The 69,203-nt window shown below is 47.7% G+C and overlaps 5 protein-coding genes across 5 annotated transcripts in view; 3 read left to right on the top strand and 2 right to left on the bottom strand.

Annotated features, from left to right (window-relative positions):
• Positions 1 to 419: 419 nt before the first annotated feature.
• LOC111152113 (GRIP and coiled-coil domain containing 1) lies at positions 420 to 5,791 on the bottom strand. The gene is made up of 2 exons (XM_022510421.1): positions 4,403 to 5,791; positions 420 to 3,510 (listed from the first exon to the last, which is right to left on the bottom strand). The coding sequence occupies exons 1-2, from the start codon at positions 5,432 to 5,434 to the stop codon at positions 2,215 to 2,217; spliced, it is 2,328 nt and encodes a 775-aa protein (XP_022366129.1). The 5' UTR covers positions 5,435 to 5,791; the 3' UTR covers positions 420 to 2,214.
• Positions 5,792 to 8,500: 2,709 nt separating this feature from the next.
• On the top strand, positions 8,501 to 11,622 carry LOC111151972 (ADP ribosylation factor 5). The gene is made up of 6 exons (XM_022510223.1): positions 8,501 to 8,681; positions 9,208 to 9,288; positions 9,639 to 9,748; positions 10,304 to 10,375; positions 10,899 to 11,024; positions 11,136 to 11,622. Exons 1-6 carry the CDS (start codon positions 8,615 to 8,617, stop codon positions 11,220 to 11,222), a joined length of 543 nt encoding a protein of 180 aa, XP_022365931.1. The 5' UTR covers positions 8,501 to 8,614; the 3' UTR covers positions 11,223 to 11,622.
• A 1,542-nt stretch (positions 11,623 to 13,164) lies between these two features.
• On the top strand, positions 13,165 to 21,821 carry LOC111152065 (fascin actin-bundling protein 3). Its single transcript, XM_022510355.1, has 7 exons — positions 13,165 to 13,305; positions 14,217 to 14,913; positions 15,448 to 15,566; positions 18,106 to 18,265; positions 18,746 to 18,916; positions 19,229 to 19,434; positions 21,651 to 21,821. Exons 1-6 carry the CDS (start codon positions 13,165 to 13,167, stop codon positions 19,432 to 19,434), a joined length of 1,494 nt encoding a protein of 497 aa, XP_022366063.1. The 3' UTR covers positions 21,651 to 21,821.
• Positions 21,822 to 25,258: 3,437 nt separating this feature from the next.
• Positions 25,259 to 28,927, bottom strand: LOC111151852 (paired box 4). The gene is made up of 9 exons (XM_022510067.1): positions 28,895 to 28,927; positions 28,390 to 28,605; positions 28,040 to 28,115; positions 27,322 to 27,447; positions 27,027 to 27,109; positions 26,611 to 26,680; positions 26,112 to 26,167; positions 25,669 to 25,829; positions 25,259 to 25,334 (listed from the first exon to the last, which is right to left on the bottom strand). The coding sequence occupies exons 1-9, from the start codon at positions 28,925 to 28,927 to the stop codon at positions 25,259 to 25,261; spliced, it is 897 nt and encodes a 298-aa protein (XP_022365775.1).
• A 33,310-nt stretch (positions 28,928 to 62,237) lies between these two features.
• Positions 62,238 to 69,203, top strand: part of LOC111152030 (staphylococcal nuclease and tudor domain containing 1) — a 413,353-nt gene continuing 406,387 nt past the window's right edge. Inside the window, exon 1 of the mRNA XM_022510305.1 lies at positions 62,238 to 62,549. Within this exon, the coding sequence (XP_022366013.1) occupies positions 62,472 to 62,549 (78 nt within the window). The 5' untranslated portion in view covers positions 62,238 to 62,471. The remainder of the gene's footprint in view (positions 62,550 to 69,203) is intronic.

The raw sequence follows: 69,203 nt of genomic DNA, 5'->3' as shown, positions 1-69,203 counted from the left end.
TTTAAGGCGATCACAATTAAGAGATGATGATGATTTTAGTTCAGTCTGAAATCCTGAGAAACTTTTCCAGAATACTGTAAACCCGGATTTGAAGCATAACAGAGCATTAAAAGACCTGATTACTTCTAAAGTTTCAAGCAGCAATTATGGAAGTTTCAAGCCTGCCCACCAAACCCAGGGGAAAGTGTAGTGTAGCTGCTTACACACACACATAATTGGAGGTTGAAAAATTTGTTTTGTAATTAAGGTAGTTAAAGCACTGAGAGGTTCCTCTCTAGATTCAAGCTCATGGTTTGTTTGTTTGTTTTTCAAGATTTTATTTATTTGAGAGAGAGAGCAAGTAAGCATGGGGACGAGGAGGGGCAGAGGGACAAGCAGACTCCCTGCTGAGTGCAGAGCCTGATGAGGGGCTCGATCCCAGGACCCTGAGATCATGACCTGAGCCGGAGGCAGGTGCCTAACAGACTGACCCTCCAGGTACCCCTCAAACTCATGGATTAATACATTATCTCCATCCTTTTTATTCACCATTTACACTCACACTCTGTGTATGTGTATATACGTGTGTGTGTGTGTGTGTGTGTGCGTGCACAGGCATGCATACTGTTAAGAAAGCACGTAATAAGTCAGGTTGTTCAGATTTAATGACTCTGTGGTCTGTTATCATTTGAACACATCGCATCTGTTTCATTGAGTCTGCTGTTCGTAGACGGTCTAGAACATCCAGCCTCCCAATTAGAATATTTAATCAAAGTCTTCTGCACCCTAAACCCTCACAAAACAGCTGTGATGACATAACAGAAAAGATACACATTAGTCCAGTCAGTGACAAAGCACTGGTCTTTAGGGTCCAAAGATCTCTACAACCAGATCAAGAGAAGATGGAGGAAAGGGCAGAATAGGGGAACTGATATTGTCTGAACCCAACTTTTCTAAGTCCCTCCTTTCCAGACGGCCTGAGGCTCCCTTTACTTATGTGCAGATTAAATCTACTTGTGCAAGACCAAACATTAAAAAAGAAATCCAGGAAGGAGGGAAAATTATAGTAATGCATGTAGAGAAGATGAGGATTGTGTACTGAAACTCTGTGACCCGCTAAAGGAGTGGGCAAAATACCCTGGAGGCAATAACCCATGAACACCCTGGCTTGCAGGGACATGAAGATTTAGCCAGAATGCTGTCCACGGGGCAGCTGGCACCCCCAGCTCCTCGGCTGAACTTCCACCACATTCTTGTGAGGGTCACAGAATCTTCTAGAATCAGCAAATCCTCCTCTTCTCAGTCCCTACAAAGGCAGAAAACAGCTGCGGGGAGGTGAGGAGGTTGTAAATCTCTGAGCTAATTCTTTGTAACCAGACAGGCTCAGAGTTTCCCAATCAGATCCTCTGCTGTAAGAAAGCCAGGGTTTTTTCTTAATGGAAGTTCAGCATCGAGGAAAAGCTAGCAAAATCATTTACTCACAATCCCGGACCAAACTGAGACAGACAGGTTAAGGCAGGGTCAAATCCAAGAGGCCCACAAAAACCCTATGCAGACCAAAAGCGGGTTACTCAGGAAATCCCTAGGACTGCCATGGTGCTCGGGGCCCTCTACATACATACTACATCCTTATGGGTATGTTTTGTCCAGACTGACCAGGCCGTACTAGCCCCAGGTAGATAAGTTCCCCAGTTCCAGAATGGAAGAATCTGTGGACAACAGGGGACAATCGGTCACTATTTCAAACTTCTTGGTTCCTCTCCAGCCCTGATTTATGTCCCCAGAAAATTGGGGCATCGGTGGACCAGACTCAGATTATGAGATGGGGCATGAACAGCCGGTCCTTATGAGTATTTAGAAATAACTGAACTCCCTTTGGAGTCACATTAACTCCTAGTTCTGTGCTAGGAGTGTAATACTAAAAGAGAAAGTCTTATTTTGAAATATTCTCACCACCTCCCCAACTTTGGCACCTCCCAGTCTTCATCTGTCCCCCGTCTTCCCCTCACAAATGCACCATCCAAGTATTATTGGGACATTTTCAGTATCTCTAGGGCCCAAGGACAATGTGGCATTCATGGCATTTGGCAGAAAATCCCATCCCACATTAAAGACTCTTCCAGTTCAACACAGTGAAGAAAAAAATTATAACGTTAAGAGAAGGGGCAGCAGAAACCAGTCTGTCCCTTCCCACACCAGAGTCACAGAGATTTCGGGAGTCCTCGAAAAGGGCATTCATCTTTTGCCAGAAGGCCACCAGCCACCACCGGTTGGGAGGCGCGTGATGGCTTGCTTCTCCTCGGGACTGAAATGCAAGATGGTCAGGATGGCTGTGAGGGTCTGCTGGCGGCCCAGGCTGTCAGACAAGGTCAGGAAGCGGTAGATGATGTTTTTGAGGTACTCCAGGTTGGCTCCCTCCCTACTCTGATCCCTGATGTTCTTCTCAATGTGGCTCTGCAGGGCGGCTACCTGCTCTCGGTGCCGCTCCCCCTCCTCCAGCAGCCGGTCCTGCAGCTGCCGAACCTCCCCCTCCACCCTGTGTTTCTGCTTGCGCAGCGACGCGATCTCCACCTCCTTGCGGGCCAGCTGCTCAGCGTACAGGAAGAACGTGGGCTCGTTGGCCGCGGCCAGCTGCAGCGCCTGGGTCAGGCTGTCCGGGGCCGACGTGTCGGCCGGGTCCCCGGGCCCCCCGCCGCCCACCGGGCTCCTGCGACCCGGCAGCCCCGAGGACAAGGCCACAGAGCGCAGCTGCTCCAGCTCCAAGTCCTTCTCGGCCAGCACAGCCAGGGCCCGGTCCCGCTGCTTGTGCAGCTCCTCTTCTAGGCGCAGCGCACGCTCCCTGAAGTCCAGCTGGCTCTGCTCCAGCTCCTGGCGGTGCACGTGCTGCAGCCGGGCCAGCTCCTGCTTCCAGTCCTCGGCCTCCTGCCCGTGCTGGCGCTCGAGCTCCTCGCAGGACAGCCGCAGGGAGATGTACTTCTCCTTCAGCTCGGCGAGCTGCTCCTGGGCCTCCTCCAGCTCCTTGGCCAGATTGCCGTCCTTGGTGTTCTTGCTCTTGAGGACCACCTGGGCCCTCATCTTGTACCTCTCGAACTCCTCCTTCAGCTGCTTCAGCTCCTGTTGGTAGTAGAGCGCCGAAGCCTTCTCCCCGTCAGCAGCCTCCGAACCAGCCATTATCTCCAGGTCACAGAGCTTCTCCACGTCCAGGGTTACCTGGCTTTTCCTGGCCGCCACCTGCAACAGCCTCTTCAGCTGCTCCATCTTATCCTTCAGGACGTTGACATCCAGACTGGACTCCTCGCCATGGCTGTCCAGCGGGGAGCGGCTGGAGGCGGCGAGCGCCAGCGTCTTGTTCTCCAGGTCCAACTGCAGGATGCGCTCCTTTAGCTTCTGGATAGCCAGCTGGTCCTTCTGCTTGGCTTTCTCATAGGTGCCCAGCAGCTCGGACACCTCAGAGATTTGATTCTCCAGGGCCGCCACCCTCTGCTCTTCCACCTGGGATTGCTGGCGTAGCTGATCCTCTGCAAGGGCTGTCTGTAAGGCAAGGGGACAGATGGAAATGCATCCAGAAAAGCCACAAAGGCCTAGAGCAAACTGAGAGAGCAAGAGAGGGGAGCAAAGGGGTCACAGGACTCAGATGGCCTGGTGAGAAGGGGCACTGGGGCTTTTCCTGTTGCTTTGGAAACTAATGAACGTTCCTATAACCTGGTGGGGTTCTGCTCCCAGAGATACATTACAGCAAACAATATTAAGAAACTCCGCGTATCTGCTGTTGTTCTGCTCTAGTGTCTCCTGTCTCCTGTCATACACAAGGCTCACACGAGAACTGTGTTATCTTTGTTTGTCATCTGTTGCCCCAAATCCCACTGAGAAATCACAGGACATTCTTTTCCTCTCCCGATATTCCTGGAAATTCAAAACTCAGTTGGATCTCTCTCTACGCTGAAAGGAGCACTGTAATATAATAGCACACCTTTCCAGAACAGGTTAACTGACTAGAAGCAATTATAAGAGGTTGCTTCTGAGACTTCCTTTTGCACCACCTCCCCCTCCCCGCAGCCACCCTACCTACAGGCGTATATCCGCTCCCTGTGTAACGCATCTGCCTAGAGGCAGACACACTCCTTTCACTGCACAGCTGAAACTATGCTGCCCCACGGAGCACAGCTGCTAATGCCAAGGCCAGAAGTTCAGAGGTGTCTCGTCCCAAACCAGCCTACACTGAGGAAGTCCACAACCTGCTGGAAGCACATTCTGTGGATACTGTCAACACCACACCACACCGACTTCCCAGGACTCACAGTGCAACCTCCTGAATAGCATCAACACGGCAGCCACTTAGTTCTAATTACCAAAAGAGACAAAACCCTGATATTTCCCACTTTAGGCTAAATGACTAACATTTGAAGGAGATGACAGTAATTACCTTCCTCATTTCCTGCTGCAGCTGAGCCTGGAAATGGCTCTTCAGGCAGGCAGCCTCTTCCTGAAGCTCCCGCAGCCGAGGGTCGGGCTGATTCTTCTCATCCCGAAGAGCCTGCAGCTCACCTTTCAAGTCCTCCACCTCACGGGTCAGCTGCTTGGTCTGCAGCTCAAACCCTTCCATCTGACCAGCTGCATAAGCGCGTCCTGCCAGGGCTTCTCTGGTCTCTTCCAGCCGAAGCTCCAAGTCCTGGCGCTGGGTCCTCTCCTCCTGCAGCAGTTTCTGGAGCTCACGAAGCATCAAGGCATGGTCACTCTGCTCTTGGGCCCGATCATGCTGCTGGGTGATAAGTCGGGCTTTGGTTTCTGCTATCTGCTCCTGCAGCCCCTTCAATTCTCCCTCCAGACGGCCCCGCTCCTCCTCTGCCTTTTTACTGGTATCCTCTAAGTCCTGTTTCATCTTCTTCTTGTCAGCCAGGTAAGAAGCTTCCATGCGAGACTTCTCCTGGGTGACTGTAGCCAAAGAGCTGGTCAAAGTAGCCAACTGAGTCTTCAGCTGGTGCAGTCGTTTGTCCACTTCCCCACCCCCAGATGGTCCATCCCCACTGCTACTGCTAACGCCACTCTCCGACCCGCTGGCTTCTTCGGACTTTGGAGGTGGGGGTCCACGAGCCGGCCTGTCATCCTCTATCCCAAATTCACCCTTGGTGCTGGTGAGACTTGCCGCAGTATCCAAGCTGGTGGCAGTCCCAGTGCTATCCTCGCTGTGAGTGGAACATCGGTCATCCACAGAGTCAGGAAAAGAGAGGCCTGGAGGCTGGACACCTGTGAGGCCGACATCCGCCTCGTGGGATACCGACAGCACCTTAATGCTGGCCTCTAGAGCCTCCTTCTCTTTCAAGAGGCTTTTATAGGCGCGGACCACATCCTTAAGACGTGCCTGGTACTGGAGGAGCTGCTGCTTCTGCGTCTCAATGGTCTCCAGCAGGTCCTTCTTGCTCGGCCCGCCCCCGAAATTCATGCCAAACTTCTCCATGGTCAGAACGGGTTGCTCGACTTCGACCAGAAGAGGGTCGCGAAGACCTTGGGGGGGGCAGTGAACGACGGGGAGATAACTGTTCCCGAAGGCGCTCCTCCAAGCTGTCAGAGACCGGATGCCGGACGCGGGGCAGCCTGCAGAAGCGCCCGCCGGGTCCTAGGCACCGAGAGCCGCGGCCAGTCCTATCCTAGAGGCGGGGCGACACCGCCACAAGAGAAGCACACGGCCAGGAATCGCCTGTACTGTCCCAGAAACTGCTTCGCACTCGCCCGGGCCACAGCAGTCCCCGCCAGCCCTCGGCCCACGGTCGGCCACGGGCTTAAATCCAACATATCCCCATCACGACTTTCTAAGTACAGCGGCCGGAGAACGGCGCTTCCGGGTCCCCTGGAAGTGACGACAGCGCGACGCAACAGGCTCCGCCCCCAGTGGGCGCGCGGTAGGCGGAGCTACTTCGGCAGGTGGGTGGGAGGTGGCCTGTTCTGAACCCAGCAAGGCTACGAACGCAGGGCAAGCAAAGTCGAGTACTCCGGCGTGTTCATGTTTTCGTGACGGCGCCCGAGCTTACCTTCGGGCTACAAGGAGCGAGGGGCTGGAGGCAACGCCGCACTGAGTCCTTCTCAAACACCCGGATGAGCGACGCTTCCCCACATTTGGGGCTCAGTATCTCTGTCCCTGAAGATCAACAAGTCAGACTCCCATTTAGACTACGAAAACTGCAACCCTTGATAGGACAGTTTCGGCACCTGTTCGGTGTACAGTATAATAATTATTAGCACCCTTCCTGAGTTCTGCTGAGTTGATTCAACAAATACGTGTGGAGGGCACCCTACGGTTATGACCTCCTACTTATGTGCCAACTGTACTCCAAGACCTTCACAAGAGTTTTGTTATTTAGCCCTTGCAGCTATTCTGCAAGGTGGGTGGAAACACGAGACATGGGTTAAATAACGTGCTCAAGGTCACACAACTAGGAATCCTATCTATATCTAACTCTCAACATACCAAGTCCTGTTTCAGGTGATCACGACGAAGAGACAAGGCCCTGCCCTAAAGGAGCTCCTATCTAGTGAGAAAGCAGAGATAAAAACACAAGTCCTGCTCTCATACCAGCATGTATGGGTATATTCAAAGTGCTACAGAAGTTAAGAGGAGGGAGGCCTGTCTAGGGGAAGCAGAAAAGGTTCAGGGAAAATACCTGGGGATCTGAAGCATAAGTAGCAATTATCCATCTAACTAAAGATGAGGGAAACAAGCATTCTGGGCAGAGGGAAAAAATTGCTGGGACTCCTAGGGCATCAGAGAGCCTGGCTCACCGGAGAAGCACTGATAATCACCCCATGGCCATAGCTTATGGTATGTCAAGGAGGTTGGCAACAGATGGGCCAGGCACAATAGGTGGAGACACAAATTAAGGCATTTAGACTTTATCTTGGGCGCTAAGAAGACACTAAAAGATTTTAATCTTGGGTGGCATCATCCAGACTTAAATGAGCAAGAGCTCAAGGAGCTCGAGGAGCAGGAGACTGGTAAGGAGGCTATTTCTGTCTTGAGGAAGAGATGGTAGTGAAACAGAGCAAGGACAGCAGGGGCAGAAAACAGGGATTGGCTCTTTTAATTAAAGATGTGGAACTGACCTGACTTCCTTACTACTAGTTCTGTTATTATACTGAGACTCTTAAACGCACTCTTCAACCTTGTAAAAAGCCTTCTTAAGAATGCAAGTCTGTGGCTGAAGAGTCAAGGAAAGTCATGGACTCACTCATACCCGATGCCCAAAGTCTGTTCTCTTTACAGACTTTTCAGGTCAGGACAGGGCAGACCCTGGAGGTCTGTTCAGATAATTTGTCTGTTCAAACAATATCTGTGGCCCAGATAAAATCCAGCTGTACTATACAAAGCATTAGATATATTGTTTCTCCTTTTGTAGAAAATAACAGGTTGTGAGGATCATTGAAGCTAAGCCCTCCAAAAAAGGGAGTAAAAGGCAGAACTGAGATTTTAATTGAGACGTGGACCAACGGTACATGGTAGGCATTCAATCTTTGTTGAATGAGTGAATGAATGAAGGTTCTCTGATTCTCAGCTCATCTCACAATGTCCAGTCCATAAGCAATTGATCCTACAAGCCTACTGGCATGTAGATTTCAAATTGCTTTACTTTGCTCCACTGAGCCGCCTATTAGATCATCCAAACCAAGTACTGTATTTAAGCATTTATTAGGTGCCTGGCACTGACTCAGTCTCTATCGTAGAAGAAATTTAAATTCCTGTCTTGCTATTCCCCCTCGTTGCTTAGTGGGGAAATTACTTGTGAAGCACTTTTGTCGAGAGCGACAAGAGTTTCATAAATTCCTGGATCGGAGGACATTAAAAATCCGGGTTCCCAGGTCTGTGGCAAAGTGAAGAAGCTTCAGAAAGGCTGCCTCGGTCAGCTGAAGGACATTGAGTCCGGGGCCCTTCCAGGCAAGGGCCAGTTTCTCCTGTATGCAGGAGCAGATTCTGCTGACTGCGAAACCAAGAAAGCCAGCTAGCGCTGGGGCACCTTCTTTTCCCACCTCCCGCGCACTCCTCTCGAGATTCTACGGTCACTTGAACCACCTGCAACGCTCAAAGCCCCTCTCTGGGCGCTGAAGGGGCCAAAGAGAAGACTAAGACGAGAGCACAGAGCTTCCGCTCCCCTAGGAGGGCGGTGCATACAGTGGGTGATGCTAGTTCGCAAGAGCTAAACCTGAGAGCAGGGCAGACTGGACGCAACGAACCAAAGCCCAGGGACCGGCCACTTAAGCTGCGGGTCGGGGGCCGTTGTGAAGCATTGTAGACTCTCCTCGACCCCGCTCGGGCTGCCGGTGAAGCAGCCACAGACCTGTCAGCATTCTAGAAACGGGGAGAGACCGAGACCCCAATCCTCGTTAAAGCCGGCGCGGGACGCCGCGAGGCTGCAGAGACTCTCCAAGCTTCAGATTTTGCCAGAGCCGGAGCCTGGGGGCGGGGAAGGGGCGGGGCGGGGGCGGGGCCATGTAGGGGGCGGGCCCGCGATGACGTAGGGCGGGCCGGGACGCGCGGAGGCGGTGGCGGAGCCTCCTCCTCCTGCTGCTGCGCCCCATCCCCCAGCGGCCGGCCGGTTCCAGCCCGCACCCCGCGTCCGTGCCCGCACCCCCTCCCCCGGGCCCCGCCATGGGCCTCACCGTGTCCGCGCTCTTTTCGCGGATCTTCGGGAAGAAGCAGATGAGGATCCTCATGGGTGAGGCAGATCTAGCGCGCGGCCGGGACCGGAGCGCCAGCCCCCGCGCAGCCCTCCCGCCCCCGCGTCCCTCCGAGCCCAGTTCAGCCGGGTCTCTGATCTGGAGTCACCTGCCTCCTAACCCCCCGGGGGTCACTGCTCTCGGGCTGGTCGCGGTCTGCAGCGCCGATCCCCGGGCCTGAGCCCGGGAGCTGCGGGCCTGGGTGGGGTGAAGCTCCCTCCTCCCCAGCCCGGCTGGGAAGAAGGGAGGATTCCGCCCTTGGAGACGACTTTTAAAAGGAGCGCAGCCGTCCTCCTATGCCCTTTCCCCCCTAGCCGTCTCCCGCCTCTCGCCCTCTTTGGGGCACGAGTTGGTGCTCACCACCCAGACTGCTCTTAAGGCCTCGAAGGTAGAGAACAGAGCGCACCTGCAGGCGCTTGGGCTCTCCGCCCCCCGTCTCCATCAGCTGTCCTGGCTTCTCCCCTTTCCTGGTCTCTAGAGGGCTCCCTCGCTCCCGTCTCCATCCCTATGCCCCTCTCCTTGCAGTTGGCTTGGATGCAGCTGGCAAGACCACAATCTTGTACAAACTGAAGTTGGGGGAGATTGTCACCACCATCCCCACCATAGGTGAGTTCTGAGGCAAGGCCGGGAGGAGCGGGAGGCTGGCAGCAGGCCTTCCCAGGGTTTGCTACCCATTCTGCCTGAGGCCCTTATCTCTGTGCAGGGAGCTGACCCTGACACCAGATACTGCTACCTGAGAAGTGGGTCACAGTTACCTTTAGTTGCTGGATGGTGCTGAGGCAGGGTGTTTGTGACCTAGCCGGGCCTGGTCTGTGGACTGCCTGTTCTCTGGGGTTCTCTTCCCATGGGACTTGATCATTGCCTTCTGGTTTTATGTCCCCAGTGAATCCACCTAGATTTAGAGAGTTCCTTTCTTTCAGGACTTGGTTCTCATATTTTTTTCCAATTATCTCCAGGCTTCAATGTGGAAACAGTGGAATACAAGAACATTTGTTTCACGGTCTGGGACGTGGGAGGCCAGGACAAGATTCGGCCTCTGTGGCGGCACTACTTCCAGAACACTCAGGTGGGGTGGGGCTCCCCAACCCCAGGAGAGAAGGTGTTAGGGCTGCGACTGAGATGTTGGCCTAGGCATGTCTCGAAAGCCAGGGGAAAAAACCTTTACCTCCCATCTATCCACAGTTGTAGCCTTACCTCTCCTCATCCTTCAGGAATGCCTTTAGTTTTCTGAGACTTAGCTACCTTAGCTTCTGAGAAGCAGAACTCTGGGGCCATGCTGCCTCATTTATTTGTTTGTTTATTTTTAAAGTCAGCTTTTTCTCCCAACGTGGGACTTGAACTCACAGTTCTGACTGAGGCAGCCAGGCGCACTCATTCTGCCTCATTTAGTTCTCGTCTGGTCTTTCCCTGGTCCCTTGCGCTTCTTCTAACTACACTGCTTGCCTGAGGGCAAAGGCTGTATCCTTCGCATGGTGTCTCCAGTTGGTGCCACTGTGTCTGCAGAAGCTTAGTGAAAAGTTTTAAGATGAGAAGATGGGAAAAAGATGGGAAAAAGAAAGAGCCAGACTAGGGTATGTCCCAGCTGGGAGTGATGGCTTGTCTGTTCTTCCTTCCCGCCCAGGGCCTCATCTTCGTAGTGGACAGTAATGACCGAGAGAGGGTCCAGGAATCTGCTGATGAGCTCCAGAAGATGGTGAGCACCCAGAGCCCTGGGAACGGAGCCCTCGTTCGGAGACAGAGCTCTGAGATCTCTGAGCCTGGGTGAAAGTCAGGAAATGTCTCACAGGCCTTGACTGTGTTTCTCTGTGTGGACGCAGTCGGAAGGCATACCTCACTGTGTTTCGAACTGGAGTCAGGTCAAAAAGCCCAAGACTGACTTTTCCCTTGAATCCTCCTGTCTTCACACCCGAAGTGTTGGTGGGGAAAGGGGAATTATGTGTGGTGGAGAGAAACATCCTCTTAACATTCTTGTTTTTCCATTGAGAAACGTTGCCATTTTGACTAGGGCAAGTCATTTGAAAAAGGCTCTTTTTGGATTTAAGGCCAGATGGCTGCAAGCTGACTTAGGAAGCTTGTGTTCAGCTCAGACTACACGATATTACATTTTCCCCACAAATATGTTAGAAGGCAGAAAGGGAGGTTTCCCTGCACAGTGGGAAGGGGAGGCCTGGAGACTCTGCCAGGACGCTGGACTCCATCCCCTTCACCCGTCTCAGCTGCAGGAGGACGAGCTGCGGGATGCCGTGCTGCTGGTGTTTGCCAACAAGCAGGACATGCCCAACGCCATGCCCGTGAGCGAGCTCACTGACAAGCTGGGCCTGCAGCACTTGCGGAGCCGCACGGTGAGGGTCCCGCATCGCCCAAGGGTGCCACGGGGCGGGGGGGGGGGGGCAGGACGTGAAGGCGTCCCCTCATCTTTCCTGCTGCTGAGCTCTCTTTCCTTCTCCCCGCAGTGGTACGTCCAGGCCACCTGTGCCACCCAAGGCACAGGCCTGTATGATGGGCTCGACTGGCTGTCCCACGAGCTGTCCAAGCGCTAACCCGCCAGGGGCCGGCCCCTGCTGCCCGGAAGCTCCCGCGTGCACCCGGGACGGCCAGATTCCCGGACTCCTCAGGCAGTGCCCTTCCCTCCCACTCCTCTCCCACAGACACGGGCCTCTGCTCCAGCTCCTGCCTGCATGTTCTCTCTGTCGTTGGAGCCTGGAGCCTCACTGTCTGGGCCGAAGGGGTCCACTCTCCTGCCTGCTGGGACCTGTGGAAGGGGGACTTCTCCAGGGCTAAGGCCCCTTCTTCCAGAGGAGGAGCAGGGATCTGGGTTTACTTTCATTTTTTTTCCATTTCGGGAGTCCCCTTGGGGCCAGGTGGGGAGGGAAGGTGAGGGCTCTGGTGGTGCTATGATGTGGCACTGGACATTGAGTAATAAATTTGCTGTGGTTTGTACATGGTGTTGTCTGTAGCCTAGAAGTGAGGGGGCTGGGTTGTTGGATACAAAGGGACGATGCGATAGGAAGGAAGCTCAGAGCCACGGAGACTGCAAAGCGACCCCCTCCCCCATGTGCACACACACCGGCTCCCTTCATCCAGCTCAGCTTCTCCCTCCTTATTCTTGAGGCTACAAGCACTCCCCAATTCCAGGGGGCCTTTGCTGAGGGGATCTACTTTCATGATTCTGTAAATCTCCTACATCCTGGGCCTTTCCATCTCTTAGCTACTTAGAACAGTGGTTCTTAATGATTACTGTGAACATTAAAATTGGGGGGCGGTATTTATTAACAATAGCACCCCGAGGGGCACTTCAGAAAATATGATTTATTAGGACTGATCTGAAGCTCAAGAATATGCATCTTAGAAATTACACAGGTGATTCTGTCACTACTACTCTGTTAGCCTTATTCTATGAAACACCGTAGGGTCCTTCTAATCCTTGAGGATTAAAGTTCCTCACCATGCGAGGCAACTCTTTCTACCTAAAAGACACCTCTGGCCCTGTACCACCTCGCCCCCACGGCGGAAAGAGGAAAGTATGTGCACGGAACCAGGAGTGTGGGTGGTTCTCCAGGTGTGGTTCACTCTGCCCGTTCTTCGAATCCCTGCAAAGCTTAAACAAAACCTGCCGTTGCCACCATTATTTCTTCTTGCCTTTCTCCTTTCATGTCAGTTTCTCCAGCTACTGGCCTGATTTTCTCCAGGAGCTTTGTAGGAAGTGAGTCCCAGAAGCTGTGGGCCAACAGGGACCCTTTGAGGGGAAGGGTCGGGATCCTTAGGAACAGTGAGGCAGGGGATTGCGAGGAAGATGCCCAGGGCTCTCCCTACCTAGGACATTTCCCTTCCCCTGCTCTGAGCCAACCCTTCCTGATGAATATGAGTCATTTGATCCTTGCTGGTTATCTATCTAGGGTTTCCTCACACCCCCTGAAAAGCACCTTTGAGACATTTTGGCCTCATTCTCCCAAGGGCTGTAAAAGTTAATAAATTCTTCCGGATATCTTGAACTCGAAAAACACTTGAGTCCCAAGGGAGCCAAGCAGACCTCACTTCATGGGGAGGAAAGAGGTTGGTCTTTATCCTGTGATTAAAGTGAGAAAAGAAGCAAAGAATGGAAGACACTTGCCTGTAGTCACAGGTTATCACTGGCCCAGGCTGGAGTTCTAATTCCCAGTCTTAGCTCAGCTCTGTTGGTGCCTGGAGTTGCACAGGGAGCTTGACACCAGAGGCCCTAGACCCACTTCCTCTGGGCTGTGGATTGACTATGGCCGGGCCAGTGCTCTTTCCCCACTATGGATAAGAGGCAGCCCTCACAGTCACAATGCTCCCGGGTCACAGAGGCACTGGGCCCTAGGCCAGCCTCTGCCCGAGAAATTCCCTCTGGGAACGTCTTCTGGTGGGTACTACAGGCCTGATTCCAGGCCCTATGGCCTGTGGAACCGCACCACTGGGGGGAAGGCTCGGCCGGACAGAGTCATCACCTGTGGTGCCGGCCCCATGGAGGAGGTGGAGTGGACGCGAAGACCCAAGCCTGAGGAGCTAAGGGTTGGGCTCATCAGCTGGGCAGGATCCTACCTCACTTTTGAGGCATATAAGAACACGGTCACTGCTACTGCAAAGGGCTTGGGCCGGAGACAGGTAACCAGGCAAACCTGTATGAGAGTCCTCTTTCCTAGTGGCCAAGCTCTGGTGTGCGTGTGTGGGGAGGGGGCGGTGGCTGGGGTACACTCGCTATCATTTTCCTAGCCTTTGCCATTACCAGCCCAAGACCCTCCTACCCCAGGCTTTTGCTCACAGGTCTCGATCCCTCCCTCTCTCCCTTTCTCAACCTGTTCCGAGAGGCAAAGCCTCAGCCCTTGCTGCCTTGCCTTCTCTGGCTGCTTTCTTCCCTCCGCCCCAGCACCAGGTGGTTGTGTCATCACAAAGAGGAGAAGTGAAGAGCCCAGGCTGGAAGGCAGGATTGTGGGCCTCCGGCGTGCCAGGGGCGGCGGCGGGTCGGGGGTGGGGGTGCAGTGCAGGTAGGGATGGACTGATTCTGTTCGGTTGTGGCTTGTGGTTTGGGAATGCTTATCCCTGGAGCCTGGGCCTGCCTGCCCCAATCTAAGAGGTCTTGACTTTCTCCTGCCCTGCTGGGGAGGTGGGCTCTGGGGAGGGGAGTGTTAGTTAACATGCTCTCCAGGGGCAACAGTGAGGAAGAGAAAAGTCAAACTTAAACCAAAGCACTTCTTAGAAAATTAGGCATTGAAGGAAGCCACCAAGTAAGAGAGAAGGAAGTTTACCTTCGGTGAGCTGGGAGAGGCAGGTCCTTAGAACTTTTCTTGGGATCTTGAGAAGTGCCCTGATTCCAGTAGGAGAGGTCTCCTGAAATCTTTTGATCAGTTGGATGAGAGGGTGGGAGAGCTGGCAGTCTCCGTGGAGGCTGATGTGGAGGGGAAGGTGGTTGGTTGCCATGAAGGTTCTAGGGTGATGCCAGGCGTGATGGCATTGGACACCCTGGCCTGGTCATTCGGCAATACTGATCTCCTGCCTCTCCCTCCCACCGCCTCCAGACCTGGGAGATCTTGGTGAGCAATGAGCATGACGCACAGGCCGTGGTCCGACTACGGGGCTTGCAAGGCCTTTACCTCCTGTGCGAGGCAGACGGCAGTCTATGCTACGGCCGGCCCAGGACCAGCCACCATGGGTGCTTCCTCCTGCGTTTCCACCGCAATGGCAAGTGGACCCTCCAGTGCATAATTAGTGGCCGTTACCTAGAGTCTGACGGTGAAGATGTGTTCTGCAACTCCAGGGTCCTCTCAGCCTATCACATGTGGACCCCCCGTCCGGCCCTGCACGTCCATGTGATCCTCTACAGCCCTGTGAGCCACTGCTACGCCCGGGCTGACCCCACTGTGGGCCGTGTCTGGGTGGATGCGCCCGTTCCCTGCCTGGAGGAATGTGGCTTCCTGTTGCATTTCCAAGACGGATGCTACCACCTGGAGACCTCAACACACTTCTTCTTGTCCCACGTAGACCGGCTGGTCCCCCAACCCTCAGCACAGACGGCTTTTCACATGCAGGTGCGGCCGGGAGGGCTCGTGGCCCTGAGCGATGGAGAAGGAGGCATGCTGTACCCACAGGGCACACGCCTGCTTCTGGGCCTGGGCTCTAATCCCCACAGGGGTGAGGAGTGGTTCGTCCTACAGCGCTGTCCCACCTGGGTCAGCCTCAGGTCCAAGACTCGGAAGTTCCTCTCCATTGTCTATGGCAAGTGCTGGCTCTAGGACAGCTGTGGAGGGAGGGAGAGCTGGCTCCTGGAAAGAGAAAAATGTACTGGAGAGCAGCAGATATTTTGGAAGCTGCTGATAAGGAGGATCGTAGGGTCCCAACAGGATCTCTTAGGCCATGGAGTAGGGTGATAAGGCAGGGGAAGGGACTTCAGGGAATAGGTTGGGTCTTCTCCAGGCTCCTGTGGTCTGCAGAAGGTGGTAAAGGCTGAGGAGGGGAACCAGAGGGAACCCAGACAGAAGGTGTGGAGGAGGGGCTGAGACTGAGGTTGAAACCAGGCTCTGGCTCCTTCTTTTTTTTTTTTTTTTTTTTTTTTGAAAGAGAGATCACAAGTAGGCAGAGAGGCAGGCAGAGAGAGAGAGGGAAGCAGACTCCCCATTCAGCAGAGAGCCTGATGTGGGGCTCGACCCCAGGACCCTGAGATCATGACCTGAGCTGAAGGCAGAGGCTTAACCCACTGAGCCACCCAGGCGCCCCGGCTCTGGCTCCTTCTGACATGATCTTTCTCTGCAGATGTCGAGGTGTGTGCTGCCTCTGAGCACATAACCCCAATGTCCTTGTTCCAGTTTGAATGCGACGATGAGAGCCCCACCTTGCAGCTTCGTGCAGCCAATGGCTGCTACCTAGCCCAGGTGAGACCTTGGCCTTCCGAGCGAGGAAATCCTTCATCTCTGAGCTCTCCCATTCTAGACATACTTTCTCCTTCTTCAAGGCAGGTGACCAGAGGCTGAGGTGGAGGACAGTGGAGACAAGGGTGGAGACCCTTGTCAATTTTCAACCAATGGGCCCAATTTCATTCAATGGGGCCTCTTTGAAAAAAAAAAGAAAAGAAAAACCAATTTTATTGCAGCACAATTTATATACAATCCACTGCAGTCGTTTCAATGTGCAATTCAAGAAGTTTTGACAAATGTATACACTCATGCGTGTATAGGCACATGTATATACCCAATCACACATTAAAGATTATTTCCATCACCACGGAAATTCCCTCTTGCCCCTTTGTAGTCAGTCCCCCTTTCCTCTTTCCCTCCCCTCCACCCGTTACTGTTCTGTCACTGCAGATTAGAGTCACCTACTCTAGAATTTCCCATGAATGGAATCACACCATGTTACCGTGTGTATTCTTCCTTTCATCAGCATAGTATTTTTGAGATTCATGATCCATGTATCAGTAGTTTATCCTCTGTTATTGCTGAGCAGTTTCCCATACTACTACTCATCAACACACACATGATTTATTTATCCATTTACTTGTTGATGATCACTTGAGTCCTTTCCAGTTTGGGCTATTGTGAATAAAGTTGCAGGGCACCTGGATGGTTCAGCCGGTTAAGCCTCTGCCTTCAGCTTAGGTCATGATCCCAGGATGCTGGGATGGAGCCCCATGTCAAGCTCCCTGCTGAGCAGGGAGCCTGCTTCTCCCTCTCCTCCCCACTTGTGCTCTCTCTCTCTCAATATCTCTGTCTCTCAATCTCTCTCTCTCTAGTAAATAAATAAAATCTTTAAAAAAGTAAAGTTGCAAGGAACATTTGCCTACAAGGTTTTTGGTGGGTCTGTATTTTCAGTAATCTTAGGGGTAGAAATACTGGGTCACATGATAAATGTGTTTATATTTTAATTTTTTAATTTTTTTAAGATTGCATTTATTTCCTTGAGAGAGAGTGAGCTAGAGAAAAAGAGAGAGAGAGCACGCACAAGCAGGGGTGCTGGGGGAAGGGTGGAGTGAGAGGGAAAAACAGACTCCCTGCTGAACAGGGAGCCCAATGCAGGACTCGATCCCAGGACCCTGGGATAATGACCTGAGCCAAAGGCATACACTTAACCAGCTGAGCCACCCAGGTGCCCCATGTTTACATTTTTAAGAAAATGTTAAATAGTTTTCTAAAGTGAGTATTCTATTTTACATTCTTGCCAGCAATGTATAGGAGTTCCACTAACTGTTCCACATCCTCATCAACACTTGATATTGTCTGTATTTTTAATTTTAGCCACTCTGATGTGCAATGACATCTTACTGTGCCTTTAATTTGCATGTCTCTTATAATTAGTAAAATTGAGTATCTTTTCATGGGCTTATTGGCCATTTGTATATCTTCTCTGTGAGGTGTCTGTTCAAATCTTTTGCCCACTGGGTTATCTTATGATCAAGTTGTAAGTATTCTTATGTTCTAAAGTCAAGAGTTCTTTCTGTGTTCTAAAGGCAAGTTCTGGGGCGCCTGGGTGGCTCAGTGGGTTAGGCCGCTGCCTTCGGCTCAGGTCATGATCCCAGGTCCTGGGTTCAAGCCCCACATCGGGCTTTCTGCTCAGCAGGGAGCCTGCTTCCTCCTCTCTCTCTGCCTGCCTCTCTGCCTACTTGTGATTTCTCTCTGTCAAATAAATAAATAAAATCTTTAAAAAAAAAATAAATAAAGGCAAGTTCTTTGCCAAATATATGTATTGTGTTTCCTCACAACCTGTGGCTTGCCTTTTCATTTGCTTAGTAGTGTCTTTTGAGCAGCAAGTTTTTTATTTTGATGAAGTCCAATTTCTCCACTCTGCAAACGATTAGTGATTTTTTGGTTCCAATAAATCTTTGCCTGCCCCAATGTTGCAAAGAATTTCTCCTAGGTTTTCTTGTAGATGTTTTATGGTTTTGCTTTCATTTTTATGTCTTTGATCCATTTGGAAATGATTTTGGTATCTGGGCTGAGGTTTATTTCTCTCCATGTGGTTATCCAGGTCCTTTTTTGATAATGGACTCTGGGATATAGCCAAGATTGGGGAAGTGGGGGAGCTGAGACCACAATATGTTTTCCAAAAAGGATGTGAAAATGGGGCACCTGGGTGGCTCAGTTAGTTAAACATCTGCCTTTGGTTCAGGTCATGATCCCAGGATCCTGGGATAGAGCCCCTCATCAGGCTCCCTAGGGAGCCTGCGTCTCCCTCTCCCACTCCCCCTGCTTTTGTGCATGCGCTCTCTCTCTCTCTCTGTCAACTAAATAAATAAAATCTTAAAAAAAAAAAGAAAGAAAGAAAGAAAAGAAAGGATGTGAAAGCATAAAGCATGCCCTGGGAGAATGAAGAAAGCCAGTGGGTGGGATGTGGGAAAGGGTCTAGGAATAAAAATGATGGGAAGAAAGCAGAGATTTTGTCCTTGTTTCTCTTGTCTGCTCCCTGTAATCTCTCCAGAGGCGCCACAGGACAGTGATGGCTAATGGGCACCCCATGGAGCCTGATACCTTCTTCCGAGTGCACTGGAATTGTGGCAAGATCATCCTGCAGTCTCCCAATGGACGCTTCTTGGGCATCATAGACAATGGCCTGCTGATGGCCAATGCCACCATCCCAGGTGAGGAGAGTGGCCCTCCTGCCAGGTTATCCCAAGTCAGAGATGCTTTCAGAGGGAGCTGGGCTGTAATAGAAAGAGAACTGGAGCTAGGGTCTGTGCATTTGCTGAATCACTGAATTTGCTGAATGACAATGAATCTTTGTCATCACTTGGGCAAACACATCTTTGAGCCCCAGTTCCATTAGCTCCCTTACCAAGGGGGGTGCTCTCCAACCTACCTGCCTCCCAGGAGTTGTGTGAAGATTAAATAGATTCACACCTCTCAAAGGAAGGAAGGATATTAAAATCTCTTGGGCTCCACACCCTATTAAGTGTTTTCACAGACATTTCATAAGCACCCAGCCTAAGATCTGGCACCTAGTAGGTGTTTAGTAATTGTTTAAATGTTGACAACCTGCAATTAGTGTCCCTCCTCCTGCTTCTACCTGGGAAAGCATCTGGAAGCAGCTCATCCAGATAACTCCTCTATGTTTCTTCCAGGCCCCAATGAGGAATTTGGGATTCGATTAGCTAACCGGCCCTTCCTTGTACTGCGAGGTCGTTACGGGTATGTGGGCACGTCCTCAGAGCATGACCTCATGAAGTGCAATATGGACCAGCCCGACTGCATCCACCTGCTGCCTTGCCGCCAGGGCATCTACCACTTCCAGGGTGAGGAGTTCCTCTTTTCTGTGAACTTCTCCTGGGTTCACGGTCTTGTCCTGCCTTAGCCCCAACTTAGACTCCAATGTCTTCTGCTGAGAGCCTACTCAGCAGAAAAGGAAAAATGGAGTTTCTCTTTGTTTTCACATGTCAAGGCCCCCCTGAGTGGGTTGGTAGACCCAAACCCAGCCCTCCCACGTTTCCACAGATGGACCTGCCTACGTAGGCGGAGTGGGGAAGTCAGAGGGGCTGGCGCGCTTGCTGGGAGCCTCCTCTAGCCATGCAGCGGGAGGACTTCATCCTTCACCCTTCCCTCCCCAGCACAGGGTGGATCCTTCTGGTCAATAACATCCTTCGGCACCTTTCGTCCTTGGGGGAAGTTTGCTCTCAACTTCTGTATAGAGCTTCACGGGAGCAACCTGCTCACGGTGCTGGCGCCCAATGGCTTCTATATGCGATCCGACCGAAGCGGCACCCTGTTGGCGGACAGCGAAGAGATTACCAAAGAGTGTATTTGGGAGTTTTAGGTAAGATCAAGTGAGTCAGGACCAGGAGGTAGAGGAGAAGGAGCTGAGGGGCAAGGAAAGAAGGGAAGTGGGTAAGCATGAGACCAAAACACATCTGTGGACTGACTTCTGTCCCACAACCAGATCAGCTCCAGACATTTATTCCAAATCCAGACTTTCCTCTCGGGGCTTCTAGAGACTGACTTGCTGGAGAAAGGAGGGGAAATCAGATCTAGGTTTCTGACGATGAGACCACACTGACATGTGTGTGCCAGCAAGCTTGCAGGGGACAGAATCAGGTGTATCTCTCTGTGTTAAGATGCAGAGCTTTGCCCCACTCTCAGGGAAGACAGGTAACTTTGAGGGTATGCCTTCTAAGCTATGCACTTTCTATCCCTGCACCCCTGGATCCCTGGAGTGCTGATGGCTCCCAGGTATGCATCTGCAGTTCTGACCCTTCTCCTGAACGCTAACCTCCTCTCTTTCCAACTTTCTGATTGACAACTGACTTGACTTTGTCCTGCCAACCTCTCAAAATCAGCCTCCTCCCCATCCCTTCCGCAGATGATTCTTCCAGTCCTCCCCCAGGGCCATCTAGAGTGTTGCTGTCCTCCCAGGTGCTCTGGATCAAGATCTCAGCACCATCTTGCCTTCCTCCCTTTCATTCCCTTTACCAAACCCTGAAAACTCTTGGGTACTTCCATAACCATGACTTGAGCACTTGCTCATTCTTAACTACCTTTGCTACCGTGTGAATCCAGACTTTTCACCCAAAGCCTGCACTGTGATGAGGGCTCCCCGGCAGCACTCCCTGCCTCCAGATCCGTCCATCCCATCTCTTCTCCATGCCAAATTTGCTTTCCTAAATCATTCCCTGTTCACAGGTTTTCAGGACACCTCACTGCTCTTTGCCCAGTTTCCTCACAGTTGACCTCACTTTCCTGGCTTGGAAGGGCATGAGGATGTTGTGGGAAGAAAAGCTTTGGTTTTGGTATCACATAGACCCGGAACCTTGGGGAAATTGCTTTAACATTTCTAGGCCTTGGTTTCCCTAGCTGTAAAATGGGAATAATATCTACTTCATAGGATGGTATGAAGGTTAAGTAGCCATATGGATCTAGATATGGACCCCCACTATATATGTTCACTCCTTTCTTGCATTTTCTACTAGTTTTCTTTTTTTTTTTCCCTACTGGTTTTCTTTTCTTTTTTTTTTTTAAGAGTTTATTTATTTGTTTGACAGACAGAGATCACAAGTAGGCAGAGAGGTAGGCAGAGAGAGAGAGGAGGGAAGCAGGCTCCCTGCTGAGCAGAGAGCCCGATGCATGGCCCAATCCCAGGACCCTGGGATCATGACCTGAGCCGAAGGCAGAGGCTTTAACCCACTGAGCCACCCAGGCACCCCTCTACTGGTTTTCTAAACAAACCCTTTGCTAGGGCCAAAGTGGGAAAAAAAATCAAATGAAATTCCACCAGGCTTGTTTTCTTATCTGTTTCATAAAGGGTTTCAATGGAACTAAATTTCACAGGCTCCTTCCAGGCCATGACATTCCAGTAGACAATGTATCACCGTGGTTAATAGCTCATTCTTAGACATTGAACTGGGTTCTCATTGGATTTTTATCAGTTAAACTTGTTTGACCCTGGAAAAATGAACCTCTCAAATCCTGTTCCTAGCCAATAAAATGGGAATAGAGTATATATCTTGTAGGATTTTGTTGTGTTATGAGAAATGATGATTATAAAATGTATAGTAAGCAGCCTGGAATCTAGTGCAGGGTCCTTTATCGAAGCCTTCCCCAATCCAGTTGAATTCTTAGTAAATCTTATCTGTTGACTATAGTATCCCTTTGAATTCTGATGCTATTTTTTATACCATTAATCTGATTAAAAATAATTTTTACTGCCTTTGCCTATAAATTAGTTTCACATACAACATATACACATACACATACAACTTCACATTCATCAAGCATGGGACAAAACAGGACAGTCAGTCACCTAAGCGTCTGACTCTTGATCTCAGCTCAGGTCTTGATCTCAGGATTATGAGTTTGAGCCCTGTGTTGAGTTCCATGATGGGTGTAGAGCCTACTTTAAAAAAAAAAAAAGAAAGAAAAATAATAATAATGGGACAAATCACTTTATTCTGTCTTTTCCCAGTTGATCTTACCAAATTTTTCCAGCAAATCAGCAAATCATTGACTCAAGGTTTCTGTTTCCTCTTCCTTTTCCAGGTCAATGGAATGCCACCTATGGAAATCCAAATTCTCCAGGAGAAACTACTGCACTAAACACAACAGGAACCCCAGAGTCAAGATCCATGAGAATATCTGTTACACAACTTTCCCTACCCAGTTTAGCAAAACACCTGTTTCGAGCAACAATACACAAAAGGCCACCCCCAAGAGCCCTTGTGTGCTTCTGACTCAGTACAGAATAAGGGTCTGGAGGTGGGTGGAGTCCAAGGCCCCAAGCCCCCCACAAGTTCTATCCGGAAGAGGCAAGACCAAATGGTAACCAGTGCTTCCATTGATCTTCCCCCATCCCCACAGGACCACAAGAATTTTTCCAGTAATCATGTGAGAATTTAGTTTTGCCCTGAAGGATTCAGAATCCAGAATGATTAGATGTCCTTTGGGTTTTGAAAGAATGAAGGATTATGAGTCCTATGGGCACAGGGTAATGATCATGACACATCTTATGCCTAGATAGCCTGAAATTGACCAATCATCTCATCTTCGATCTTGTCAGTTGGGCAAGACAGGTACTTTGCCTGTCATTGCCCACCTTTTACAGGGAGTTGAAGTGAGGGTCCCATGACTGGGAGCTCTGACTCAATTCTTCGATTAGGGGATTGTAATGTCCACTACTCTTTCCATCAAAACAGAGCTTCTACAATGAACATCATTCTTGTACTGTCTTTATAACTTTGGCCTTCATCTATCTACCATTTGTTCTATCAACATCTTTATTGACATAAACTTTTAAGTAATTTTATTTAGAAAGGAATATTTTAGAGGTGCCTGGGTGGCTCAGATGGTTAAGTGTCTGCCTTCAGCTCAGTCATGATCCCAGGGTCCTGGGATCAAGCCCCACATCAATCTCCCTGCTCAGTAGGAAGCCTGCTTCTCCTTCTGCCTGCCCCTCCCCCTGCTTGTGATCTCTCTCTCTGTGTCAAATAAATAATAAAATCTTTTAAAATAAAAAAGGACTATTTTAATCACTATCACAAAATAGGAGACTCACTTGCCATAAATAGAAAGTGACCTTAAAAATAAATACAATGAAAACTAAGTGATGTTATCAAATCTTAGTTAGATTTCCCTCCCCTGCCCAAACCTCAGAACCAGAGGTTCCCTTTCCCTCTGTTATAAAAAAGGTTAACAATTGTTACAGAAGACCAAAATGAAAGCTTTCTCTTCAGTGCAATGAGATTTGAAAGGAAGTCAAAAGGGGAATAATATTCTCATTTCTGACTAAATATTATTTAAAGCAGTGTCTACATGCCTCCTGAAATGTTCTCAAATACCAACAGTGATGTCTGACCCCCACTTCGGGAAAATTGCACCATAGTATAATGAGTGCCTGGTTTTTCAATCTGTTAAGAAAAGAAGCTAAAACCACAATATGGGAGAGATTCCATTTGTATAGAGGAAAATGACCTCTGGTTTTTGTAAGTATGTTTCTCCTCAAGAGATAGAAAAGAATTCTTTTATTTTTTTAGAAGATTTTATTTATTTATTTGACAGAGACAGCAAGAGCAGGGGGAGTGGGAGAGGGAGGAGCAGGCTTCCTGCTGAGCAGGGAGCCTGATGGGGGGGCTCCATCCCAGGACCCTGGGATCACGACCCAAGCCGAAGGCAGATGCCAAACAACTGAGCCACCCAAGCACCCCAAGAGATAGGAAAGAATTTTGTAAAAATTGTAATCTAGCAAGCAAAGCTTTAGAACGCTAGAGCCCAGGGTATCCCTTTCCTAGAGAACATTAAGAATAGACCAGAGATATGAGTTGGAATACAGTACACTCTTCAGAGAGACTGGACTTTGGGGTCATTTAATGCAGAGTCTTTTCCTCAGCGTTCCATAAATGCATATACAAACTTAGATGCACGAGCATTCATTTGCACGGAGATACACACACACACACACACACACACACACACAAACACCCCACATAGTCTGTTACCCCCATTCCCCACAAGTGGCCATCCATCCTCCACTTTAATGTGTTCGGCCATGGGGCTTCAGCGGGCAGCAGCCTTCATTGCCGACCTCAGTCCTACAGCTGAGTGAATGGCTTGTTCTCAGACTGTACCGTGTGGATTGTCACTCCCCAAAACCTCACCCATTTTCCCGGGCAGTCTGTCAGCAGGGGCAGGGGTAGGGTGTGCTCCATCACCCTTGGCATTTCACTTGAGAGCTATGCTGGCCCATAGAACTTTCTGTGCTGATGGAAATTCTAGATTGTTCTATAATGTTTACCATCTGATACAGGAGCCAGGGGACACCTGTGACCACTGGGCATTTGATATGTGACTGGTGTGAATGAGGAGCTGAATTGCTCATTTTACTTAATTTTAGTTACATTTATATAGCCACATGTGACTGGTAGCTGGTTGCTGAAGAGCATGGCACTAGAGTATTTGATGATGAGATAACTTCTGGGTGAGTACCCCTCTCAGATGGGAGAAACCAGACTTGCCCCCACTCCTCTTATCCTGCTTCCCACCATCATCATTCTATCCCCAGCTCTTTAAAAGGGAACAAGCTGGGAGGAATGAGCCTCTCCCCCTTCAAGATATCCCTTTTTTCACCACCTTTCCCCCCATTCCTCTCTTTCCCTACATACCAACACTTCCCAGGAGGAGCCTAGAAGTTTCTCTGCAGGGAGACAAAATTGAGAAGACTTGGAACTTACTGCTAAGAAGAAGCAAGCAAACCTGCCCCCTGAGCATGAATAAAGGGACAAAGAGTATGAATAATGGCTTTTCCACTCTGCTGCTTTGCCAAAGATACATACGCAATTAAGGAAGTAAAGTGTATTTTCTTAGATTAACAAAGTATTGTAAATTTTCTTGGCTGTTGTAGCTATGTAAGAAAAGTTCCTTATTTTGGGGGAATGCCTTGGTGACTTGGGGGTGACATCCCATGGCACATGCCATCAGCGTATGGGTGTGTGGGTGGGTGTGCCTGTCAATGTGTGAGCACCCAAACACTAATATAGGTACGTATCTACAGACTTACATATGTAGGTATATATACAGACAGATAAATATATAGATTAGACAGACTGGATAGTTCCATAGACATACAGATACGTTAAATAGATGAGTGCTAGATACATAAATACATACATAGTTACATATATAAATAGATCATATAGATACATAGATTAGATGGATTGGAAGATAGGGGGATAGAAAGATAGAAAGATAGGAAGATAAAGATGGTAGGTAGCTTGATAGACATATAGATAGAGATAGAACAAACTTTATTGTTAAATATAGGGGTGGGAGTATAAATATTCATGGGAAAAACACCAACAGGAACTACTGCTAATTTAAAAAATGTTTTTATTCCTGCTAAGTCGAGGCCATTTAAGGCCAGTGTGAGTAGTGGGTGGGCACGGCTTCTCCAGCCCCTCCAAACAGTTATGCTGCATCAGGGGTGGGGTGTGGGGCGGGTACAGCGAGGCAGGGCCACAGGAAGGAGGGGGCAGCAATAATGTGCTTGTCAGGATGATACTAGGTCCTCCCCACCCCATCTCCTTTCCACTCTGGCCCTCCTCCCTCATTCCAGGTCTTGCAGGGGTGGGGAGCAGGGCCAGGGCCAGAGCAAGGCCTCAGGGGCACCAAGACTGGCATTGGGGGCAATGGAAGGAAGGACAAGGGTGGCAGAGCAGGACTGAATCCAGGGAGCTCAGCTGCAGGAGGCAGGTAGCCTGCAGGGACAAAGAGAGGGTGAGTTTGGTTTGTTGCCGTGATCCCACCCCTCAAAGTCACTGGTGGGGAGGACAGACCCTGTATATATATATATGAATGATGGATATATGTACTCATATCCCAATCCCATCCTCTTTTCCTGCTAAGGCTATCAGTGGTACTATAGACCCTGGGGGTGTTAGTCTCCAACCCTGTAAGCATGCAAGGAATGAAGAAAGCTGTGTCAAGATTCCTTGATGACCCCTACTGAAGATTCCTGCCCTCTTGTGGGTCAAGAAGTAAGCCCCCCCACACCGCGCAGCAGTGAGGCTGAGCTTGTGGATTCTTACCCCAGCAGGGCTTGAGAGAGGCCTGGGGTGGGGTGTCACTGAGGCACCTGTCTGGTGCTGTCCTCCAGCACAGCTGATAGCAGGAGGGACCCAAGGATTCGAGGGCAGGCAGGACCGCTGTGGGCACACTGCAAAGTGACTGCTAGAAAAAGCAGAGAAACCGCCTTCCCCCCCCACACACACACTGTCAGTGATGGCTCCTATTCAGCAGACCTGGGGCTCTAAGGCTGCCCCCGGCCTCTGGCTGTGTCCTGCACGACTCCGGAGGGCACCATTCACATGGTAGACTAGGAGGATGGTGCTTTCCGAAGTGTGCAGTGTAGGAACTTAGAACAGTCAGGAATTCTAGCTCAGGCCTCACTGGGAATGGGAGAAGTGAGCTCTTGTCTTCCCAGGTCACCAACTCCCCTCTCTTCCTGGATACCTGTGCAGAGGTGGCCCCTGGGGAGGTACTTGGTAGACTCAGATCCTGAGAAGCACCTACAAGGTGAGAGCAGATCCACTCAGAAGGAGGAGTGGGTCTAGGGAGTGGGGAGGAGTGGGGAGCAGCAGGGAGGTCCTAGGAAAGGCAGCAACTTCTGGCAGGGATGGGAGGAGATGGATGCTACAACCCTAAATGGCCTCCTCCCTAAGGCTGAGCCTTGGGAAAAACTGGGGAAGAAGGATGGTAAGCAGGGGACAGTGCAGACCTGAAGAACAGAGACTCTGAATGCGGAGTATCTAACACAGGGCCTGGCACATGGAAGATGCCAAGTAAATGTGTACTGGATGGATGGATGGATGGATGGATGGATGGATGGATGGATGGATGGATAGTTGAACAGATGGATAGGTGAGTGGAAGGATGAATGGATCCAATGCATGCATGAATGCATGGAAGGATGGGTGGGATGGATGGAAGGATGGATATGCAGAGAAATCACCTGGAATCTGCATTTCCCACTTGAGCTTCTCTTGTCGGCGCCATTTGGCTCTTCGGTTGGAAAACCAGACCTGGGGGAAGGCGGAAACAGCATAGCTGGCTGTGCTCCTCAATCCGTGGCACCTACTGCTCTCCCCACACTTTTGTGGTCTGGACCTAGAGCGCAGACCTGATGCCCTCCCTCCCTGCTTTGGCCTTTGTTCTCTGTCCCCTGCCTCACCTCAAAGGCTTGGAGTGGGGAAGAGAGGAGAGCAATCAGCAGAAGGAGAACAAGGAGGGTCTTGGGTTTGATTTCTGCTACAAACAAATCTGTTTCCACCTTCTTGCCCCCTTCTCCACCTCGCCGGAACCCAAAGCCTTCTCATCAGAGACACCCTTCTTGCAGTCTGTGTGCACCATGTGGCAGAGCTCACTCACCCTCACGGTATCCTCAGGCAGAGAGGTGGCAGCGGCCAGCTTTCCACGGGCCACTGAATCGGGATAGTGCCCACGCTGGAACTCTGCCGAGATGGAGGCTTGCATGGTAAGGGCACAGGGAGAGGAGCAAGGCCCGGGCCTCCCCCTCAGGCTCCACTTCCCCCTGCTACAACCCTAAACTCCCCTCCTCCCCAAGCCAGGGCCACCCATAGCCTGGCCCACAGGCTCCAGGGGCATTGCTTCCATGGGTCACACCCAGCACCCTCTAACCCACCATCTGCCCCCACCCTGGCACCTTTCTCCAGCGCCTCGGCTTGGCCTGGGGAGAAGATAGTCCGATTCCGGTGGCTAGTCCCTGGGTGGGGACCCCGGGGAGCCTCAGAGCCACCATGGGGAGTGTGAGGGGTGGGAGCCAAAACAGCTGTAAAGGGGGACAAAGGCTTGTGGTGGTTTGTGATCATGATTCTTCTCCTATGATGGGGTTCCCAAGCCCTTAGGGCTACGGACAGGGGCCGGCATGAGTAGAAGAGCAGAGCCATGCTGGTGGAATATTTACAGCTCCTTGAAGTTAACTTCAGAGGCACTGAGTGGGGGGCACAGCCAATGCCATGGTCAAGTGCATGCTTAGTGTTTGGGGAAACAGCAGCAAGGTTGGTCCGGGTTTGCATGATCCCACAGAATATAAAGGGTGCTCTGAGAAGCTGTACATGAGGCAGAGGGAGGGTGTGGAAGGTCCAGTCCTTCCTCTTCCTCAGCAGATCCTGTGAACCTGAGGGCCAAGGGACCTGGGTTCTGTTCCAGAACCTGCCAACAGCTAGCTGGTAACCTTGGGTAAGTCCGTTTCCTTCTCTGAGCTTTGATTTTCTTCTGCCCGGAGAGAGCAACACTCCCTGCCAGGCCCTCCTTATTGTCTTTCCATGAGGGTGACACAAGAAAGAACAAGAAAGGGCTTTGCAAACCATAAAATGCCGATGTTTGCTCTGAGCATCCCTGGGGGCATCTCCAAGACCCACCTGGAGATCTGAGCTGTGCCCAGGGCAATCTCTGGTCCTCCTGGAGTGCCCGCAGGACACGGTTGATGGAGGAGACCTGGGGGTGTCGAGGTGTTGAGTGAGAAGATGGTGGGTAGACCCAGGGTTACATCCTGAATCCTTTCCCCAATATCCTTTCTCTCTGTCCGGGCCCCCACATCATTCCCAGGACAGCCTCCTTTCTTCCCATGCTTTCTTCTTCTCGCTTTTCAGAAGAGAGCCCCTCAGCCCTGACTCCCCAGCCTGGGATGGCCCCACTGCCAAGTAAGAAGGGGTCTTCTCCCCGGATGGCCAGTTTGCCAGCCCCGGTGCCAGGAGGGGAGAACACTTACACTGGGAATCTTGTCCTGTGTGCAGAGCCCTTCGGCACAGAGCTGGCGTTGGATCTCCCAGGCAAAGAGGGCAGGACACTCACCCTTCAGCTGGGCAATTCGAGCTACCACAGGGGGTGTGGCCAGACGTGGCTTGCTTCCCCCAATCCCCTTGGGCTCCAAGACACCAGTGCGGTAATAACGTGCTAGGATCTTGCTCACACAGCCATTAGATACCTGGGTCAGGTGAGAAGCAGGGACAGATGATGGTGTGACTGGCAGAGGGTGAGAGTCCCTGAGGCAGAAGGAGGCTACAAGGCAAAGTGAGCCTTACTGACCCAGGCCGCAGAGTTGAGCATTCAGCCTTATCCCTGGGAGCCTGAAGATCTCCACCCCGGACCCCCAGGGTCTCCCAGGAAGTAACCCAAGCCCCCTAAACCCTCAGAGTCTGCAACAGCCTCAGACTTGCCTTCAGAGGGTGCTGTGCCCCTGCTCCTTGTCCCCAGCCCTGGGTAAACCGTACTACCTTAAGACTCCGGGAGATGTCGCAGGGGCGCATCCCGCTGACCGCCAACTGCACGATCCGCTGCCGGGTGTCCAGGGGCAGGGGTCGGCCGTTCACAAAAAGCCCCCCCAGCTGATTCACACTGCTGATCCCTGGGCATAAGAAGAAGACATCCACACACCTCCCCTCTCCCCAGCTCACCTGCGGCATGGAGGACCCTGCTGGGGAGGGTTTCTCAGGCCACTCAGATCTGGCTTCCCATTTCCCATCACAGAGAAAGTCCCCGCCCCCCAGGGTCCCCCAGCTCCACTTTCTTTGCAAGGTGGCTCGTGGGTGAGTCTTTGCTTCGAGAGCAGTTGTGCTGACCCTTGTGATCTAAGGGAAGCAGGTGGAGCAAGAAGGAGTGCCTGGATGAAACTCCCCCAGAACGCTGGCCAAGGGCGCGGAAACCAGTGGAGGGAAGCAGGGCCCTGAGATAGCCCCTCCCTCCTTACACCAGCCTATTCTTCCCACTTCTCCCAGACATCTCACCATCCTGCGGCATGTTCCAGGACGATGCTCTGCCCAGAAGGGTGGGAACTGGGAAGACTGGGGAGAGGGATTCCTTCTAGGAGCTCCTTCTTTTGTCTTGGGGCTGGATCTGCAATGACCAAGGTTATTTGGGTGAAGTCTCTTGCTCAGAATTGTCTTGGGTGGTAGTGTTTTGTGATAGAGGGTCAGGTTTCTAAAATTTGCCAGCAGGTTTGCTGAGAAAATTCAAATTCTCTCTACCCTTCCGTGATGAACCAACATATCGCAGGGCCAGTGGCGTACTGGATCTTAAGCGCTTGGAGGATGGGAAGGCTCTCATTTCTCACACTTTTCATTGTAAGAGGTCAGGGAAGTAGAAAAGGATTATGCATCCAAATGCTCAGGCTTTCCCTTTTGCAAATGGACTGCTGTTGTCATTGACCCCTCGAAAGCCTTCTCAGCCCTGGGGATGTGCTTCGGCCTCCTATGTTCAGATTCAACAGGGCTAAAACCCAAAACGTAGAATATCCTGCCCAGCCAGAGGAGGGCATCGGTGCCCAAAGATCCCATTTGCCCTGGTTTGAGGCTAGAGACCAGGTTCAACACTGCCTCCACTATCATGCATCTCCTAAGTTTAGTTTCTCCAAACCACCAACCAGAAAACTTTCCTCAGAGCACTTCAGGGAGAGTCTTGCTCTTGATTTTATTTTATTTTTTTTTTTAATACTCTCCAGGAAGCTCTAGGGAAACATGGGGGCTCCGCTCCAGCGCCGGCACTGAGGCTCTGGTCTCATCCATTAGAAGTAAGGATGAACTAGAAGTAAGGATCACTAGAAGTAAGGATGAACAAGCATCAAATTCAGGCTTCTCTTGGAAGACACATCTCTTGGCATCTTCTAACCTGCTACGGTTGTCGGTTCCTATCAATTCTGGAGAGTTCTAGATTCTGCAGCGAAGCAGCTTCACTCTCAGAGATCAACTGTCTGGAATCAGACACGCGCTCATTGAACCACCACTCATGAAAGCGTGCTGAAAGAAGAAATCGAGGAACAGGAGAGAGTTGCATGCTGACTGACACAGAACCCAAGAGACAAGAGAGACAAGAAGAGACACAGAAACAAGAGAGTCTCTGAACAGCCAAAGATGCAGCTCCTGGGCCACCATGCCTTTCTTGCTTTCACCCACAAGTAAAGGGAGTAGAAACCACCTCCCTTCTTGCCTGGTACCCTGGCAGGGCTGGAGGTCACCCCAGAAAACAGCTCATGCATAGAACTTTCCTGCAGGAACTATGCCATCTTGGCTCAGCTCACTAATCTGCAATTATTTGCTGAATAAAGTATTAATCATCAGCACATGGCCAGTTGTTCAGGATGAAGGGAGTGAAAAGAAAAGGAACAAGGTTTTTTGCCCTCCAGGAGATTACAGTGCAGCTGGGAAGCAGACACGAGCACTGGAGAAACAAGGAACTTCCCAGAGCATGGAATCCAGAGCTGTTTTTAACTTAGTGGCTACGTTGGCTTTTACTCACTCCTGTCCAGGGAGGTAAAGACATATTCCCCTTCAAGCTCTCATCACTCCAGAGAGCCAGGAAAGAAGGCAGAGATCTTTCCAACAAGAAAGGTGAGACACAGATTGGGGTTCCTGCAAATCAGGGGCCACCCAGGGAGTAAAACTCAAGTAGGGTTAGAAGCCAGTCCCTCACCAGAAGCCAAAACTTCAGCTCCTAATCCTGGGGCTCTTTGTCTTCCCCCATCCCTGCCTCGTGTTTGTGTAATTGCCACCGAAGCCATGGAGAAAGGAGAGCCAAGCTGGGAATAGATAGGGCTCTGCCAGGGTAGGGGGATGGGAGCTCAGGATATCAGCCAAACCCTTACTATGACAGAGTGTCCCAGAACTCAGAGGAGGAGTGGAGACTCAGATTCAACATCCAAACCCAAATCATCTCCAAATGTAAAACCCACAAACAGAAAGCCCATTCCCAGCAGCCACCCCACTGCTTCCCAATGTTCATAATAACTTGTCTGATAAAAGGGCTGGTGCTCACAAGATGGCAAAGCAAGATAGGGAGTTGGAGGGGCCGGAGGGGTGCTAGGCTGCCAAGACAGAGCTCTGAGGAGGGAAGTTGGCTTGGCCACACAAAGACATGGAGACAGCATGGGAGGCAGAGCAGACAATGAGGCTGCAGGTAAGCTACCTGTGTGGAGGCAATGCAGTGGGTGCTTCAGGGGGAGGGTCTCAGTCTCCTATGCTGGGCTCCCGAGACCCCTGCAGGCTCCAGGGGTGATGGTGGTCTGGTCCTAGGAACAGTCTCCACTCTGCTCCAGCTCCAGTCCTGCCAGGGGGTCCAGAGCTCCAGAGAGACCGTGCTCAGGAGCAGAGGGCAGCCTTCTGGGAGCAGCCAGTGATGTCACAGGCCATGAGCAGAGGAGAGAGGAGGAGGGAGGTGTGTATGGGGCTGACTGACACTGGCCCTGAGGCAGAGCAAGGCACAGCCAATGACCCATTCTGTCCTTCCATGGAAAGTCCTTGGAGCCCACCTGGTGTCCACCTGCCACCTTAAAAGCAGGTACAGAGCCATGTCTCATGCAGGCCCCCTGGGCCCCAAGCACACCCACTCAGGGGGCCAGGACCCCTGGAGGGAATGGGGCAATATGCAAGATGGGGGAATTTCAGGCTGTATCCTCAAGGCTTTGAATGTGCAGGAGCCCAAGGGTGATTTCCAGAACCTCATAGAACTGCCCAGCCAGAAAGCACATGCCAGGGTTTGGGGGTCCACTCCTGGGTCTTGTGTGTTTTATTATAAAAAATAAATGGGTATAGACTCATCACTAATACCGGCCAAGTTGCCTCCTAAATCTCTGAGAGAACGATGGTCCATGTGGAAAAGTGTGTGTCACAAAGCACCAGCTCTCTCCACAGAGCGTCTTCACCAATTCTCCAACTGGCTCCTTGACTGAGGTGACACCTAGGATGGATTTTTGCCTAGAAATAGGGGCACCCTGGATTGTAGAGCCGTGGCAACAGTGGTGGTGGTAACGAGCCTCTAAGGGTAGTGAAGTGACAGACAGGGTGCTTAAGAGGAGGCGTGAAGCTTGGGGGTCGTTCTTCCATCTCTAGACGTTATCAGGCTCCATTCTACTAGGGAGTTGGAGCTTTTGAACTCTCTATTACGAACGATGCTCCGGCACCCATAAAGGACACCACAGGTTATCGGGATTGTTGTTGGGGTGGGGGAAACCCGTAGCTGGCTAGGTGGTTCTTGGGGAGCAGGGTGCTGAAGGAGAAACATGGCTCTAGCAATGAAAGCTTTGTTACTACCATGGTCTTGGGCAGATCCATCATGAAGAACCCAACATGGAAAGACCTTTGGGTCCATTCCATACCTTGGATTCTGTGAAACCCTCTCAGAAGTCAGGCTGAAAGTAAGCAGGGTATAGGGCAATAAGACTTGACCGGGAGGGTGGAAGAATAGATTTCACTGGTAAATGCTTTGGTTTGTGGGGATTGGGGATGGGTGTTATACATTCAGCCTGATCCTAGGGTTGAGAACTCTTGTTCTCAAAGCAGAGCCAAATGTATCACGGAAATGGGTATTCTATCTTACCCCCCAAAATACTTTCCTTCTCTTCTAGCCTCCTCCAGCTTCCTCAGGCTGGGCTAGAGCCCTGGGCCATGAGGGGAGACCATAGCAGGTGGCTTCAGCACGGTGGGGAGGACAGCACATCCACTAGTACCTACAGACCCCACTCAATCCCTGGGCATCTGGGACTGCCTCTCATTCTACTCAGCCATGTCTGGGTGACAGAGGGTCCCACGGCAGTCCTAAGGCAGCCCTGCTCTTAGTCCTCCTTTCCTGCCTCCACACTTCCCCCCACATCTGCCCCTGCGTTTGGGGGCGCAAGGCTCCATGTCCTAACTTGCTATTCCCATAGATAGCTGCATGAGGGGTGGAGAGAAGGGTGTCAGGGGGAGAAGGGACAAGCCCTGGCAGATGGCGGTGGCAGCGATTTCCCCCATAAACTATCGTCTCCCCCCGCCTTTACAACGCGCTCTTGGGTCTGAACAAACAGAGGCTTTCGACCTAGAGTTGGTGGGAGGAGGGAAAAGAGAGGAAGGGCCCTGGCAGGGGGGCCTAGCTAGCCCAAAGGCTCAGCCACTCAGCCCTCTGCCCAGCGCACCAGACTGTTTGAGGAGCAAATATCTGCCTGCACCGTCTGACTCTCTCAGCCTCCCCCACCAGGTTTGGGGCTAATTGTCCCTCATTAGCTGGGCCCAGGCTGCCACCAGCCCCCGCCATCTGCTCGAAATTATACATTAACTCAGAGGTCTTACCACCCGCCAGCCAAGCTGCGCGCCCCTCTCCAGGCCGCCCGTGGCCATTCCAGTCTGTCCCTCACCCTGATGGGGAACCCTAACTCCTGGCTTCTTCTGCCCTCAGGAACTCCTAGTATAAGGTCGGGTGGCTGTGGGAAAAGATCTGTCCTCGGGAGAGGTGGCTGGAATTCCCCTACCCTCCTCAAGGGGCCAGAAGACAAGACAGGCGCCATGCGTAAAGCTGGAGAGGGCAGGGCGCAAGGCGGGCTGGGATGCAGGAGGCGTTGGCCGCAGGCGGCTTTGGTCTCACACCTCACCTGGGATTTCTGGCGCTCACTGGGGGAGGTGACACCAGTTCCAAGCTGTTTCCACCCCTCCCTGTGGCATCTGTTAGTAGGCTGTGGGATTCTGTCTCCCACCTTCCCTCTCCAGCAAGCACCATCTCAGCCAGCCCTCTGCTCTCCAGAGCGCAAGGGCCATGCGGCTCCTCTCCAAAACCACTTTCTGGCAGCACAGGACTCTAAGTTTAAAGTCATAGTCGTTTCCTTGCTACGAAAGTATGGGGAGTCTTCAATTTCCCTGCATATTCCTAAACTTGGCCTTGAGCTTGCAGCCCCTCTGCCCCCCCAAGCTTTACGTAGTCATCCTGCTCTCTCCACCCAGACCCAGCTCTAACACGTGCAAATCTCTGCAATTTTCGCTCAATTTCTAGAATGCTGGCTATCCGGCTCCCTCCCTCTGAATGAGCCAGGGAGGCAGTGAAGAGTGCATCCTCCCAACTGTGGCTTTGAACTGGGGCATAGAAAATGCCTCCTTTCCCCCTCTTTTTTACCAAGAGCTGTTAGCCTCTGAGTTCAACCCTTCTCCATGTTTCTCTCAGGACTGGGCTTTGCAGGGTAGGGTGGTGAGTCTGTACTTCTCTAAAGAGAGCTGGGGAGTTCAGGGGTTAAAACTGAGCCCCCAGGAAGGCCAGGCAAGGAAACCCACGGGGGTATGAAGGGCAAGGTAGGAAGAGCCCAGCCCAGAGCCCCCAGGACCAGCACTGGGCACCTCAGAGTAGAGCAGACTGCGGCAGACAGATGACGCTCACTGGCCACCTGTGAAGACTATGTCCTTGGGTCCCCGTGTGTGCCAGCCCTGCCAGCATAGGAAAGTTGCTGCGTCCTGGCTGGGGTTTTCACACCCACCCAGTAACCTGAAAGTCAATCCGTTCCCTGGAGACTGCCAGCTCTGTGCTCCCCAACACTTCCCTCTCCCTCCCCTCCCCGACCTTGCCTGGGGGAGAGGATCTAGAAAGGCAGATAGCAGTCCCCTTTTTATTTTATTTTTTTTAAGATTTTATTTATTTATTTGACAGGCAGAGATCACAAGTAGGCAGAGAGGCAGGCAGAGAGAGAGGAGGAAGCAGGCTCCCCGCAGAGCAGAGAGCTTATGTGGGCTGGATCCCAGGACACTGGGATCATGACCTGAGCCAAAGGCAGAGGCTTTAACCCCCTGAGCCACCTAGGCGCCCCAGCAGTCCGCTTTTTAAATACACTTGAATAAACTTTATTTTTTAGGAAGTCTTAGATTTACAGAGAACTTTCAAAGATAATACAGAGAGTTCTCATACACCCTATTATTATTAACATCTTTTAACAGTATCGTATACTGTAATTGTTATAATAGACCAATACTGATACATTATTATTAGCTAAAATCCATTCTTTATTCAGATTTCCTCAGGTTTTCCCTAATATCTTCTTTCTGTACCAGGACCCCATCCAGGACACCACTCTGCGTTTGGTCACCATGTCTCCTTAGCCTCATCTTGGCTGGGACATTTTCTCAGACTCTCTTGTTTTCGATAACTTTGAAAATGTTGAGAAATCAGGTCTTGTAGAGAACATCCTTCAATTAGGATCCGTCTGATGTTTCTCTCGTGATTACACTGGGCTTGTGAGTTTCGAGGGAGAAGACCAAACAAGGCAAGTGCAATTCCCATCCCACCATGTTAAGGGTACCTGCTGTCAGATGACTTATCTCTGTTGATGTTGACCTTGATTGCCTGGCTGAGGTCGTGTCTGTCAGGTGTCTCCACTGAAGTTACTCTTGCACCTCGCTCCCCATCACGGCTTTTCCGAAGGAAGTCCTTGTGCACAGCTCCCGCTGAAGGAGTGGGAACTAATGCTTTCAGCTCAAGTGCGGACTATCTATGTAAGTCATTTGGATTTCTTCTGCCCAAATTTCTCTCTTCTCTCTCATTTATTTATTCAATAAATTTCTTTATAGAAATATGGATTTGTGAATAATTATTCTTGGGAATTTTTTAAAGATTTTATTTATTTGATAGAAGACACAGCGAGAGAGGGAACACAAGCAGGGGGAGTGGGAGAGGGAGAAGCAGGCTTTCCTCGGGGCAGGGAGCCTGATGTGATGCGGGGCTTGATGCCAGGACTCTGGGATCATGATCTGAGCCGAAGGCAGACCCTTAACGACTGAGCCACCCAGGCGCCCCATTCTTGGGATTATAATCCAATATACTACTTTATACTTAAATTGTTCCAACTTTGGCCATTGGGAGCTCTTTCAGTTTGACTCCTGTGTCCCTTTGGTATAGCCCCATTATTGTGGAGTTTGGGTTTTATCCTGTGTGTGTGTGTGTGTGTGTGTGTGTGTGTATGTTTCCTTATTTTTTGACACTGCAAGATGATCCAGGCTTATCTTGTATATTTCCTGCCCTGGGTCTAGAATCAGTATTTCTCCAAGGAGCCTGGTAACTTTTGCTGGAGAATGGTACAAGAATCAAGGATTCGGATACTGATATGTTTGTTTCTACTGGGCTGGCTGTGCCGGTAGGTTCTCTCAGCTGACAGAGCAGAGAAATAGATGTGTGCGAACTAACCCGTGTCTATAGACATATCTATAAACAGTTCTGTATGAAACCATTTGAATCTATATTAAACTAAACATGAGTTTATGTTTAGCTAAACATCATGTCTCCAATTCTAATCCATTATTACGTGAATCCGTCCCTCCTTGTTTCTGCGAACTCTGTGTAATATTCATGTAGCCTTACAGATTCCACTCATTTCCAAAGTTATTTAAATCAGCACCTCCCCCCCCATTCCCTTCCCTGTACGTACATTCGTACAATGTACATTTGTAATACAATCAGGTTAATTTTGTCACATTCTGCATTTCATCTTAGGAATCCCTGATCTCTGCATCAGTTTTTTAAAATTTGCATACAGTAAGGTTCAGTCTTGGTGTTATAAAGTCCTATAGCATTTGATAAATCCATAATGTTATCTATCCACAAATACTGTTCTTATGCAGAATAGTTTCACCACCCTAAGAAATCCCTGGTGTTCCCCTATTCAACCTTCCTTCCTGTCCCCAAACCCCTGGCAATCACTGACATTTTTACTATCACTGTAGTTTTGCCTTTTCTAGAATGCCACATAAAGGAGCCATGCACTATGTGGCCTTTTCAGACTGGCTTCTTTCTCTTACTAATATGCATTTAAGTCTCCCCTATGTCTTTTCACCGCTTGCTAGCTTCTTTCTTTTTAGTGCCAAATAATATTCCATTGTCTGGATGTACCACAGTTTCTTCATCTGTTTACTTACTGAAGGACAGCTTGGTTGCTTCCAAGTTTTGGCAATTATGACCAAAACTGTTACAAACATCCACGTTCAAGTTTTTGTGTGGACAGAAGTATTCAGCTCCTTTGGGTAAACAACAAGGAGGGCAATTGCTGGATCATACAGTAACAGTAGTTTTGTGAGAAACTGCCAAACTGTCTTCAAAAGTGGCTGTACGATTTTGTGTTCCCACCAACAATGTGTGAGTATTTGTTGCTCAATATCCTTGCCAGCATTTGGTGGCGTCAGCATTCCAGATGTTGGTAATCCTGTGTTTAGTGGTTATCTCATTGTTGTTTTAATTTGCATTTCCCTGATGACATATGATGTGGATTATCTTGTCATGTGCTTATTTACCGTCTGTGTATCTTTTTTTGGTGACATGTCTGCTAAGTCTTTGGCCCATTGTTTAATCAGATTTTTGTTCCCTTATTGTTGAGTCTTAAGAGTTCTTTGCATATTTTGGATAATAGTCCTTTGTCGGATGTATGTTTTGCAAATATTTTCTCACAGTTTGTGGCTTATCTCCTGAATATTTTTTTCTTGACACTGTCTTTCAAAGAGCAGAAGTTTTTAATTGTAATGAAATCCAGTTTATTAAATCTTTCATGGGTCGTATCTTAGGTGTTGTATCTAAGAAGACATTGCCATACTCACAGACTTCATTTTTTAGAGCAGTCTTAAGTTGACAGCACAACCTTGAGGAAGGTACAGGGATTTCCCACAGACCCCTTGCCCTCCAACATATATAGTCTCCCTCATTCAATATCCCCCATTTGCTACAACTAATGAAATTCAGCTATCAGTTTTGGAGATATTCTTTATCAAGTTGGAGAAGTTCCCCTTTATTCCTAGTATACTGAGAGTTTTTATTTGAATGGGTATTGGATTTTGTTAAATGCTTTTTCTACATCAGTTGATAGGACTTTTTTGTTCTTCAGCCTATTGATGTGGTGGATTATATTGATTGATCTTTAAATATTGAACCAGTTTTGCATGCTGGAATAAATCCACTTGGCCGTGGTGTGTAATTCTTCTTTTTTTAAAAGATTCTATTGACTCGTTTGAGAGAGAGAGAGAGGGCGAGCATGAGCAAGGGAGGGGCAGAGGAAGAGGGAGAAAGAAGCAGACTCTCCACTGAGCAGGGAGCCTGACACAGGTTGATGCCAGGACTCTCCCCTCGCCCCCCCATCATGACCCAATCTGAAGGCAGATACTCAACCAACTGAGCCACCCAGGTGCTCCTATAATTCTTTTAATATATTGTTGGATTCAATTTGCTAATATTTTTTGAGGATTTTTTCCATCTGTGTTAATGAGACATATTGGTCTTTGGTTTTCCTTTCTCATAAGTTCTTTATATCCTTTGACATTAGGGTAATTGATGTTGGTCTCATACTATGAGTTAGGAAGGGTTCCCTCTCATAACCAGCTCTGAGAGTGAGGGCAGGCTGTATCCAGCAGATGTAACTCATACTGAGAGACACACAAAGCTCACCTCCTGTAACTGTATCCAGGACACTATGACACAGTATTTAGGAGGAGGACTTTAGGGGTGCCTGAGTGACTCCGTGGGTTAAAGCCTCTTCCTTTGGCTCATGTCATCATCTCAGGGTCCTGGGATCGAGCCCTGTGTTGGCTCTCTGCTCAGCGGGGAACCTGCTCCCCCCCCCTTTCTGCCTGCCTCTCTGCCTACTTGTGATCTGTCTGTCAAATAAATAAATAAAATCTTAAAAAAAAAAAAAAAAGAGCAGGACTTTAAACCCACCAAACCTCAATTTCTATTCCGTCTCTGCCATGCTATCTACATGATCTTGGGCCAGTTAACTGTTAATTTAACAAATAATTATTGAACACCTACTGTATGCCCAGCACGGGGATAGCAGCAATGAGTAGTCAGAGAAAGACCAATCCCATATGAGTTCACTATATGTGGAATTTAAGAAACAACAAATGAGGAAGGGAAAAAAACAGTATGAGAGAGAGAAAGGGGGAGAGAAGTCAAGAAATAGACTCTTAACTACAGAGAACAAACTGACGGTTATGTGGGGGAAGGAGCAGGTGGATTGGGAGAAATAGGTGATGGGGATTAAGGAGGGCACTTGTGATCTTATGAGGAGCACCAGGTGATGTATGGAATTGTTGAATCACTATATTCTACACCTGAAATTAATAGAACACTGCATGTCAATGACTTAAATTAAATTAAGTTAAATTAAATTAAATTAGAAATATCCTAGCCCTTTTTTGGAGCTTATATCTGAAAACTTTTTTTTTAAAAAAGATTTTATTTATTTATTTGTCAGAGAGAGCACAAGCAGGGGGAGCAGCAGGCAGAGGGAGAAGCAGGCTCCCCTCTGAGCAAGGAGCCCCATGTGGGACTTGATGCCAGGATCCTGGGATAATGACCTAAGCCAAAGGCAGACACTTAACCAACTGAGCCATCCAGGCATTCCACATCTTAAAACTTTTTTGTGCTTCAGTTTTCCACATCTATAAAATGGGATTATAGTAGTACCTACCTCATAGGACTGTTGTATTACATAAGTTAATATACGTAAAGAACATTCTGTACAACAATTATATTATTATTGTTACTACTGCTCTTACTACTACTGTTTTGTGCCAGTAGGTAATCCCATTATCTACTAACTGAGTTCAGTAGTTCTAGTCTAGATTTCCAGCCCCACCCTTGCTGTCTGTACTTGGCACTCTTGTCATTTCTGCCTCTATGCTTCTTCAGTTGACCCTCCTGATCTCTGGGTTCAATAAGCCTATTATATGAAATCCCTTCCCTGACGTAGAGTTACCTTACCTGGGAGATAGTTGGGTGGCTATCTTTCTCCTGTCTTTGAAATATAGTAAAAGTTTTTCATTTTTGAAAGAGAGGCGATGAGGAACAAAAGTCATCTATGATCCAAGGTCTTTGCCTGTATACTTTCCGAAGGTTGTGGGGGGTTGGCCAGGCCTAGGACAGAGTGAGAGAGGACTGTGTTAATTTAAGCTAGCCATCACTAAAACTAGACCTGTAGCAGGTCCTACAGAAGAAAGCTCAGTGTTCCAGCTTGGGTAAATTTCCATTGTTTAGCAACACCCAAAGGCAATTGGGAAGAAAACTCCACCCCCTCCACACACTCCCCAAGGATAAGGATCTTACCTCTGTCTCAGAAATCCAGAGCTCTAACTTTCATTGTGCCTCCAAAGTCCTTCCAAGCAATACCTGCTCAGCCCAGCAGAAGTCACTACCCTACCCAGAGATCAAGCTATGTAAAGATAGGTAGACACAAAGAAAGTCTCATTACTGTCTCTGGCTTGGCACCAACACAATAACCAGATTCTGAGTGGCGCATGGTTCGGATTTCAGCCCTAGACCCAGCTGGCCGCCCCTTCACCACCATCCTCAGCTTGCCTGATTCCTCCTTCCTGGCTGGTCCTCAGGTCCACTCTTGCTTGGTCCCACATCAAACTGCTCTTACTCTCAAGTCTCCACTACCTGGAATCAATGATTTTAGCCTTCCCTGTGCTGCTCCACATACCGCCCCCCTTTTTTTTCCCTGGAAGACACACAATACTAATGTTCAGGGAAAGCCTATGCTGACCCTCTAACTCTCTTTCTCCCCCTCCAGAATTTAGACCGCTGACGGCAGCCCCAACTAACTCCACCCACTATGGCGTTTTTCTTCAGCTTCCCGGTCCCTTGAGTTTTTTCTCTTAGTTTTCTTTACATTTTTTTGGAAATTTAATGTATAATAATAATTGTTCCGACCAAACGGTGGTTGGAGAGAAGGCTGACTCGCTGTTGGACCCCACGGATGGAGGATCCCGGCGGAACGCTGAGTCTGCACGCGGGCTCCCCCTACAGCCTGTCTAGTGCCCTGCACTTGGTGGGGACACAGCATGACAGTTAACCTTGGGTGACCCAGGCTTCCCTCCTCACAGTTCCCCTGAAAGCCCGAGCGGCGTGACTGGCAGGCGAGTCAGCACCAGGTCAGAAGCGGCAAAGGAAACACCGACTTGGGCAAGACCTGGCAGCTGCGAGCGTTCTGAGGCGCCAGGTCTCTTTTCAACGCCACATCCTCCCGAACCCGCTCCTGCATCACCATCTTTCTGCCTCCAGGGACGGAATTGAAAAGACAGGTTCTGGAATACAACAGAGTAAAATCTTTTAGGTATTGTTGCCACTGTTGGAGGAAGCTTGGGTTTGAGAATAGAATTCTCCTTTTTTTTTTTTTAAGGAGAAAACAGGGATTTATTTTAAAACAAACAGTAAAAAATATCAAATTATTTAACATAATTGCTCAAAGGCACTAACAGAAAAAAATTGTAATTATGTAGGATCTGTAGTTAAAAATGCTGATTTTACCTCTAGTCCTTTTTTTCCCTGTTGCATAAAAATATGCATAACATAAAGCTTACCATTTTAACCATTTTTTAAAAAAGATTTTATTTATTTATTTGACAGACGGAGATCACGAGTAGGCAGAGAAGCAGGCAGAGAGAGGAGGAAGCAGGCTCCCCGCTGAGCAGAGAGCCAGATGCGGGACTCGATCCCAGGACCCTGGGATCATGACCTGAGCCGAAGGCAGAGGCTTTAACCCACTGAGCCACCCAGGCACCCCATTTTAACCATTTTTAAGTGTACAATTCAGTGGAATTAAGCCACAACATTCACAGTTTTGTACCACTACAATCATTCCCCATTTCCAGAACTTTTCATCATCCTAAATTCTGTACCCATTAAACTGTAACTCTGCATTCCTCCCTCTCCCAACCCTTGGACCTCTACACTACTTTCTTTCCATGAATTTTCCTATTCTAGGTACCATATATAAGTGGAATCATGCAGTATTTGTCCTTCTGTGTCTGGCTCATTTCATTTACCATGCTGTTTTTGAGAAGGGGATTCTTGTGCACTCTTCTACTTGCCCTCATCTTCATCACCCCGGTCTCAAAAAATTAAAGCTGATTTTGGAGCTATTGGTAGAGCCATGGGGAAGAAGGGAGGTATCTGTCTATGAAGATGATGGGTAGAAGCAAAACAAGTCTGTAAAGAGTAAACTCCCTTAGGGTTCTGAATTCACACATCTTGAGTACTGGGAGAGCCCCGGTCGAGAGAGAAGACAAGGCAAGAGAATGTCATTCCACAGAGATACCAAGTCAGTTCACAGAGATACCAAGCAATTCAAATAAGAAGATGGCAGCTTATCTCCCTCAGATGCTGAGGGTTCTCTGCACTAGAGGGTGAGTCCCCTGAGCTCTAGTCTCCTTAGGCAGCTGATAAAGATGTAGAGACAAAATAGAGGAATGAAAATGCTCAAGTGAGTCCTGCCTCCTAGCTTTCAAATTGTTCCTCTCCCAATTCATTCCCACCTTTTAAAAATTCATGGAGTAGCAGATGAAAGGGAACAGTTTGGAGTAGGAAGAAGTAATATGTGGGAGGGGAATGAGAAAGAGAAGATGTGAGAAAATCTATGCTCTTGACTCCCTGGCATCTTCTGTCCTGACCCATCAAGATATGGTGGGAGGACACCATTGGCAAGCGTGTGGAGGGCTAGAAAAATTGATATTTAGGCCAAACTCTTCCACTTATTTGGCACTTATTTGTTAGTTTTCTATGAATAAACTAACTGTAGATCATTTTATCTTGTTATAGGGAGGCTTGTTGTTCTGGAGCCTGGAAGTCTAATATTGAGGTGAGAGCAGGGCCACACTCCCTCTGAGGCTCTGGGGAAGGATCGGTGTCAAGTCTTTCTTTTAGCTTCTGGTTGTTCATTGGCCCCTGGCTGCATGACTCCAGTGTTCCCATGGTGTCCTTTCTGTGTATCTGTCCTTTCACAGGCATTCTTCTATTAGGACACCTGTCATATTGGAGTAGGGGAAAACCATACTCCAGGATAACTCAACTTTAACTGAATTAATTACATCGGCGATGACCCTATCTCCACAAACAGTCACATCATATGGTACTGGGGGTGAAGACTCCATCACAAGAATTTTGGGGGGACAAAGTTCAACCCATAGCAAGACTGAGTCCATTGTTTTAACTAGGACCTCTTCTACTGTAACCTCTTAGCATTGGGGCTGGAGAGAGATAACCAGGCCCTTCCTGGCCACATCCCAAGAAGAGAGCATATTCCACTCTATACTTCCTGTCTGGTCCCTAAGATGAGTTCCTACCCTGCTTCTTGGGCAGGGACTCTAGAGCAGCAAGGCAGTAATTGGCTCTCACAAACATGCCATTTCTCCTTTCACCCTCACTTGCAAGTGCTTCTTGGTAGACCACTCCATTGGGCCAGCACTACTTCGTCCTGCTCATCATGTTCTTACAAGTGCTTTTAGAATTCATTTTAGGTTCATCCTGTCTCTATCTGGAATTTCTAGGCCCCAGTAAGGAGGAGATCAGGAGCTGTCCAGGATCCATCTGATAAACAGCCTTCAACTTAACTGATTGCCTCCTGCAAACACCTTGACTCTCCTATGACATCCAGAATACATCAGTGGGATAGAGAAAGAGGTCATAGGCCAATCACTGGGCATGCCCTGCCAATAAGGCTTTGCTGGGCAGCCAGAGGGCAGCATTTGGTCACCAAGTATCTGGAAGGAAAGAATCCCCAAGAGGGGGCAAAAGCCCTGGAAATGGAGATGGGACTGGAACCAGCAAGGACCATTAAAGTGAGTCTCCTCCTTAAAAATCATTCCCAGGGGGCACCTGGGTGGCTCAGTGGGTTAAGCCTTTGCCTTCGCATCCAGTCATGATCTCAGGGTCCTGGGATCAAGCTCCACATCTGGGATCTCTGCTCAGCAGGGAGCCTGCTTCCCCCCTCTCTCTCTGCCTGCCTCTCTGCCTACTTGTTATCTCTCTCTGTCAAATAAATAATAAATTAAAAAAAATCATTCCGAGGACTTCAAAACCTTCTCAGATACAATCAGCTCTGTCTGAACCCAAGAGGGAGTTTAGAGGAGAGACTCCCTCTAAGCTTTACTTTGTAGGAACAGAAAATCTCTTGGCAGAGAAAAGACAATCAAGTTAGATAAAAGGGGGAAAAAAAAGCTTCCCAAGGAGCTAGATAACAGTTTCTGTAGGAGGAAAGCAGAGAATTGCCACAGTGGCTTGTAACAGTGACTCATCTTTCCAGATTTTTGTTTCTAGGACCAAAATAAAAAGGATCATTTGGTGGAGAAAATAAAAGACGGGTGAGCAAGCGGACGAGTGAGCAAGAGGCCTAGAGAAATAAAAAAAGAATGGGCAGATAAGGTGAATGTTATTAAATGGAACAAGTTTTTGACAATGACCTCAACCTTTGGGTGGGGTGGAATGGACTCCAAGAGTCTTCCGAAACAATGATTCATGAATAAAAATTAATTGATAGAGGGATGCCTGGGTGGCTCAGTTGGCTAAGCGTCTGCCTTTGGTTTGTCTTATGATCCTGGGGTCCTGTATAGGGTTCCCAGCTCAGCGGAGAGTCTGCTTCTCCCTCTCCCTTTGCCTACCCCCTTGCTCATACTCTCTCTTTCTCTCAAATAAACAAATAAAATCTTAAAAAAAAAAAAAGATTAACTGAGAGAAGGATTAAGAGTTTGAGTTTAGGTGTCAAACAGACCTGGGTTGAAATCCTGTCCTCCTGAGCCTCAAGTTTATTGTCTATATAATGGAAACATTTCCTCCCTGGGATTCTTAAAGCAATTTCATGAGATTCTATGATAATATATTCAAAATATCCAGTACGATACCTGCTGCATTGTAGAGACTGAATAAAAGGTAGTGTTTATACCTTGCTTACACGCCAATAGAAGGAAACATGAAGCTTCCTTATTATCAAACATGAGGAACACGTGGATTACGCAGGCACACCTGAGTAAATGAGTAAATACCGACATAAATAAGTCTTGCAAACATGAAGCAGTAGACAATAAAACCTTTTTTAAAAAAATTTATTTATTTATTTGATAGACAGAGATCACAAGCAGGTAGAGAAGCAGGCAGAGAGAGAGGGAAGCAGGCTCCCTCCTGAGCAGAGAGCCCGATGTGAGGCTCGATCCCAGGACCCTGAGATCATGACCTGAGCCGAAGGCAGAGGCTTAACCCACTGAGCCACCCAGATGCCCCCCCAAAAAACCTTTTGCAGCAAAGTCTTTTGCAATTTTTCCCAGGCTAATGGCGTACAGTCACGTGGGACTCACTCCCATTCCTTCTTCCTCACCTAGGGCAATTCTGATCTAGAAGTTGGAAGGTGTAACTATCAATCATGTTGTTACTGAGGAGAAGCAATCTGCTTTCTTCCCAGGGTGCACTCGAGGTTGTGTTGGCCAGTGGACAAGACTGGCGGGACCAAGTCCTGCAGAGTAGCCACACTGGGTGATTAGATGTTGATGTCCCTGACTGAGTGATTAGAATTGAACTTCTGGGCTCTTCTCTAGCGTTATACAACCAACACTCCCTGTGGGGTGCTGACCCTTAAAAAACACTCTTCCTATGGAGGCTGAGGGCAGGAGGGAGGTGAGGGTCCCTGTGAGCACCCAAGCACTTCCAGGTTGCCTTGCTGGGGAAAAGTTCATCATCAGTACCGCCGACCTCCTAACCAACTGCTACCCTTTTCTGTGAGCATTTATTATGCTCCTGCTATGTTTTGACTCCTTTTCCGTCTCTTGCATTTCTTGGCCCTAAAAAAAAGTTTTTACATTTTAGGTTGAAAATGTTAAGGGATTTAAAAAAAAAAATGCCTGGGGGTGGACTTTTTGTATTGGAGGCGTTTAATTCCAACGTGTTTATTTTTAGTTTGGGGAAAGAGATAAAGTCATTTAGGAATGTCAAGGAGTCCTAAGTAAGAGAAAAGATGAATGGGGGGAAGAGAAGAAGAGAAATGAATGACTAGGGAAGACTGGGCAGCAGTTAACACTAGGGTAACAACAGATTTTCCCATTGGTCTGTCATGGCTTGGAAGAAGAAATTGGTCTCACATCTTAGAGAAGAGCGGGCTGGAAATCTAACTTCACTGGAATTCCATGGGTAGTAACTCCTGAGAAGAGAAACCATTTGCCTTCCAGGGGAACTCAAACAATAAGATGTAAAGGTCTAAAGTACAGTTAAAATGCAGACACCCTCATGTTTGCCCCTAAATCCGGGAATCCAGAGTTCAGAAGAGTTAATCACCTTGTCCTGGCCACAAGGGCTAGATGGGAATGGAAAAGTTTGTTTGTTTGGCTCTCATAGTGAGATAGGTGGAGAGCCACAGGCTCAAGTAGAACTTGGTTTGGAGGAGAGGTCTGAGATGGGGAGAGTTTTACAGAGTTTGGGTCCCAAATGATTAAGTTGGACCAGGCTGCTTGAAGAATAAAGAGTTTCACTCTTCTAGGGTGATAGGAGTTTTATTTTATCAGTTGGTTTACAATTAAGAATTTCTAAGTTCTGGGAGCAGGAGAATATTTCCAGAATTAGGTCCCTTCTCACCCTCCTACCTCATTTTGGATTAGGATAGCATGTCAATGGCTACAATCCCAAAAGATGAGTTGAGGGAAGACAAGTGAAATGATGTCACAGTACCTCCTGGGATTGTTACTATTAATATGACTGGTAAAATAATAACACTCCTACAAGATAGTACAGGAGAATATCTTTATGACCAAATGCCAGATACACATATGTAAAAATGCTAACCCATGAGGCATCTGGGTGGCTCAGTCATTAAGCGTCTGCCTTTGGCTCAGGTCATGATCCCGGGATCCTGGGATCGAGCCCCGAGTTGGGCTCCCTGCTCTGTGGGAAGCCTGCTTCTCCCTCTCCCACTCCCCCAGCTTGTGTTCCCCCTCTTGCTGTGTCTCTCTGTCAAATAAATAAATAAATAAATAAATCTTAAAAAAAAAAATGCCAATCCTCATTAAATTAGGGAAATGCAAATTAAGACCATAATAAGATACTACTGTATAGGAGTCTAAGTTGGTACAACGCTCTAGAAAAGCTTAGCATTATTCACCTAAGTTAAAGATATTCACAACATATGACCCCCGATTTTTCCCTAAAGAAATTCATGTGCATGAGTGTTTATTTATAATATCTGAAAATTGCATACAACACTGCTCCAGACACTGTTACTGTGGTTTTTTTTTTTAAGATTTTATTATTTATTTGACAGACAGAGATCACAAGTAGGCAGAGAGGCAGGCAGAGAGAGAGAGGGGGAAGCAGGCTCCCCACTGAGCAGAGAGCCCGATGTGGGCTCCATCCCAGGACCCTGGGACCATGACCTGAGCCGAAGGCAGAGGCTTTAACCCACTGAGCCATCCAGGTGCCCCTGTTACTGTGTTTTAAACCACTCCAAACACAGAGGCATAAAACTACCACCATTTTGTTATGCTTAAGGATTCTGTGAGTCCGGAGTTCAGAAAGAAAGGGTCTAGAGGTGATAGCTCTGTAATGCGGCTTCTGCTGGGAGGCTTAAAGGCTGTGACTCAGTGGTGAGGGCCTGGACTCATTTAAAGGCTTTTTTACTCATGCATCTGGCTGTTGATTACAGCTACTGGCAGGAATTCCTCTGGAGCTATTGGCCAAAAACACATGAATGCAGCCTCTCTCTGCAGTTGCTTGGCCTTTGCCACAGCATGGTGGCTGGGTTCCCAATGCAAGCATCCCAAAAGAACAAGGTAGCAAATATCCAAGGCATATTTTATGAAGTGACTTAAGAAATCATTTTCACTGTAGTCTGTTGGCAGAGGGTGAGCAAAGGCCCACTCAGATTCAAAGGGAGAGACATAGACTCCATGTCTTACTGGGAAGAAGGTCAAGTCACTTTGTAGGAAGAACACATACGTTGAGAGATATGGCTGTGGCCATCTTTGGAAAGTACAACCTGCCACAAACCAAATACCCATCCAAGTAGAATGGATAAATATATTGTGGTATAGTCACTACAATGGAATATTATACAACAATGAAGATGAACACACAACAGCTACATGAAACGACATATAGAGTCTCGCAAACGTGATGTTGAGCAAAAGAAGCCACGGGAAGGAATATTTATTGTTTAACTTCAGTCATAAATTTTTTTTTCTGCAGTCATAAATTTTTAAAAACACAAAGAATTATAGCGTTTTGAGATACATACTTAGAACAATAATTAGGAAAGCGGGTTTTGGGGATGCTCCTGTCATTTTCTTGACTTGGGTGGTAATTATACTGGTGTTCACTTTGTGATAAATCACTAAATTGTACATTGTTTGGGGCATCTTCCTGGTGTCTTATAGTTCACAATAAAATAAGAAAATGATTTTTATGATCATATAATGATTCTTTCAAAATAAGAAATTAATCTCTTGCTCTGAGAACTAGGTTTAGTTGAAAAAGAATTCGCTATGAACTTTAGACAGTAGCTAGCAAACTGACAGATCATTAAGCTCTGTTAAAAATTCTGTTGGGTTGGGGCACCTGGGTGGCTCAGTGGGTTAAGCCGCTGCCTTCGGCTCAGGTCATGATCTCAGGGTCCTGGGATCGAGTCCCACATCGGGCTCTCTGCTCGGCGAGAAGCCTGCTTCCCTCTCTCTCTGCCTGCCTCTCCGTCTACTTGTGATCTCTGTCAAATAAATAAATAAAATCTTAAAAAAAAAAAAATTCTGTTGGGTTATTTTTGATGCTGATATTTCTTCTTACCTTGTTATAATCAATATGCAGAATTCTTTCACATCTTGGTTTTTATATTGCACCATAAAGACAGTTTACACACATGTCATTTTTTTTAAAAGATTTTATTTTTTTATTTGACAGAGAGAGATATCACAAGTAGGCAGAGAGGTAGGCAGAGAGAGAGAGAGGGAAGCAGGCTCCATGCTGAGCAGAGAGCCCGATGCGGGACTCGATCCCAGGACCCCAAGATCATGACCTGAGCCAAAGGCAGCGGCTTAACCCACTGAGCCACCCAGGTGCCCCCACACATGTCATTTTTAATAACTACCTAAGTATTTCATTGTGTTTACATACCACACATTTCTTAGTTATTTTCATATCTTTGGGACTGTGAGTGACTTCAAATGTTCAAGATCACCACCACCACCACCATCATCATCATTATCATTCTCACCAAACTTACTTTTTTAAAAGATTTTATTTATTTATTTGACAGAGAGAGATAGCAAGAGAGAGAACACAAGCAGGGGGAGTGGGAGAGGGAGAAGCAGGCTCCCAGTGGAGCAGGGAGCCCGATGTGGGGCTGGATCCCGGGACCCTCTGATCATGACCTGAACCGAAGGCAGCTGCTTAACGACTGAGCCACTCAGGCGCCCCTTCACTAAATTTATTAAGAGCTCCCTAGATCCCAGGCACTGTGAGTAGAACTTCTCATTCATTATCTCATCTACTATCAGGACAACCTAATGAGATGAGTTCTATTTTTATTCCTATCTTACAGATAAGGAAACTGAGACTTGGAGAGATTAAGTAACTTGCAAGTTTTGCAAAGTATACATTTCACAAACAGCTCATATTCTGACAATCCCAGTACCCTTACTCCCTGCCCCTCTGTCAGAACACTTGCTTTGGACTCCTCCCAACCTGACCTGAGACATTTTTTTTTTCCTGGGGATTTTCCACAGTGGAATTGCCAAGTGGAAAGTCTTAAGCAATTTTAGAAGGCTTGTATACATCCAGATTATTCTCTATACACTTTGAACCAATTTACAATGAGATTGGGTAGGATTTAGTGAAGGGTCAGAGTCAATTTTTATGTCAAATTTAGGGAATCCAATTGTACAACCTCTCCATACATCTTCCCTCAGCAAAATGGTATGTGCTAGCGAATGCCTTAATATTATTTTCACTTGACCCACTTAGAATATTATAGGTCTCATTTTCCCTTTCTTAAATGTTTTGCTTGACTCTCAGTACCTGGAAAGAAAGAATTAGTTACATTTGCCCTCTTTTTTTCAAGCATATTTTTTTCTTTATAATGATTGCAGTGTCCTATCAAACTCTCACTGAATTACTATCCAATAGTATTCCTTTAGATTATATGTGAACTTTTTAAAAAGATTTTTATTTATTTATTTATTTATTTGACAGAGATCACAAGTAGGCAGACAGGCAGACAGAGAGAGAGGGGGAAGCAGGCTCCCTGCTGAGCAGAGAGCCCGATGCGGGGCTCGATCCCAGGACCCTGGGATCATGACCTGAGCCGAAAGCAGAGGCTTTAATCCATTGAGCCACCCAGGCGCCCCTATATATGAACTTTTTATAAGAAAGAGCCACACTTCTGCATGTTTTTCAAAACTCTCCTAAAAACATCACCTGTTATCTTACCCACTGATTACTCTTTAGATAAGAGTCATGTAATAAAAACCTTCCAGAATTCAGTGTCAAGGGAAAATTTGTCTCTTCCCATAAAATGGTGCACTTCCTTTAATCAGACAGGGAGACGTATATAACCTTAATGTGTCTTTTTTATTTTTGCCTTGGTTGCAAATACCTCTAATCCAAATTTAAATTTCAGCCATCATAATCATTCCATCCTAATTTTCTGATACTAAAATGGAAGCTCCAAGAAGGCAGAGAGTTTTTCCATTTTGTTTCTTGTTGCAGAGACAGAGCTCCAGACAGAAAAACTGCTTAAAAGCCTTGTATTGAGAAAGATGCTTAAAAAAAAAAAAAAAAAAAGGTGTGTAAACATCACAGAACTCAGTGGTCGTTTAGCCTGTCTGAATTGCAGCATAAAGCAACATCCTGTCCTCTGAAGTACTCATAAGAGAGCAAACTCTATTAGTTGCTCTCTGCTGAGCAACAATTCTAATTTTAGAATTATCTTGCCTTTTCATAAAATCATATCATATTGGAATTTATGCCACTGTTGAATACGTGAAACAAAGACTTGGGTAATGAGAAAACAGAGGTGATTTTCTGACATCAGAGTGTTTCTGTGGCATTTATGTGGAATGTGGCTGAAGTAGGATGTACTTTTCGTGAAATAGCTGTCCTTTGAGTGAACTAAGCTGGAGGAGATCCAGAAAAGGGCACCTGATAAAAATGCCCATTCATGGGGCACCTGGGTGGCTCAGTGGGTTAAAGCCTCTGCCTTCGGCTCGGGTCATGATCCCAGGTGGGATCGAGCCCCGTGTCGGGCTCTCTGCTCAGCAGGGAGCCTGCCTCCTCCTCTCTCTCTGCCTGCTTCTCTGCCTGCTTGTGATCTCTGTCTGTCAAATAAATAAATAACATCTTTAAAAAAATGCCCATTCGTCCTGGAGTTCACCTTGAGCAGACCCCGACCATGAGACCCTTCAAGCTGCCACCTGAACCCTGTCCTCTTGCCCCAGCCCCACCCTGCTCTTTCATCCCCAGCAGAGACCCCTGGACTCTGGTCCCTTAATGCTGGCAGCTCCAACCCCGCACATTCCAGCTACCCTGTCTCTGTTCCCCAAGCCCAGGGCCCAGTCCCCTACTCCTCTTCTTGGCCCCACATTTCCCACCATCACCTCTCATCCCGATCCTAACCTCTTGCCATTCTTCCTCTTGATCGCTCAGGCTCCTCTACGCTAACAGCTGACACTGGCTGTCCTGGTGGGGACATGCCAACCCATTGGAGAGTCCTGGCTGGGTTTGGATCAGCTGCTGGCTATTCCAGGCCACAGACTCTCCGGAAAGGGCCTCATCTTTAGTCCTGGGGTCATGGCTCCCACAGGGACTCATCCCATGTTCTGACTCCTAAGTTCTCCTAACTTCGTGTGCAAGATTGAGAATGTCCAACGTGACCATCTCATCGTCCTTCTTCTCTTCCACAAAATGTCTCTGCATCATTCCATGATCCGTCTCCCTTTGCTCTTGACTGTAAAGGACAGGTCTGTTGGAGTCCCTGCTGATGCCTAGAAGAGCTGCAACCAGCCTGGGCCCTTGGGTGACTATGTGACTAGGCTGTTCTGTAAGAGAGGGTTATACCTCTGTGTTACTCAAGTCACCAAACAATTGTGAGTTCTTCTGTTTCCACAACTGGTCTACCCTAAGACAAGGGGCAAACAGAAGTTAATGCATATGTGGTGGCCAGGGCTCCAGAAGAGGTGGGGACACAGGCAGTCGGGGCAGGACTTAAATAAAATGCACGCCTCAGGGGCACCTGGGTGGCTCAGTGGGTTAAGCTTCTGCCTTTGGCTCAGGTCATGATCTCAGGGTCCTGGGATCGAGCCCTGCATGGGGCTCTCTGCTCAGTGGGGAGCCTGTTTCGCCTTCTATCTCTGCCTGCCTCTCTGCCTATTTGGGATCTCTCTCTCTGTCAAAATAAATGAATAAAATCTTAAAAAAAAATTCACGCCTCAGATGAACTATCTTGTGTCTAGAGCTGTCCAGTGATGACAACCCCCACTATAATCCCTGCTTCTGCCTGAAATACCCAGACATTCTCAGTTTCAATTTCCAGAAAACACGAAAAAATATGTGATGGAAATAAGAGACGAAAAGAGAAAAGTAAGTCAGTCATCTCAGTCATTCAAACAAACTGACTACTTCAGTTTTATTCAAAACACACTTACGGAGTGCTTATCCTTTACAAGGCAGGGCGGGGCCTACAGGGAACACAAAAACCAACGAGACTCATAGGAGCCTGTTACAAGCTCCCAGGCCAGCTCAACTGTGGCACAAATAACTCTGACAAAGGAAGAGTATAGCACAGAAATCGGGGAAGGTGGAACCCACGGGGCCTGGGATACAGAGGAGGCGGAAGTCACTTCTAATTGCAGGTGTCTCAGAAGATTTTGTAGGAAAAGTGGTAACTGCACCGAATAGAAGGGCAATCTGAGTGGAGGGAATTGGGCCCTGGGTACAATCAGACTGAGGTTTCTGGTACAGTAAGAGCTGCTGGGACTGCAGTGAGCCACACAGGGCAATGCAACACGTGCTTCTGGCCTGCAGTAGATGGAAGGCTTTTCCACAGGCAGAGAAGGCAGAGCAGTGGAGGGAATCCATGATCCCTCCACTCCACAGAGGCAGGGCCTTTTGTAGAGGAGGTGATAGGGAGGGCTAAAGTCAAGAGACAGCTCAGATGGAATAGAGGCTTACTGCTTTGGGTTTTTTTAGTCTAGAAAGAAGGAGGGGACGGTATTCTCCCTTGAGAAAGGGAATGGGGCTTAGAAATAGGCCAGAGCTCCAGGAAGGGCTGACCAGGGCCAGAGGCAAAGAAGATGCCCGGTGCTCAGGCCGCCCCAGCACCCATGCCGGAATCCTTCTCCCTTGACAACCAAAAGGACTTCTCAGCCTTCCTTGCAACAGGGGGAGGCCTAGGTCAGGGACTTCTGGGAAGGCTTTTGCTTTCCTGATAAAAATGGGCAGATATTTCTGGTACTGGTCTCTTTCCTCTTTCTTGCCTTTTTCTTACAGTTTCTGGAGCTGAAGCAGTTATTTTGCAACCACAAGGGAAAAGCTAAGAGGATTACGGAGATGCCCACCCTGAAATGGTTAAGCTTCTGAACAAATGCCTCCAACCTCTTGATCTGTGAAAGAAAAATATATACTTAGCCTATGGGACACGTAGTTTGCTATTCCTTGCTCAAACGTTCCTAACTCTCGAGTTTGCTAGCCAGCGACTTCAGGATTGCAGGGATAGAGAAAAAGGAATCCTTCTGTTCCATCCTAGCTTGATCGTCTCACTTTGCAGAGAGCAGACTGCGATTCAGAGCAACAAGCTATCTTATGATAAAGAAGGCACACTGGCTGGAGCTGTCCTTATGTCTTTTTTCTTAGAGGTTCAATTATGGCAGGGAGGGTCCAAGGTGACAAAACATGATGGTGGTTAAAATGATGGCTATAGCAGGAGAAAAATCAATATACAATTATCTAAGGCTAGTGAGAACCTAGAGGCACTGATGAACAGCGTTTGGGAGAATGGAATAAAGGTTGGTCTAACCCTCAGATGACAACAGGACAGGGTATAAAGTCCATTCATTAACTAAAAGTTTTGAAACCATTGCCCAAATAATCATATAGTTGCATAAATGCATATGACACCTTTATAAATCCTTTATGTTGATGTACTATGTAGAGAGGGCAATGGGAAGAATACATTATCTTTCTTAGGTTGATATGAATTTTGTTCTAAGGTTCATAAGATTTGAGAAACAATGTCTAACTCTCAAGCACAGGATAAATTGTTTCTTTTCTTTCTTTTTTTTCCAAGAGGATTTAAGTTCTTCTTTTAATGTTATATACTTATTTGTTGTTTTTTTTAAATGATGCCTAATGTTGTCATGCATTTTAATCAATTTTGGAATACATGAGGAATAATACACGAGGAATATAGAAAGCACTTAATTTAAAATTTACGTAGAAAATGATGGTATCAGATATTCAAGTTTAATGAAGATTCAAGTTTAATCACTTAGACTGGTGCTGTGTAATACGTTAGTCACTAGCCTCATGGGGTGGTTTAAACTTAAATTAGTTAAAATTAAGTAACATGAAAAATTCAGTCCCTCAGTTGCACTAGCCAAATTTCAAGGGCTCATCGGTCACAGGTAGCTGGTGGCAATTGGGTTGGGCAGAGCATACGTGGAGAAGTCCATCGTCACGGAAAGTTCTTCTGACCAGGGCTGATCTGGACAACTTGGGTTTGTGAGGCTTTTCTCTTAAGTAAATGTACAGTGAAACTTTGTATTAGTCAGTGTGGATGGCCATTACAACATACTACACAGGGGCTGGCTTAAAAAACAGAAATGTGTTCTCAGAGCCCTGGACGTTAGAAGTCCAAGATCAAGTTGTCAGAGTGGTTCTGGGGAGAACTCTCTTGTTGGCTTGCAGATGGTCATCTTCTCACTGTGTCCTCACGTGGCCTTTCCTCTGCGCATCTGCAGGGAGAAAGAGAAAGAGACCTGGTCTCTTCCTCAAGGACCCAACCCTGTGAGGGAAGGGTCTTACTCTTACAACCTCATTTAGCTTTCATTTTTTCCACAAAGGCCCTGTCTCCAAATACAGTCACACTTTGGGCTTCAACATATGAATCTGGGGAAGACACAATTCAGTCCACAACAAACTCAAAAAAGGAGGAGGAGAAAAAGGAAGAGAAGTAGGAAAAGTAGGTCAGGGCCAGATGGTAAGGGCCTTGTGTCCTACTCGGTGGAGTTGAAACCATCCTGAAACAGAAAGTGAGCCACTGCAGTGTTGAGGAGGGATTCTGTGTGATGAGATTTGCAGTTTAGAAAGAACACCAGGTTATCAGTGTGGGGGTGATGGGTTGAAATTGGAGGTGGGTCAATAAGAACGGAGGCAGGAGTTACTCTAGCGGTGAGTTTTCTCCCCAAAGGAAGCTTACTGAGAGTTGAAAACTCTTCCTTTGTCCAGCCTCTAGATCCTACATGTGCTGGTCTCCAGCTGGTCTCCAGGGCCTGTCTGGCCACCTTAAAAGCAGGCTAGTCAAATAGTTATGAGCAGACTATGGTCAGAAAGTTCTGGGCTCCAATTTTGACCCCATCCCTTATTAGCTCTTGACCTAGAGTTGCCTGCTTACCTCTTCTAAGCATTACTGTCCTTTGTAGAAAGAGAATGATTATATCCATTTCATAGGGCTGGTCTATGGATTAAATCATGTAATGCAGAGAAAAGCATTTAGCATAAAGTCTGTTTGGTGTATATGTTTAGTGTTCTATGTATTTTGGTTATTATTACTACTGGGGATATAGTTCTTAAATTTGCTCTCAAAGTGGGGCACCTGGGTGGCTCAGTTGATTAAACCTCTGCCTTCTACTCAGGTCATGATCTCAGGGTCCAGGGATAGAGCCCCAGGTAGAGTTCCCTGGTCAGTGGGGAGTCTGCTTCTCCCACTCCCTCTGCCCCGCTGCTATGTCCCACCCTTGTGCTCTGACCCTCTCTTGCTCTCCCAAATAAATAAATAAAATCTTTTTAAAAAAATTGCTCTGAGGGCACCTGGGTGAGTCAGCCAGTGAAGGGTCTGCCTTCGACCCAGATCATGATCCCAGAGTCCTGGCATTGAGCCCCTTGTCAGGCTCCCTGCTCCCTGCTCAGTGGGGAGTCTGCTTCTTCCTCTCCCTCTGCTCCTCCCCCAACTCACGCTCTCTCTCAAATAAAGAAATAGTCTTAAAAATAAAGAAAAATTTCTCTCAAAGGAGTTCAGGAAGCAAAGTCTTTTGTTTGTTTGTTTAAATGAATCTTGTCCATCTCTAGAGTGTGTGTGTGTGTATGTGTGTGTGTGTGTGTGTGTGTGTGTGTGTGTGTGTGTGTTCTCCACCACACAGAAGGAGTCACCTTTAAGGACCTGAAGTCTCTCTTTCTCTCTCTTTTTTGTAAGCAGCTCCACTTATTTGAGTAAATAGCTTGTAAATAAATCATTGGTAAACATTACAAAATTAAATATATTTTCAAAATCTTGCCAGTATACATAAAAGTCACAAACATAGATCCTTTAAAAAATAAAATATATTCAGGGCACCCTTGATATAAAACGCCTGAGCCCTGTATGAGGACCACCTAGAAGCATCTTACAGCAGGTGTGTTTTCTGTGCCGACGTGGCAGTGAGGGCTGCTGGAGGGAAAGAAATTTGTACTCTGGCTTTTTACCCCATCCACACGCATCTGAATTTTGATCCTTCTCCAAGGAGCTGCTTTATAACTGAGAGACAGCTTAGGCACTTCTAGGCCTGGCTCCAAGCAAGGGATTGGGGTGTACAATTAGGACCAGGAGCTAGAGTTCTTATTGCATTCCACTGACAGAAACCAGCGATGCAATCTCTTCCATGTTTCCAAACCAGCAAATGCTCCTGTATTAGCTTTCTTGAGAGGAAGTGAGGCTTTCTCACCTCTATACCTGCTCAACGCTCAGTTCACCCCTCTGGTCTGATGCTGCCTGGGCACAGAAGTGACCTGAATCTACTTCTAAGGAAGATCAAAGTCTCTTTCTTTCCTATAAAAGCAAATTGATCATGACCTTTAGAGTCACAAGAACTGGTGTCAAATCCTTTGTCTGCCACTTATTAGCTCTGTGACCTTCAACAAACATCCTACATGAGTGTCCAGCTCCTTATAGGTAAAATGTGTATGATAATGCTTTTCTCTCATTCATTTATTAACCAATATTGACTGACCAGCTATCTGTACTAGACATTGGGCTGGGAATTCCACTGTAAATAAATCAGACTGAGTCTCATGGAATTTTAGAGGACAAAGAGACAATTATGTTCCCATCCGACAAGTGCGTTGATAGACCAAAAATAGGAGGAAAAAAGAAGTAAACCTGTCATTCTTCTCAATGCCTTTCAGGGGAGGCACTGTGATTTCTAAGTGGGAAATTAAAGGATGGAGAAGTGGTAGCCCTGTGAAGTGAGTGGGGGTGGAGAGGAGGGCAGAGGGCTGGAAAGAGTGATGGGGCAGACAGGAAAGTATGCAAAAATGCCTGAAGGCAAAGGAGGGCTTCCTAGAGAGAACAAAACCAAGTTCACTTGGCTTGTGTAGCTGTTTGACAGTAGAACTATGAGAGGAGATCTGGTGTGAAGAAATCATAGGAGGGAATTGAGGAGAAGAGAAAGGAGCATAAGAAAAGTCACTTTGGGGGGTGCCTGGGTGGCTCAGTGGGTTAAAGCCTCTGCCTTCGGCTCAGGTCAGGATCCCAGGGTCCTGGGATGGAGCCCTGCATCGGGCTTTCTGCTCGGCAGGGAGCCTGCTTCCTCCTCTCTCTCTGCCTGCCTCTCTGCCTCCTTGTGATTTCTGTCTGTCAAATAAATAAATAAATCTTAAAAAAAAAAAAAAAAAGTCACTTTGGGGCTCCTGGGTGGCTCAATTGGTTAAGTGTCTGACTCTTTGATTTTGGCTTGGGTTATGATTTCAGGGTTGTGGGGTCCAGCCAGGAATCAAGCTCTGCATCAAGGCTGTATTGGGCTCTGTGCTCAGCAAGGAGTTTGCTTCTCTCCCTTGTATGTGTGTGCTCCCTCTCTCTCAAATTTAAAAAAAAAAAAAAAAAAAATCTTAAAAAAAATGTCACTTTGGCTGCAGCAGGAAGAATGAATAGGGTGTGGGTAAGGAAGACTGCTATTGGGGAGCTCTATTATAAGCCTGTCTAGCAGTCCAAATAAAAAATATGCCAATATGCCAAGTTTAAGCAATAGATTTTTAATAATAACCTTGAAGCATTTAACACATAGATGATTCAGACAATGTTCTATGTGTGTAACATATACTAATTCATGTAACCCTCAAGACCAGAACAACCCTAGGAGGTAGGTTCTATTATCATCTTTATTTTACAGAAGATACAGTCATCAAATAGAGATACTATAAAACTTGGTGGTCAGTTTCCAGGGCACGTGTGATTGATTATGCCCCTGTGGATCTAACAGATTTCAGAGGTTGACTAAGAAGTGGGAAAGTGATGATCTCCAGATTTCTGGTTTGCAGTTGGGTAACTTTTGGTGTCATTATTTGGGTTGTGACGCATACTAGGGAAGAGCGGGTTTGGGAGGAAAGATCCTGAGTTCCTTGTGAGACATGTTGAATTTCAACTCCCAAGATGACAGCCATGGGCAGAGATCCAGAGTATTGCTGAACACAGGATTTGGAGCTCAAGAGAGATCTTAACAGGAGTTATATGCCTATATTTGGGAATCTTTAGCATGCAGTCAGGGGAGTGGCAAAGATGTCTTAGGAAGAATGTTTCCAATTAGAAAGGAAGATGCCTTGAGAAGAAGCCAGAGGAACATCCATATTAAGAGTAAGCAAAAGAGGAGTCATTCACAACGGAGATAAGGAGGAACAGCTAGATAGATGGAAAGAATACGAGGAATGTGGGAAGGAAAAATGCATTTCAAGGAACAAATATTGTCAAATTTTATAGAGGGCTCAGCGAAGTGAGGTATGAAAATTGTTCACTGAATGTAGTGATTAGGTCAGTATTGACCTTCAAGAGAACAGTTTCAGTAGATTAATAAGAGCAATAGAGTGCAGCGTGTTGATGATTGAATGCAGGGCGAAGATGAGGGAGGCAACAAACATAAAAAATTTCACCAAGAGGGTTTGCCTGTGGGGTGGGGGGAGAAGAGCTACTAAAAGAGGGATGTGGAATAAAGGAAAGATTTATTTATTTTCACTATGGAAGAAATTTGAGAATATTTAAGTGCTAATAAGAAGAATCCAGGATTACCTGAGAAGCTATAAAAACAGGAGAGGGAATTATCTATGAGGAGAGTCCTTGGGGCACCTGGCTGGCTCAGTCGGTGGAGCTTATGAACCTTGATCCTGGGGTTGTGAGTTCAAGGCCCACTCTGGGTGTGGAGAGCACTTAAATTAAAAAAAAGAGAGAGAGAGAGACCTTGACAAGGTGAAGAGGGTAGACCAGAACGTAGATGGAGGGGTAGACTAAGCAGTAGGAGGATGTTTTTTCTTTGTAACAAGGGAGAAGATGAGGAATGAGAAGGAAGGTAAGTTTTCAGATCTGGTGTGGGAAATGAAGGGCGTTCTTGATGCTTTAATTATCTCTCCCAGGTAGAAGGCTTATCACTATATGAGAGTGTAGGAGCCAGTGGAATTGGAGTTAAAAGGAAAAGAGGTTTAAAACAGACTGGTTTTTATTTTACTATATACCAATGGAAGACAACAGGGATGAGGATACTGAGAGGAGGGGGCAAAAATGACAGAGGCTAACCAAGGATCCAGGAGAAAGAGGAAGGGAACTGATTATAAACATAGAGAGGTTAAGGGACTTTGAATTCTACAGAAGCTAAAGAATGGTGTGTGAATGGCAGACTCTAAGATGATTGCCAGTGATCCTGCCTCCTGGTATTCATGCCTTTGTGTAAGCCTCTCCCCTTGAGGGTGGGCACAACGGAGAGACTTTTCTAATGAATAGCAACTTTTCTAATGAATAGCATATGGCCAAAGTGATGGGATGTTACTTCTGAGATTAGGTTCAGAAGGACTGGTTTGCTTGTCCTCTCTTGCTCTCTCATTTGTCCCCTCTGACAGAAGCCATCTACCATGTGAGTTGGCCCATGCAGAGACCCACTAGCAAGGAACGGACGCCTTCAGTCCAAAGCTCCTGAAGAACTGAATCCTGCCAGTGATGACATGAGTAAGCTTGGAAGCAGATCCTCCCGGTCAGATAACAGACCTTCATGACACCACAGCTGCCACGGATGCCTTGATGATAGCCTTGTGAGAGATCTTGAGGTAAAGGCTCTCAGCTAAGCCATACCGATTTAAATTAATTCTCCTCATCTGTAAAATAGGGATAACTATTGTATGGATTTAATATTTTTACTGAGGATGGAATGAAATCCTGGCACACAACAGTTAACCCATATAGTCCACATCAACATTTGGCTAGCATTAACTAAACACCTATTATATGCCAGTGCCTGGCACAAACTGTGAGATAATAAATGCTCATTGCTTAATTCTTAAATTTTGGGGTAAATTATTCTGCAGCAGTAGAAAACTATATAAGGTATAAAAGAAGTAACTGAATGAGAAGAGAGAAAGGTCAGTGATTATGACCAGAGAATGGTGGTCTGGAGTTTACAATTTCAGCTATGGAACCATTGCCATACTTCATCTGTACTGAAGAGGGTGGCTAAACTAGCACAGAGGTCAAGTTTACTGAAGATGAGGTCAAAGAGCTCAGATTCCAGGGTATTGGGCAAGCCAGGTTCATAAATGTTTAAGTCCTTCAGGGTCACTGGGTGGAGAAGTTCTCACCAGATGTTGATTTCAAACAATGACAAGGTGGCAGTTGAGGCAAAGAAGACAACCACCTTAATGAGATAGTGGTATAAATCGGGTGGAATGAACCTTCACAAAGTTGTTGTTTTAAGAGAGTGGCAAATTAATGGGATGCCAGGGACAGCATTAAGGACCTAGGCAGATGCTGATCCCCAAAACTTGACCCTGGAATATGTAAAGTGTGGAAGCATAGACAGCCTCTTCTCAAGAGCTACAGGGGAAGTGGTGTCTGCAGTGTAGAGCCAGATTTGAAGATCAAGTGGTTTAAAGTAAAGGTTCTTGGCTCCACATAGTGGGCACAGGACAAGTATTAGCTGTCTCCAAACATTCATTTAAACATTTGTATGCCCTTGCTCTGCACCGCTTCCCCAATCTCTTTATCTCAAAGAGACTAGGGCCAGGTAAACGCTGGGATGCGGTGGTTGGGGGGAGGTGTGTGGCTCATCACAAGCGGTCTAGGGACTCTCTCTTCCGGGAACAGGGAGCGTCGGTACCAAGGCTTTCCCTAACTTCATCCGCGACTAGGAAGAGCCCCAAAACGAGGGTCATTCTCCCGCATGCTAAAGCCACATCTCCCCCCAAGAGACATTTCTCCCACCAACGAACAAGAGCCTTACAAGTGCGAGACACCGGCGACACAAATACGAGCGAGACAACACACACTCCCGAAGACAGGGAGGGCGCCTGGCCGCGTTGCAGCTCAGCGCCAACAACCGTGGATTTCACGATGCTCAGACTTTTCCAAGTTCTCCCCACACTTTTAGCGGAGGTAAAATGTCGGAATTAGGTGTGCAGCTGGTACGGAGATCCCTTCACGTCTTAGCCTTCATGGCTCCGGATTCCCCAATCTGCACTCCCTAATCCGGGGGCGCCCTTCAGGAACGCTGCAGTCCACGTGGGCTCCCCCGGGGCCCGCGGGGCGGAGCGCAATAGGCGGGGCCAGAACGGAGGGCGAGGCTGGCCCCGCCCTCGGGGCTCCCATGGCCCCCCGCGCCCCGCGGCCAGATGCTGACGTGTCCCTTCCTTCCCACTACACCTCCCGACACTACCTACTACGGCTGCCCCGGAAGTCCCGCCCCATACTTAGCCCGTCACTGCAAATCAGCTCTTTCAGCGCTTCCTGGAGCTTGTCTCCCAGTTTTTGACTAAAGGGCGGGGCTCCGCGAGCAGGGTGCCTATTGGTTTGAGGTCCGGCGGGCTCTAGGCGCTAATTGGCCGGAGGGCGGTGGCGCTCTGGCACGCTTGCGCGGCGAGTAGAACGTGTGGCGGCGGCGGAGAACGCGTCTTCTCTTTCGCTCCCAGTCCCGCTGCTGCTTTCGTGAGCGCCCGGCGAGTCCGTGCCGTCCATTGCCCGAAACCCGTCGCTTGCCAGCTCACTGCAGCGGCGGCCTCCCACCAACACCGACACCCACACTGACAGCTCCAAGCCGGCCCACCGTCTTATTTGCTGCCTTTCCATCTCCACACATGGCCTCCTCCGCGCAGAGCGGCGGCACCTCCGGGGGACCCGCGGTCCCCACCGTGCAGCGGGGCATCGTCAAGATGGTGAGAGCGGGGCCAGGGACACTGACCCCACCGCCCACCTCCGGGCGGGTTTTGGCGCTGGCTCCTCTTCCCCTTCCGCTAGTCTGCATGGTCTCCCAGATCCCCTTTCCTCTCTTTCCTTACTTTTCACCCATTCTCGGAATTCCTTTCCTAGACGGTATCCAACACGGAATCCCCTTGGTACTTTGCTTCCCGGACACCTTGGCACCAGGGGTCGCAGTGATTTCCGTGGTCGCGGCACTCAGATCTGCTGTTTACCAGGACAGATCGGTGTGACTTGATCGATTAACGGAGATCATAAGTTTATATCTGCCTTCCCATCCCCCCGTTCTTCTGTCCATTTTGACATCTGCTGAGCAGTGTGCAGCTTTTCGAGATCCTGACATCCGCACTTCCCCGAAACTAAGCACATTTGGCCATCTTGAAGCTTTTCAGTTTCCACTGACGCTCACTTACTTACTACCAAGTTTTCTCGCTCTTTGGCCCTCATATTCCTTTTCTCTCCACCTCTTCTGTTAAGTGTGTAGTCCTGTAAGCTCTTTTGTTCTCCCTTTCCTTTTGGCCCTTAAATAGTAGGCCAGTAGGAATTTTAGCGATCGTTATTGTTTCCTCACCCCTTAAACATAAGGAGACTGGTTTCAAGAGGGCAGTGACTTGTCTAAGGTCATCACGTGGTGGCTTGGAACGGGGCCAGGACCGGGGCCCAAGTGTTCCGATTCCCAGTCCACGGCCCCAACACTAGATTCTGCCTGATTTTATATCCCCTCACTCCCTACATTCTTGAATTTTGAATTTAAAACCCTGCCAGACTAATTTTTAAAAAATTTTCCCTCTGGCTCCATGGAAGTTTAGTAGTATAAATTCTCTTTATCCCTTGTCACCTCTGTTCTCCCCTGAACCCTCCCAGATCTTGGAACTTGACATTTCTTGGTTGTTAACAGATTTTCCTGTTAACAGGAACATGTCCTTTCCTTCGCACTACACTTAATAGACTTTGGGACATTTCAGACCTCAATACTAACTTCCTTCTGGAACAGCAAGTATCCTTTATGACATTTTCTCTCAAAGTTCCACAGTTTTTTTTTTGCATTTGCAGGAAGTTTAAAACACATTCTGTTTTCTTGGCTCATTGTCTGTCAGGGTGAAAATGTTCTTTAGCTTGTGTGTGTGTGTAAATTTTTGAAATTTTTTTTCTCCAGCCCAATTCTCATGTATTCATTTCTTAAGTAATATTCGTCACCAGGTGAGATTCCCAGGGTTTTCAGTATTGCTTTTCTCCTTTATGCGTAAATGGAAAGTCAGAATTTATTAGAAGCTGAGGGAGAAGGGAATTTCCAAGGTCCACATATTTTTGCCTCTTTGACTCTTGATCTGTCCCATGAGTAGCTTCTCTTACGTTAGTTTTTTCATTTGCACTGATCTTTCCCTTCACCATAAGAACACAGCATCGCTTGGTGGCAAGGTGGTGGGATTGGCAGCATTGAGTGGATCTTTCTGAATTTTTTCCTTCACTAAGGCTTGAATTTTTCTTAAAGGTCCCCCTCATTTGTGGGGTAGGAATGGAATGAGGCTGGATATATTTTTGCTTGTATTAATGCTAAAGGCTTCCAGGGCATCTGGATTCTATGAGGTGGCTGTGCCCACAGATTACCCCCATGGATACTGAATATCAACAATCACTTATTTATTAAGGGTCGTGTCTTGTGTTGAGTATTTTGTTTGTATTCACTCATTTATAACACCTAACAAGTAGATAGTATTATTGGTTACAGTTTACAGATGTGTAATCTAAGGTTTAGAAAGAAAAGTTCACCCAAGGACAGGCACATTCACTGGCAGTAAGAGCCAGAGCTGGGGCTTGAACCCAGGTCTGTCTGCCACAGCATGGGCTCTTGGACATCATGCTGTGCTGCTTCTGCCTCCAGGGCATGACTTTAGTAGAGGGTGGGGCCAGTGATGCGTGACCACAAAATTGCAGGAAAGTGAAGCTGACTGTAATCAAGTTGAGGAAAGATTAGATGTTACTCCTCGTCTTATCCTGGAGCTGTTATTGCGGTGAGTGACTTCATTTGGTGCTTATGGTCATTATGTGCATAGGAGTGTGGTGTTGAAGACACATTTGAATCTGGGAGGAAGCTTTTAAAATTCAGCCCTTGTGGGGCACTGGGTTAGGGGGGTGCTCAGTCAGTTAAGCATCTGCCTTTGGCTCAGGTCATGATTCCAGGGTCCTGGGCTTGAGCCCTGCATCCAGCTCACTGCTCATTGGGAGCCTACCTCTCTCACTCCCTCTGCCTCTTCCCCAGCTTGTGCTCTCTCTCTCTCAAATAAATTAAAATCTTAAACACACACACACACACACACACACACACACTCACAAGAAAATTCAGCCATCAAAAAGTCTATTCTGCTGTTCTTTTCTGTGACCAAATTGCAGGGATGGGTGGGTGAGTTGCAGGTAGGGGTTAGGGGAGGGAAGCCAGGTGAACTGCAGGGCAACAGGCAGATCTGTGCCAGGAGCAGAAGCCTTATTTGGAATGAAAAATCGACCACTGGCAAATTGCTCTGTGTGAAGCTCTTCTGCTAAGCGAAGTTGTATTTTCCTGGAGAGTAATCATTTCCAGTGGTTCTAGGAACTGCTTCGTAAGAACTCTACAAATGAAAATGGAGTTCTGTGACAGGAAACTGTGAAGGAAATAGTCTTGTGAATTGGAAAATAGTTACTGCCTTTAGGGAGAGGGGTAGAACCTGGAACACTGACTAATCATTCTTGTGCTTTTCAGGGGAGCCCTCCATAATTGTCTGGACTCAGGCTGAGCTGCCGATCTGAAACGGTATAGGGATGAGCTCTGCTGCAGTGAAGAGGAATCGTCCTTCCTCTTTTTGGGGGGCAAAAATCGGGTTATAGAGCCATGGAAGGTGCAAGTTTCTTCTAGTCTCTACCTTCTAATTCTAGTAAGTCCTGTGTTCTTTTTAAGGTTAAAGAAGAAAGAACTCAGAAATCAAGTTGTAGGGCGCCTGGGTGGCTCAGTTGGTTAAGCAACTGCCTTCCTCTCAGGTCATGAGCCTGGAGTCCCAGGATCAAGTCCCACATCAGGCTCCCAGCCCCACGGGGGGTCTGCTTCTCCCTCTGACCTTCTTCCCCTCATGCTCTCTCACTCACTCACTCTCTCTCTCTCAAATAAATAAATAAAATCTTAAAAAAAAAAAAAAAAAAGAAATCAAGTTGTAAAAAGCCTTTGCATTTGACCAGTTTAAAAAAAATGATGGTGACGATAGAGACTGTGTCTGCTTTTGAGAGTGGGAGCAAAGGGACAGAAACAGAGTTGGTTCTGGAATGTGTTTAAGGAGGAAGTGGGCAGTAAGTTGACATAAGCATTTTGGAGCTGTTCTGTTACTGCAAAGGCAGTGAGGATGATGGAAAAACTGAAGGTGGATTTATATTTCCTGAGTTGGGATGAGACTGGCAAGTGTGTGGGCAGAGAAAATATAACCTGGAAAAGTGAATGTCCCCGTCAAATCAGATACTATTTTCTCAAAACCCTGAAAGATTCTAACTCTGGATTTTTTTGAATAATTTGCTAGACTTTCTTTAGCTGCAATAGATTATTATCAGCACATGTTAAATAGATGTGACTGCGAGAAGTCTTGGGGTACTTGGTGTAAAATTTGGTTGCTCCACTTAGCCCCTACTTAGAGATGGCTGTTTTCTCCAGTCTTACACACCTGATTCACTTTCTGCTTTGGGGCTTGAGCCCTTTTCTCTGTCTTTTCACTCTAACGTTCCCATTCTAACTCCGTGTGTTTGCGTGTCTTCTCAAGCAGGAGTCACATGGGTTGCTTTTAGGACAGCAGAATGAGTCTGCCACAGTTCTTGAATCTTTTGTGCTTATCAGAAGCAGCTGATGGAAGCAGCATATCTTACCCTGCTTATGGTGTGAAAGGCCAAAGGGAGGACAATGCCAAATCTCTGTTCATTTTCACCCTGCTCCATTTACTTGCCTAAAGGAGAAAGGAATTGCTCTGCCAGTCTTTGGTTTTAGGCTAAGAACCATGATTCTCGCTGGGTGACTAAGGCAGAGGGGCATCAAAAGGAGGAGATGGCCACAGTTTCCTCCTTCACCAGGAATTGTGCTGCCAGGTTGTTCTAAAGTGGAATGTAGACTTCCTGGTGAATAGCTTAGTGGAAATTTTAACAGTATGCAGCTTATAGGAAATGATATCTGTAATTTACATTATTATAGCTAGCTGTCTTAACTTTCTGAACTAAGAAGTATGTGTCTTTCCAGAGTGTAGTGGGGACAAAGAGTAGTAGTCCATTGATCTGCTGCTTCCTACGTGCACTGAGCTCATGCAGACTGAAAGAAAAAAACATCTTTCCTAACCTACTTAAGTACTCTTACTCTACTACTCAGGGACAAGGTGGCTGAATAACAGTATTTTAGTAGAGCCATTTGCAAAGAACTAGGTAGAATAGGATGGAAGGCTTTTCCCTGTAGTCTTAAAATTGCCCACTTCTCAGCAGGTGAGCATAGTAGCTTTCAGTCAAGATTGTAAGTAAAGGAGCACTAAGTTTCTACTGTATCTTAAATGTTTTCTGTCATTTTTTTCCTGTATGTAAAGAAAGCATCCAGGTGGCTCTAGTCATGCTAACAGTGGCTGCTGCCATGTGCTAATGATACAGAATGATGAGCAGTCATACTTTCTTTCTTGAACAAATTTTATTGATCATCTGCTATGTCAAGCTTTGTGTGGGTATTGGAGGAACAGTGGTAAAAAGTAGATCAGATTCCTGCCCCTCTGATTTATAGAGGAGACAGACAATAAAAAGGTAAACAAGAAATAAGCATGATATTATAAGATAGTGATTTCCAGGAACGAGACAGAGTGACTGGGAGCAAGGGTAGGGATGGCTCCCATAGAGAAGGTGTTCAGGAAAGGCTTCCCTTAGCATTTGTGCTGAGATCTGATGGACAGCGGAGAACCAGCCGTAAGGGAAGTGTGTTCTTGGTAGGGGGAACAACAAGTGCAAAACCTGTAGGGTCCCCACTAATGTTTATCTTCATTGTTTTTATAATAGCTCTTTAATTCCTTCAATTTATGCAGAACACAAATGGTATGGATTGAACCTGAGCTGCTATTATGTGCTTTGGGGTGATAGAAGGCAGAAAGGCAGTAGAGGTGGTTGCTGTCCTGGTACGCTGGTGAGATTGATAGCTGACATTAACTCAGTGTAAACAGTGAGAAACTGATTAAAAAAAAAAAAAATACTTGCTCTTGGTCATATTCATGTTCCTTACAGGGCCAAGACTTCCTTACAGGTTTTTTGACTTCCTGTCAGCCAGTTCTTTGTATTCCTAAGGTCACCACCTTTCAGTGGAGGGTACTTAGCTGAAAAGATTAATGCCAGGAGCAGGCTCAGTGAGAGTCAAATAGCATGTAGAATTTGTTGTTGTTTATAGTTCTGTTAGCATTTTATTACTACATGGAATGTTCTGCTGCTCTGGCCTCTGGCAACACTTTTAACCTAGCAAGCTTTAGTGACAGTCATGGTGAAAAGCAAAGTAGCATGCTTCCTAGCTCAAACTAATGGTCAGGAGGGAACTAGCTCATGCATAATGTAGCTTAGTAACATGAGGGGAGACTCCTGAGCCTGGGTAGTGATCAGTACTGGTATAATAAGTGAGCAAATGATTTGATGGGGTCTGTGCCTCACTTTACTTGGAGTGTGATATTTGGGAAATGAGTTGAAGGTTCTAAGGCCTGTTGTGTACTCACTGGTGTGGACTAGCTGTCCAGCTGACAGGTGTGGTTCTAGGAGAGGGTGCAGTAGATATCCTTTGGAATCTGGTCTTTGGATTTATTTTATTTTGTTTCTTCAAGGAATAGCATAGCTAAGTATTGTAGGAAATTCGTTGCCTTTTCCGGGACAAGGCATGAAGTAAAGAGATTCAACTCTTCAGGGGCTTATGTGGTTTTTCCTATTTCTTGTTGGGAAATGGAGAGATACCCGGTTTCTGTTGCTAATTCCTCTCTTGGGAGACTGACATATGCATTTTGTTTTTACAGTAGAAATTGATACAGAATCACAGGTTGTGAACATTCGATGCAGATGGAGTGTTGTGGGATTTCACTTAACTTTCAGTGAGACTCAATATGATAAACTAAGTTTTTCACACTTAGCTCTAATGTTTAGGGAAAAACAGTGGTTTCAGTTGACATTTTTTGAAAATTAGGAAGTAAAGCAACTTCATAGGTAAAAATCTAATGAAAATTTAGGTGATGCCTCTGGATATCATTTTTCAGATGTTCAGTCTATGATATAAACTGGGCTTGGCACATTTTCTCTTTATTTGCTTATGATGAATGATTTAAGGCACCATCTCCCCTCTTATTTCTTAACACATTTTGACGTGCTTTAGCTTCTATATGGGAAGTAGTCTTCTTGGGGATCTTGTAACACCACCCTCTTGTGTAAGAGGAGGAAGTGAAAAGATGGGAGAATCTGTGCCTAAAGTTAATAAACCTAATTTATTAATATCTTTGGGAAGCAGTTTGGCAGAGAAGAGAGATTGGCCTAGGATTCAGGGGTAACAGTTCTAGCCCAGGAGGTGCTATTCTCCACATGGGTGATGTGGGGTAAGAGATTTCACTTCT

This window comes from Enhydra lutris, unplaced genomic scaffold (genome assembly GCF_002288905.1).
Source record: "Enhydra lutris kenyoni isolate GAN:26980312 unplaced genomic scaffold, ASM228890v2 scaffoldscaffold27, whole genome shotgun sequence".
Classification (NCBI taxonomy): Eukaryota; Metazoa; Chordata; class Mammalia; order Carnivora; family Mustelidae; genus Enhydra; species Enhydra lutris.
The sequence above is the reverse complement of the archived record's forward strand: the minus strand, read 5'-3'. Positions and strand labels throughout refer to the sequence as shown.

Coding starts and splice junctions, on each gene's coding strand:
- LOC111152113 (XM_022510421.1), bottom strand. CDS start 5,434: ATGGAGAAGTTTGGCATGAATTTCGGGGGCGGGCCGAGCAAGAAGGAC. Junction 3,511..4,402: donor TGCAGCAGGAAATGAGGAAG/GTAATTACTGTC, acceptor CTTGCCTTACAG/ACAGCCCTTGCAGAGGATCA.
- LOC111151972 (XM_022510223.1), top strand. CDS start 8,615: ATGGGCCTCACCGTGTCCGCGCTCTTTTCGCGGATCTTCGGGAAGAAG. Junction 9,289..9,638: donor CACCACCATCCCCACCATAG/GTGAGTTCTGAG, acceptor AATTATCTCCAG/GCTTCAATGTGGAAACAGTG. Junction 9,749..10,303: donor ACTACTTCCAGAACACTCAG/GTGGGGTGGGGC, acceptor CTTCCCGCCCAG/GGCCTCATCTTCGTAGTGGA.
- LOC111152065 (XM_022510355.1), top strand. CDS start 13,165: ATGGAGGAGGTGGAGTGGACGCGAAGACCCAAGCCTGAGGAGCTAAGG. Junction 18,266..18,745: donor GGCCAATGCCACCATCCCAG/GTGAGGAGAGTG, acceptor TGTTTCTTCCAG/GCCCCAATGAGGAATTTGGG. Junction 18,917..19,228: donor GGGCATCTACCACTTCCAGG/GTGAGGAGTTCC, acceptor TTCCCTCCCCAG/CACAGGGTGGATCCTTCTGG.
- LOC111151852 (XM_022510067.1), bottom strand. CDS start 28,927: ATGCGCCCCTGCGACATCTCCCGGAGTCTTAAG. Junction 28,116..28,389: donor CACAGGACAAGATTCCCAGT/GTAAGTGTTCTC, acceptor CGACACCCCCAG/GTCTCCTCCATCAACCGTGT. Junction 27,110..27,321: donor AGCCGAGGCGCTGGAGAAAG/GTGCCAGGGTGG, acceptor CCATCTCGGCAG/AGTTCCAGCGTGGGCACTAT.